At 42.1% G+C, this 72089-nt stretch overlaps 2 protein-coding genes across 5 annotated transcripts; one reads left to right on the top strand and one right to left on the bottom strand.

Moving 5' to 3' along the window:
• Positions 1-19710: 19710 nt before the first annotated feature.
• LOC120020310 (protein SSXT-like) lies at positions 19711-43677 on the bottom strand. 4 transcript variants are annotated; one of them, XM_038963880.1, is made up of 11 exons: positions 43492-43677; positions 42745-42821; positions 42507-42591; positions 38902-39061; positions 26468-26704; positions 26134-26304; positions 25678-25755; positions 23966-24013; positions 23548-23670; positions 22070-22206; positions 19711-20723 (listed from the first exon to the last, which is right to left on the bottom strand). In XM_038963880.1, exons 1-11 carry the CDS (start codon positions 43558-43560, stop codon positions 20697-20699), a joined length of 1212 nt encoding a protein of 403 aa, XP_038819808.1. In that variant the 5' UTR covers positions 43561-43677; the 3' UTR covers positions 19711-20696. The 4 variants fall into 4 exon arrangements, with proteins under 4 accessions (XP_038819808.1, XP_038819809.1, XP_038819810.1 ...); XM_038963881.1 differs by lacking the exon at positions 23966-24013; XM_038963882.1 differs by lacking the exon at positions 25678-25755.
• A 484-nt stretch (positions 43678-44161) lies between these two features.
• Positions 44162-55594, top strand: LOC120020311 (proteasome subunit alpha type-7). The gene is made up of 7 exons (XM_038963884.1): positions 44162-44445; positions 44624-44750; positions 46629-46753; positions 54332-54454; positions 54693-54812; positions 54988-55050; positions 55158-55594. Exons 1-7 carry the CDS (start codon positions 44344-44346, stop codon positions 55251-55253), a joined length of 756 nt encoding a protein of 251 aa, XP_038819812.1. The 5' UTR covers positions 44162-44343; the 3' UTR covers positions 55254-55594.
• The last annotated feature ends 16495 nt before the right edge of the window (positions 55595-72089 follow it).

Genomic DNA, 72089 nt, shown 5'->3' with positions numbered 1-72089 from the left:
TAATTAATAAACCATTTGCATATGATGAACTGGGGCACTTAGTCAATGTTCTCGGGATACAAATACCTGAGGAACACAATAACAACAGAAAACATTTAAAAAAGGGAGTCTCCGCAAAAAAATACATATCTATGGCTCGCTTTGGAATTACAAATACATTAGCAGCTAATTATGTTCTAATTGCCAATATTTTAGCAGGTGTTTGTACTTAACCAGCGCTAAAGCCCTGGTGGAACGAGCTCATCAGGGTTACTCTCAGGTGAATCTGCTCTGTGGTCTTCCGTCGATAAGATGGGATACGATGGAACAGTCATTTACAATCATATTAGGCCACAAGCATTAAGAGTCTACCGGTATTCACATTTGAGAATTGATGATGGAATGAGAACGTATGATAATGAAACAGTCATTAGTAATTTTACTACTACGACTACTATGAACAGTGAACAGTGATTTCTATATTATTCTATAATTTTGTACTTACCTGTCTCTGTTGGAGTGGCCCAGGATCCTAGAATCTTTAAAGGGGAAGAAATAGGTTTAGTAACTATGACAGTTCCATCTGACCTTTGCCACCATTCCTAAAATGTTGCTAGTTGTTTGGGAGAAAATGTTGATTAATTCTACTTAGATTCTCCCTCAATATCAAGAAGAGTAATGAAGAAGCTTTTGTAAAATATTTTCACAGCAATTTAAAACTCACTCTCTTTAAGAGGAAGCCAGCCCGATCCCTTCACCTAATCAAACAGAAAAAGTAATCCAACCCAGAGCTTGATTAAATATTGAGTTTAGGAGTTTAAGATAACTTTCTTCTATTGGCCCCGCTGGCATTTGGCAGAAAGGGGTGCGTCAAACTCCCATAATTCCCCTGTGACGGTCCTCTCTGGAAGAAAGAGCTGAGCAAGCAGCTGCCTGAGCTGAACATTTCATGGAGGAGGAGAAAATGGACCACAAGCCAGACATCATTAGAGTATTTTTTTTCTACTTTCTCTACTGCTAAGCTGAGTTCATTGGAGTGGATGGGGTCTTCAGACAGAGAGAAATGCAAGGCAGACAACACCTGGGGTTGGTTGAATTTCTTTCTTGCCAGACGCAGGCCAGGCAGACCATGATGCTGTTTTGTCTCCTACTTGTGTCAGCAGTGTGTCAGTACTAATATTACAGGATATCTATATCTATTGTTATGATTATCACTGGGACTGTTATCATGTCCATCATCTGTAATTATATTTATCAGTTTCTCTAGAGACCCTTTGACATTTTACTTTCTGGTTTTAGGACAGAGTCTTAAAGTATCTTCCTCCCAGTTGCTAAAACTGTCCCCAATGTTACATCAAATATCAGTTCAACTTTTCTCCACATCCTTTTTTGATTTTTTTGGTCTATCTTTCCCTACACTCACCATTGTATTGTTCGACCTTGAATGAGATGCTGTCAGGCAGCTTTTTAGAACATAAGCACTGCCGTTTCCCATAATCCTCTGGGAGTGTTGAGGTGAGAGCTGTGGCCCAGTAGCACTCCGAGTGGCTGGCAGCGGATCAAAAGCAAACGAGGTTCCCGAGCTCATTCCAATTATAACAGCACACACTATCAACTACAAATACAAACAGCACGTAAGTGATAGCGCTTGTGGCCTAGAGGAATGCTGCCAGAAAGCAGGCAGCATGCTAATCAGACTACCTCTTGCCATGGGCTATTTAGGGAATAGCCTCTCTCATCCCACCAATTCCCCATGCCAAAGCCAGGAAAAAAAGAAAGAACAGGAAAAAAGAGGGAAGTTAATTTCCTGTGGTACCTACACAATCCAAGGACAATATATTAGAAAATGAATCTTTATCTTTTGCTCTTGGCCGATATCCATATTAATTACTACAAATACACAAATCAAATGTCTCTCCGGGAAATTGATGTTTGGGTTGCGCTTTATAATAACTCCAGGTAATAAAGCATTTATAATGGATTAGTAAACAGTTTATTCATCATTTATTAATTATTACTCCCACATTTGTAAATGTTAGTAAGCTAGTTATTCACACCTTTAAAAACAACTTTTAAGTGTTTAATAATGATTAATAAGCTCATTCATAAGATGTTTAATATAGGTCCTTATAAACCATTGACTAGTTAAGTATTTTTTACAGAGCAAGAGGAAAAGTACATTATAGTGTCTAGTTTGAGAAACAGACGCCTCACAAGTCCTCAACAGGCAGCTTCATTAAATAGTACCTGCAAAACACCAGTCTCAACGTCAACAGTGAAGAGGCGACTCCGGAATGCTGGCCTTCTAGGCAGAGTTCCTCTGTCCAGTGTCTATGTTCTTTTGCCCATCTTAATCTTTTCTTTTTATTGGCCAGTCTGAGATATGGCTTTTTCTTTGCAACTCTGCCTAGAAGGCCAGCATCCCGAAGTCGCCTCTTCACTGTTGACGTTGAGACTGGTGTTTTGTGGGTACTATTTAATGAAGCTGCCTGTTGAGGACTTGTGAGGCGTCTGTTACTTACAACCTCATGCTAATCACATTAGCCTACGTTAGCTCAACCGTCCCGCGTGGGGGACACTGATCCCGTAGAGGATAAGGACCTATATTAAACATCTTATGAATGGAGTAATAATTAATAAATCATGAATAAACTATTTACTAATTCATTATAAATGCTTTATTACCTGGAGTTATTATAAAGTGCTTGTTCTTATGTTATTCATTTGATGACTGTCTAAAGGTGATCCATGACAGAGGAAAATATACATGGGCTAGATGAAATATTCATTTGACAAATGACTTGCACAACACAGGCCTTCATTCGATCCTGTGGCAAAATATAACATTTGGAAAAAGGGAGCTACTTATTCATTTACAGACCAGTAAACACTGTTTATTACTATATAGTTACTTATTAAAATAATTAGCTCCTAAGCATCATATTCTTGGTGTGCCACACAGTGCTGTGATTTATAGTTTGTGGTGTTGTTTTGAAAAGGGAGAACGGGAGATAGAGATATAGGAGGATGCGTGGAGGAGAGGAGCAGTTTCTCGCGGACAACCCATCGGAGCTTGGCGTCTCTCCAGAGCCACGCAGGGGCGGTGGAGTACAGCGGGAGTCTGGGCGCGAAGCACACATTGTGCACCGCGGGACCCCAACAACCCCGGCCCGAAGGCACAACTCTCAAGGACGTCGAGAACTGGGGCAGAGAACTTCCTAGCTTCACACTGCTACAGTAGGGCAGGATGCGGGATGGAGAGAGAGAGAGAGAGAGAGTGAGAAAGAGAGAAAGAGAGAGGGAGGAAGAGAGAGAGAGAAAGAGAGAGAGAGCTAGAGTGAGAGAGAGTTTCCAAACTGTTTTTCCTTTATTGATGATAGACCATAGGAGATATGCATGGTTTTTGGATCTATTGACCAGTAACTCCTATCTGAGACATTGTCTCTTAGGGATCCGATCCCGTTACCGGGATCAAATTCGACAACATCCGGTGAAGTTGGAGAGCGCCAAATTCAAATGACAAAATCGTAATATTAAACATTCATGAACATACAACTGTCTTACATAATTTAAAAGCATGACTTCTTGTTAATCCAACCGCGTTGTCAGATTTCAAAAAGGCTTTACAGTGAAAGCATACCATGCGATTATCTGAGGACAGCACCCCACATCAAAATACTTTTTCAAACCAGCACAGGCATCACAAAAATCACAAATAGAGATAAAATAAATCACTTACCTTTGAAGATCGTCCTCGGTTTGCAATCCCAAGGGTCCCAGCTACACAATGAATGGTCGTTTTGTTCGATAAAGTCCTTTATATCCAAAAAAGTCTGTTTAGTAGGCGCCATTGATTTCAGTAATCCACTCGTTCAACATGCATACAAACAAATCCAAAAAGTTACCGGTAAAGTTCGTCCAAATAAGTCAAACGATGTTTCTAATTAATCCTCAGGTACTCTAATATCTAAATAAACTATCAAATTTAAGACGGAGTAGTATGTTCAATAGGGAAGATAAATAACAAATGAGCACACCTCATTCGCGCCTCGTTGCAATTCGCACCTCGTTGCAATTCAACGGCTCAGACACAAGAGGTATGTGGCAGGGTCTACAGTCAATCACGGATTACAAAAAGAAAACCAGTCCCGTCGCGGACCAGGATGTCTTGCTCCCAGACAGACTAAATAACTTCTTTGCTCGCTTTGAGGACAATACAGTGCCACTGACACGGTCCGCTACCAAAACCTGCGGACTCTCCTTCACTGCAGCCGACATGAGTAAAACATTTAAACGTGTTAACCCTCGCAAGGCTGCAGGCCCAGACGGCATCCCCAGCCGCGTCCTCAGAGCATGCGCAGACCAGCTGGCTGGTGTGTTTACGGACATATTCAATCAATCCTTATCCCAGTCTGCTGTTCCCACATGCTTCAAGAGGGCCACCATTGTTCCTGTTCCCAAGAAAGCTAAGGTAACTGAGCTAAACGACTACCGCCCGGTAGCACTCACTTCCATCATCATGAAGTGCTTTGAGAGACTAGTCAAGGACCATATCACCTCCACCCTACCTGACACCCTAGACCCACTCCAACTTGCTTACCGCCCCAATAGGTCCACAGACGACGCAATCGCAACCACACTGCACACTGCCCTAACCCATCTGGACAAGAGGAATACCTATGTGAGAATGCTGTTCATCGACTACAGCTCAGCATTTAACACCATAGTACCCTCCAAACTCGTCATCAAGCTCGAGACCCTGGGTCTCGACCCCGCCCTGTGCAACTGGGTACTGGACTTCCTGACGGGCCGCCCCCAGGTGGTGAGGGTAGGTAACAACATCTCCACCCCGCTGATCCTCAACACTGGGGCCCCACAAGGGTGCGTTCTGAGCCCTCTCCTGTACTCCCTGTTCACCCACGACTGTGTGGCCATGCACGCCTCCAACTCAATCATCAAGTTTGCGGACGACACTACAGTGGTAGGCTTGATTACCAACAACGACGAGACGGCCTACAGGGAGGAGGTGAGGGCCCTCGGAGTGTGGTGTCAGGAAAATAACCTCACACTCAACGTCAACAAAACAAAGGAGATGATTGTGGACTTCAGGAAAAAGCAGAGGGAGCACCCCCCTATCCACATCGACGGGACAGTAGTGGAGAGGGTAGTAAGTTTTAAGTTCCTTGGCGTACACATCACGGACAAACTGAATTGGTCCACCCACACAGACAGCGTTGTGAAGAAGGCGCAGCAGCGCCTCTTCAACCTCAGGAGGCTGAAGAAATTTCACCAAAAGCATTCACAAACTTCTACAGATGCACAATCGAGAGCATCCTGTCGGGCTGTATCACCGCCTGGTACGGCAACTGCTCCGCCCACAACCGTAAGGCTCTCCAGAGGGTAGTGAGGTCTGCACAACGCATCACTGGGGGCACACTACCTGCCCTCCAGGACACCTACAGCACCCGATGTCACAGGAAGGCCATAAAGATCATCAAGGACAACAACCACCCGAGCCACTGCCTGTTCACCCCGCTATCATCCAGAAGGCGAGGTCAGTACAGGTGCATCAAAGCAGGGACCGAGAGACTGAAAAACAACTTCTATCTCAAGGCCATCAGACTGTTAAACAGCCACCACTAACATCGAGTGGATGTTAATAATAATGGAAATTGATGGAAATTGATCAAAAATGTATCACTAGCCACTTTAAACAATGCCACTTAATATAATGTATATGTATATACTGTACTCTATATCATCTACTGCATCTTGCCATCTTTATGTAATACATGTATCACTAGCCACTTTAAACTATGCACTTTTATGTTTACATACCCTACATTACTCATCTCATATGTATATACTGTACTCGATACCATCTACTGCATCTTGCCTATGCCGTTCTGTACAATCACTCATTGATATATCTTTATGTACATATTCTTTATCCCTTTACACTTGTGTGTATAAGGTAGTAGTTGTGGAATTGTTAGGTTAGATTACTCGTTGGTTATTACTGCATTGTCGGAACTAGAAGCACAATCATTTCGCTACACTCGCATTAACATTTGCTAACCATGTGTATGTGACAAATAAAATTTGATTTGATTTGATTCACGCGCACATCAAGACTACTTTTCTAATGAGGGACACCTTGGATAAACTACAACTACTTGTTCGTTTTTCAAGAAACAAGCCTGAAACCCTGTCTAAATACTGTTGACATCTATTGGAAGCCATAGGAACTGCAATCTGGGTCCTATTTATTTGTATATCCCATAGACTAGCATTGAAATGGCCTGTGACCTCCAAAATAAATTTCCGGATGGATTTTCCTCGAGTTTTTGCCTGCCATATCAGTTCTGTTATACTCACAGACATTATTTAAACAGTTTTAGAAACTTCAGAGTGTTTTATATCCAATGCTACCAATTATATGCATATCCTAGCTTCTGGGCCTGAGTAACAGACAGTTTACTTTGGGCACGTCAGTCATCCGAACTTCCGAACACTGCCCCCTAGCCCTAAGAGGTTTAATGACACTTGATGAAATAAATGTCTTGAATCTAATTTTGCCTTATAGACCATACAATAGTTCCCTAATTTCTTATTATTATGCAGTCTAGACACAGCTGTGTGTGTGTGTGTGTGTGTGTGTGTGTGTGTGTGTGTGTGTGTGTGTGTGTGTGTGTGTGTGTGTGTGTGTGTGTGTGTGTGTGTGTGTGTGTGTGTGTGTGTGTGTGTGTGTGTGTGCTTGCTTACCTGTGTGTATTTAACTCATCTGAAAATGTAAATTACAGCTTAATGTTTTACTTACTACTTAGCCAATGCATGACTATAGTTTTCACAACTCGACAACTTCCAAAAACACGAGTGTTTTGTAACACGCTAACACGTTTGTGTACTTCCATGGCTTTAAGAAGTTCGATTTTTCTCTAGAGTTCAGGATTTATGGCAACCTTCCAGAACACATATTACACCAGTGAAGAAGTCATGCATGCCTCTAGAATATTCTCCCTGTATGAAGACTTACTTAATCTATTACTTTGACTTTTTAGTTGACCAAAGGGCCTCAACGGTGCATCTCCTGCAAACTCTGTTCTGGCCGGATATCTTGACTTCAATCCAGGTAGTCATTGTAAGTGCTCTTCATAAGCAATTCTCTTCATCCCTGTATGAAGAGAGAGGCCTGTTTGATGACATTTCGAATAGACACTACACTGAAAAAAGAGAAACAAGATCCAATGGTACAGAGGTGCTTTAATTCTAAAGGGCCCAGCCCAGCCATGGACACCGTGTTCTCCCTCCTCCTCACCCCCTTTTCCCCTCCCTCCTCCCCCCTCTCAGGAGCACGTTGTCAGTGGGTCAGCAGCCGCTCTCTCTCCTCATCACAGGGGGCTGAACCACACTGTGCCGAGATGGAGTACCCCCAACCAGACAGAGTACCCCGACCAGACCTGGCCACATCGACCCATGCTACCAACCTGGCCCTCTAATGGAAGTCCTGGGCATCCAGATGCCTCTCCCCGTCCCTCTGGCCCAAATGGGGGCATCAAGTAGGGCTCTACTCATCATCCTGACCAGCGGGCCCCCTCTACCCTCCTCAACCCCCCTTCCTTCTCCCCAGGCCAGCCTTTTTGGGAACATTGTGGGCAGATGTGTCCAGATGAGTATGTTCTAATTTCTTAGCCAGGTTAATGCTCAGCCAGAGGCCCTGGAGAATCGATAGCTTTATTTCCCTAAAACGCCAGCATGGCGAGAGGTGACTCACAGGGCACTTTTAATATCGCCAGCGTCCCAGTGTGTCCCAGTGAGGACTGGGCCATATCGATCATGCCACACTGGAAATACGTGCGCCTTCTGGGGAAGGATCTATTTGTGTCACCCTGGGCTGAGATGGGGGCTCTGCTGGAGGAGGAGAGAGCCCAGCCAATGGAGGATGCCAAAAACATCAAAACAGCCATGTTTACAGATTACCCAAAGGGAAAGCAAATTACTGCAATTATGCAGGCTGTGGGAATACTGATATCAACATACCTGCTATTTCTCCCAGAGATACAACTTTTATGAGAATAGAACACAAACAAAAACAGCACACTGTTCATTTGATTTGACGGCTAAACGGCAATAAACATGGTGGTTGGTTTTAACTAAGTGAAGCCCCACACGTCATATGTATTGAAATGAATCATTTGTTGTTGGAGATCACACGGTTGTGCACACTAACTTCAACTCACTAACACACATTTCAGTTGATTTACTGGTAAACATCATTGTTAAGCCGCCATGCATTTCGGTATATTGGATATGTTTTTTGATCATTTTCCAGGAATAATGATGTATATAGATACTTTATTTATTACTGCAATTCCTATCTTTTCCCAGGCAGTGCCAACTGATCACCAATGAAACACCCTAACATGCTTCCCAGAAAATGTGACAGATCTATCATTGTAATATTCATCTGTTCATACAGAATACATTTCCATATGATGGGCCTTTGTTGTGGGCTGTATGTGTGCCATATTCATGACACAGACCATAATAGTCTAAATCCTCTTCTGTTCCCCTGAGAGACCACAGAGGACAATGTCATGTCCAATTATCTGGCTACACTATAGAGATAAATCACAACTCATGTCAAGAGGCTACAATCTACGCTACACACATGCACACAAGCACACGTGCACTCTCACCAAGGCCAGGTTGTAGAGGACAACAGATATTAACATTGATAGAACACATTCTCCTGAGGTGCTCCCAGGTCATGTATGGATTGGACAGGCAGACTGGATTGGCTGGGCTTTTTTTTAAAGATAAATTGACATAGACGATTTCGAGGAGCTATACTGTTAGAGATCGAAATTGTTTGAGCAAAATGTGTTATGTTTATTGATTTTGTGATGGCATGTAGGTATTTAAATTTATGGCAGATCAGGAATACAATTTCCTCCTAATTGAGTCAGAATAATCACTAGATGTGCTTCCAGGTCACCAAGTTCACCAACACCTGATATTCAGAGTCTAACAGCAAAATCCACTAAACTATCAACTAACAATGCCTAGCCGATAAATCAATCAATGTTTCTCTCTCCTCGTCGTGCTGTTTGGTTTGTGATAGCTGCTCGTGGTTGGGTGGGTGGACTCTATGAAGGGTAGGCTACCTTAGCCGGGCACAACCCAGTGCCACCTCACCCTGAAGTGGTGCAGAGCTCCGGCCCAATAAAGCAGGCTGCCTCCCCAGGGCCCCTCCCTCAAGCCTCCAGTCAACGCTTGTTTTGCACCATTTATTTAGTGTGACACATCTCCAATTAAACTGTGGAGGCTGCTGCATTTCCTCCATAACTACCTCTTATTCCTCCCCATAGACTTTCTGTCACACTGAGAGAGGGATGGAAGGTGGGCGAGAGAGAGAAATGGAGAGAGAGAGATCACATCTTGCCTGCCAGCTATATGATCAAATAGTCATTTTCCCCTCAGTGGTTAGAAGCCTCGCCTGAAAGGTGCCTTGAATTATAATTATCAAAATATTGAACAAGATAATCTTCTGAAATAATACTGTCAACTTGACACCTGAGAAGACACTGCATATACACTGAACAAAAAAACAAACGCAACATATAAAGTGTTGGTTCCATATTTCATGAGCTGAAACAAAATATCCCCGAAAATGTCCATACGTACAAAAAGCCTATTTCTCTCAAATTTTGAGCACAAATTTGTTTACATCCCTGTTAGTGAGCATTTATCCTTTGCCAAGATAATCCATCCACCTAACAGGTGTGGCATATCAATAGGCTGGCATGCTGACTGCAGCAATGTCCATCAAAGCTATTGCCAGAGAATTGAATGTTCAATTCTCTACCATAAGCCACCTCCAACATTGTTTTAGGGAATTTGGCAGTACATCCTACCGGTCTCACAACCGCAGACCACGTGTATGGCGTTGTGTGGGGGAGCGGTTTGCTAATGTCAACATTGTGAACAGAGAGCCCCATGGTGCCGGTGGAGTTATGATATGAGTAGGCATAAGCTACAGACAATAAACACAATTGCTTTATATTGATGGCAATTTGAATGCACAGCATTCAGCATTATTAATGCACGGCCACATGTCGCGAGGATCTGTACACAATTCCTGGAAGCTTAAAATGTCCCAGTTCTTCCATGGCCTGCATACTCACCACATATGTCACCCATTGAGCATGTTTGGGATGCTCTGGATTAGGGCTGTGGTGGTCATGAAATTTTGTCAGCCGGTGATTGTCAAGCAAATAACTGCCAGTCTCACAGTAATTGACCATTAATTAACATAAGAACATTTAGCATCTCCTGGCTTCCACGCATAGCCTACACGCCACTGATGCAGACCTTTGGAACATCTACATTTTAAAAAGTAAAAAAAATCCATGAAATATAACCTACACCATCACAATATATCTATTATTTATTTTAGACAGTTCTAAAGAAACATGACATGAAGAAAATGTTGTCTATTTCAGAAGAACAGAATAGCATATTCTGAGTTGTCCTTATGTTAGGTCCTGATCTGGCTATGCCATATGGCTGTGGGCTACACTAGTTAATTTAGTAGACAAGATTTGCTTAGAATTCCATGGCATTATTTTATAGTATGAAGAAAACAATTGAACATAGCTGAATAAAATAGAAAGGATATTTTCTCCAAATGATATGAGGGAGTGCGCACATGTGGCTATTCTGTGTTGAGCGGTTAAAACAGGTACTCCTATATGCTTAATTTAAAGTTATTTATGTAACTTTAGTTGTGATACAAACGTTGGGCTATATGTTTTACATTCTAAGGCTGCATGATGCGACTCTAATGATGATTTGAAAAAAGTTGCATGGAAGGCAACACTTTATCAGTCTCTCATTCACAATTTAACAAGCACTTGACAATGCCTCAAATTTCCCGGCTGCATCCCCTGTGTACGCCTTCTAAAAAAATCCATGCCTTTTGCGGCCAGTGGCCGTTGTGCCCTTAGGCTGAATACAATAATTAGAATTCCATTCTCCCAGCTGCGTGCTAAAGCTCCTCTCATGCACATGGCTCTCAGTCACGTGATTGGGTCTTTCTACAAGTGAAGGCAGACACATCCGGGATGCATCTGTGTGTGTCCTTATCCAATTCAGAGGCGCATAGTGAAGATATTGGAAGAACTGTCCACATTTACTTTTCGTCAGCCAACAAGTTGAGTAGGCTTAACGAACAGCAAAAGCACTAGCCCATGTCAATCTACTATCCCCCATAGTACAAAAGTTTACCTATTCTATTCTGTGCGATAAATAAATATTCCAAACATAGTCTGGGACAGTTGTGGGATGCGATAGATCGCAAATTAATACAACCACTAGCATCAAAAAACAGTTTTAAGCAACGAGCCTGACGCAACAGATGAGAATGTTTAGCTTAAAATGTTGATAAACTATGAGGCTATTTTTTCACATTATATGCGCAGCAATGTGCACACGACAGTAGGCTATAGACATGTATGTTCTATTAGCAGGAAAACACCATTGTCAAAAGTTGCCAGAAATGCAATTATGCATGTAATGCTTTCATTATAAAGCTGCATTTTTACTGTGAAAATGATCTTCCCCAAAACTTGAAACTCACGTGCTTCATATGTATGCCAGTTAGGCTCTACACACGATGTAAAGTGGATTAAAGTGCTTAATTTTAATAAGTTATTTGGCCACTTTGGTTGTGAAACATATAGGCCTATGGGCTACATGAGGTGTGCAACTATGATTTGAAAAGGTCACACAAAGAAAAGTCATGCACTGTTTGGCTTAAACTGGGCATCATTCACAAGTGATAATATATCCTTCACAAGTGCTAGGCTAATATTGTCACCCATCACATTATTCTTTATTTAATCTTGTCTTTACAAATAATAAATAATATATGTGTGAAATTTGTTTGATTTAAAATAGACCATTATCATGCACCTGTCTCGAAACAGGGGCAACGGAAAAGAATAGGTCATCTATGCACTTAAATGAAAAATGCTTTTCAGTGGTTAATTTTCATGCCAGCCAGGTAAGCTGTTGTAAAGAGAAGCAATGTGCTTAATATTAGGAAAGTTGAGAATTAAATATAGTAAGCCTAGCCTATAGAAAGCTGATGGGATCCTCCTCTTTTTAATAGAGGCCATCACTCTGTTTTCTAAAGCAAGTGCATAGCCTATAGAAATGCTGCGCAACAATAGCCAAGTGCATAGCCTATATAAATGTTGCGCAACAATAGCCCATGGGCACCCATGAAGTGTTTGATATATTTGCATTGATGTCAGAGTGATTAGAGGGACAATAGAGTGCTGGTTACCAGGCATTTAGCAAGTTTGTAGGCTACTTATGACCATCAGCAGCATCAAAGCATTCCGCCAATATCCAGCAACTTCGCACAGCCATTAAAGAAGAGTGGGACAACATTCCAGAGGCCACAATCAACAGTCTGATCAACTATATGCGAAGGAGATGTGTCTAGCTGCAGCAGACAAATGGTGGTCACACCAGATACTGACTGGTTTTCTGATCCATGCCCCTACTTTTTTTTAAAAGGTATCTGTAACAAACAGATGCATATCTGTATTCCCAGTCATGTGAAAACCATAGATTAGGGCCTAATGAAAGTATTTTAATTGATTGATTTCCTTAATTGAACTGTAACTCAGTAAAATCTTGGAAATTGTTGCATTTTGCGTTAATATTTTTGGTCAGTAGTATTTGTCCTCTTTTATACCTCTTGCCTTATAGTCCATGGATGAAAAGGTACTGAATTAACATTTATGATTGATCAAATGATATCTTTACTTCATGCCAAAAACAAGCGTGCTACAGTTAATTAGTGCTAAATGTAAGGGGTACTCTTGCCATACATCATTTACTTATATGGATTACGAACTGTTTCTTCGGCTCTCCCCATAGGAGAAGCCTTTTAGGTTCCAGTTAGAACTATTTTGGGTTCCATGAACCAAAAGGGTTCTATCTGGAACCAAAAAGGGTTCCTCAAACTGTTATCCTATGGTGACAGCTGAAGAACCCCTTTAGGTGCTAGATAACATCTTATTTTTTAAGTGTGGGGTCATTTTGACCCCAAGAAGAAACTATTCGAAAAAGCATCAATCATAGCATAATAGAAACGTAATGCTAATGAAAACATCATTAGGCATGTAAATAATGTTATCTGACATTTTTCTTAAAGAACCGAAACAGACTGTTATTTTTAGCAAACTTTCAGATAATTTGCATATTCTGTCAAAAGAAAATATATGCTATATTTTTCCCTTATATAATGTGCAGCTTTTTTCCAAAGTACAATCTCTAATCGCAACAAAAAGCAGATTTACCATCATTTGATTGTAGTATCATTTAGTATTTTTTTCTTCATATTTATGTGGTAAAAGCGACTGCCATTTAAAGAGCCAGTTCACAAAATTTGAAATACACAGTTGAAGTCGGAAGTTTACATACACTTAGGATGGAGTCATTAAAACTTGTTTTGAAACCACTCCACAAATTTCTTGTTAACAAACTATAATTTTGTTAAGTCGGTTAGGACATCTACTTTGTACATGACACAAGTAATTTTTCCAACAATTGTTTACAGACAGATTATTTCACTTATAATTCACTATATCACAATTCCAGTGGGTCAGAAGTTAACATACACTAAGTTGACTGTGCCATTAAACAGCTTGGAAAATTACAGAAAATGATGTCATGGCTTTAGAAGCTTCTGATAGGCTAATTGACATCATTTGAGTCCATTGGAGGTGTACCTGTGGATGTATTTCAAGGCCTACCTTCAAACTCAGTGCCTCTGCTTGACATCATGGGAAAATAAAGAGAAATCCGCCGAGACCTCAGAAAAAAAATTGTAGGACTTTACAAGTCTGGTTCATCCTTGGGAGCAATTTCCAAATGCCTCAAGGTACCACGTTCATCTGTTCAAACAATAGTACGCAAGTAATAACACCATGGGAGCATGCAGCCGTCATACCGCTCAGGAAGGAGACGCGTTCTGTCTCCTAAAGATGAACGTACTTTGGCGCAAAAAATGCAAATCAATCCCAGAACAACAGCAAAGGACCTTGTGAAGATGCTGGAGGAAACAGGTACAAAAGAATTTATATCCACAGTAAAACTAGTCCTATATCGACATAACCTGAAAGGCCGCTGAGCAAGGAAGAAGCCACTGCTCCAAAACTGCCATAAAAAAGCCAGACTACAGTTTGCAACTGCACATGGGGAAAAATATCATACTTTTTGGAGAAATGTCCTCTGGTCTGATGAAACAAAAATAGAATTGTTTGGCCATAATGACCATCGTTATGTTTGGAGGGAAAAGGGGGAGTCTTGCAAGCCGAAGAACGCCATCCCAACCGTGAAGCATGAGGGTGGCAGCATCATGTTGTGGGGGTGCTTTGCAACAGGAGGGACTGGTGCACTTCACAAAATAGATGGCATCACCCTGACCTCAATCCTATAGAAAATGTGTGGGCAGAACTGAAAAAGCGTGTGCAAGCAAGGAGGCCAACAATCCTGACTCAGTTACACCAGCTTTGTCAGGAGGAATGGGTCAAAATTCACCCAACTTATTGTGGAAAGCTTGCGGAAGGCTACCCGAAACGTTTGACCCAAGTTAAACAATTTAAAGGCAATGCTACCAAATACTAATTGAGTGTATGTAAACTTCTGACCCACTGGGAATGTGATGAAAGAAATAAAAGCTGAAAATAATAATTCCCTCTACTATTATTCTGACATTTCACATTCTTAAAAAAGATTGATGATCCTAACTGACCTAAAACAGGGACATTTTACTAGGATTAAATGTCAGGAATTGTGAAAAACTGAGTTTAAATGTATTTGGCTTAGGTGTATGTAAACTTCCGACTTCCAAAAAGTGATTCATTCATGAATCCTGAGAGACATTGCCCAAAAATCCACCCTCAGATTATGTTTAACTAAATATTGTCTCCTGAGCAACCTTGACTCAAATAAATACTTTTTTAGATTTGCCCTAGAATAACCAACACACCTCTGTGTATTCAGATCATATTTGAGTTTTGTATTGCAGTTCTATCAAGTATGTCCACCATTGGCAAATTTTTATATGCACAAAAATAAGGTATTTTTTGTTTTGTGCAGTCCTACGATACGGGGTATAGAAAAGTACAATAACTGGGAGCTATATCTCTGCACATGATCTGTCTATCTGTTCAAAACTACTGATACAGATCCCCATACACCCTCTGGTGGTATGGATAAATAGTTTATACACCAAGTGTCCGAACAATAGGACTAATTTCCTAATATTGAGTTGCACCCCATTTTGCCCTCAGAACAGCCTCAATTTGTCGGGGAATGGACAAGTTGTCGAAAGTGTTCCACAGGGATGCTGGCCCATGTTGACTACAATGCTTCACAGTTGTGTCAAGTTGGCTGGATAACCTTTGGGTGGTGGACCATTTTTGATACACACGGGAAACTGTTGGTGGTGAAAAACCCAGCAGCGTTGCAGTTCTTGACACACTCAAATCGGTGCACCTGGCACCTACTTCCATACCCAATTAAAGGCACTTAAATCTTTTGTCTTGCCCATTCACCCTCCGAATGGCACACATACACAATCCATGTCTCAATTGTCTCAAAGCTTAAAAATCCTTCTTTAACCTGTCTCCTCCCCTCCATCTACACTGATTGAAGTGGATTTATAAAGAGACATCAATAAGGGATCATAGCCTTCACCTGGATTGAACTGGTCAGTCTATATCATGGAAAGAGCAGGTGTCCTTAATGTTTTGTACACTTAGTGTTTGTCTCCAAAAAAACCACGATTCAAATAAAGGCCAAATTACTATAGTCGGAATTAGGCGTTTTTTGGCTGGGGTCAAAATTATCATATTGATACAAAAACACTCAATAATGATTTAGATGTATTAAGAACAAGTTGAGTGACAAAGTCATGAGAAATTGGGAGAATTGAGTGAACCACCTTTGGACTATGATCAAAAATATGCCCCTGGGGTCAAAATGACCCATCGGTAGTTTGAGTCTTTGTTTCTTTCAAATTTGGACTAGAACCACTATCACCACTTGTTCCTGTCCGCCCTGCACGCGGCAGCCTTCTCATGGCTGTGAACTCTGCAGAATGACTCAAACACAGGGACTTTTATAGACAGCTCCATTGATAACATGACCCTCAATTCCAATTCCCTACACCTGGTGCTGAAAAAGAGGCCACATTCAAAACATCCAACAATCCCACCCTGTTACATAAAGATTCACGGGGTCATACTCATCAAAAACACTATGTAAATCAAATGTGGACTAGTGAGGGGTTGCTTTCTCCCACTATCCTATCACGCTCAACAATTAGCAGTGACGTCTCCAGCTTGCTGAATTGATGAGTGCCCAAAAGAGATCCCACAGTACAGGAGTATAAGGGAAGAGTCTTCCTCCAACCACATAACCCTCCTCCTCCCATCCCTTCACCCCCTCATCCCTGTGCACCCCGTGGCACCAGACACAGTCACAGGAGGAGTGACTTTGTCCGACCCCATTCACGTCTGCGAGGGTGGCAGCTGCCAGGGAGGGCTGGTGGGGGAGCGCCCAAAACGGTGTGTCTGCCAAGCCAAGGGGCCAGGGGGAGACCCAGTGGCAGCTGGAAAGGGTGGGGCAGCCAGCTGTGGAGCAGCAGGATGGTGCTGGGGTGACGGAGATGCCACCAGACCCTGAGCACTGCACATAAAGACACATAGGTTACATGCAGATCGTTATAAAGGAGTGCAAACTAACACAAACAGGATTTCTCTATTTCTCTTAGTTTTTGAAACATCCATAAACATTTACATTTTAGTAGACACTCATCCAAAACAACTTACAGAAGCACATAGGGTTAAGTGCATTGCTCAAGGGCACATAGGTGGATTTTTCACCTAGTCAGCTTGGTGATTCGAACCAGCGACCTTTCAGTTACTGGCCCAACGCTCTTAACCGCTAGGTTATCTAACACACAAACACATTATCATCATCAACAGCAGGGCAAGGCAGGGCCATCATCTCCACACTCTGGTCACGTGTTCTGGCCACACATCTGGTGCACCATCTGTATCTCTCCCCCCTATGTGAGCTGAGAGGGAGAAGAAGGGGGAGAGAGGGGAGGTCATTTTGGGTGTAAATGTGCCCTGGACTTACATCTGGACCAGACAGACCGGGTATGCAGGGTGTGGTGGGAGCGTATTGAACTGCCAATACAGTAAATACACAGATATTCAGAACAAGGAACTCACAAAGCAATCTTACAATATTATCTGGCTATATCCATACATTTGGAGAAGAGACATTTGAAAGAAAGACACTGTATAAAAATTCTAGCAATTTATTGTTGCAGTTTTTCCACAGTGACATACTGTACCATTTAACATCACAATGACACTTACAGTAACGACCCCATCATATTGGCTACAGGGTGCTGAATGAAAAACAAAACATTAATTACAAGATATGTACTACAGTATACCAAGGTTAGTATCTTTGAGGCTGACTGGAAATCAATTATATATTTCTCTTCTCTGTAACATGTGCATGGTGTGTCCATGTAGTAATAGTGTATCAAGCCCAAGGTTTAATAGAATAACACAACTAAAGTCTGTACAAGCGTAAGATGTTGCATGACATTAATGGAAATGTATCTCAAAGCTTCACAAGACACTCCCTCTGAGTGTTTTATGTAATATTGTACCTAACTCATTCAGTTGGTGGTAACGTACAACATGACACTGAATTACAAGTTTATTCTGGGGGGAAAATGGCTTACGTCATTGTAAAGAAGACTCCATCAGACTGAAAGAAGCTTATGTGGGACTGATTATACTGAATGTACGAGTGAGTCTGATTGGACAGTCTGTGGTCAAAGCACTCCCTCAGATCCATAATGGGAATATTCAGTATGGACATAATGTTCATAAAGTTGCAAATAAAAAATGTTATGTATCGAGCAGACACTATTCTCCATCACATGGAACAGAGATCTGTGTCGGATGTACATTAAGACATATGTTTGGAATATCCCCCAACTGAATAAAGCTCTTAACCAGCTGTCCATTAACAGAGCACACTGAAGCGCCAAGGCCATATTCTGACAACAGATACTGTAGATGCTACTAACTTTAACCTTTAGGAGTAGCAGGGGGCATTGGAAGCATTCAGGTGCCCTATTCATAAAGCATCTCAGAGTAGGAGTGCTGATCTAGGGTCCATGTAGTCCTTCACATTGTGATAGCCAAGGAAAAACTGATCGCAAATCAGCTATCCTAAATCAGACACTTTAGGAGTATGGGCTCAGCACGGTTTTACACACACAGTGCATTCGGAAAGTATTTACACACCTTCACTTTTTCCATATTTTGTAACGTTACAGCCTTATTCTAAAATTGATTGAAATTTTTAAAAATCCTCAATCTACACACAATACCCCATAATTAAAAAGATAACATTTATTTTGTGGAAATGTTTGCAAATTGATTTACTTTTTTTTACAGAAATAACCCTATTTACAAAACTACTCAGACCCTTTGCTATGAGACTCAAAATTGAGCTCAGGTGCATCCTGTTTCCATTGATCCTCCTTGAGGTGTTTCTACAACTTGGAGTCCACCTGTGGTAAATTAAATTGATTGGACATGATTTGGAAAGGCACACACCTGTCTATATAAAAGGTCCCACAGTTGACAGTGCATGTCAGAGCAAAAACCAATCCATAAGGTAGAAAGAATTGTCCGTAGAGTTCTGAGACAGGATTGTGTCAAAGCACAGATCTGGGGAAGGGTACCAAAACATTTCTGCAGCATTGAAGGTCCCCAAGAACACAGTGGCCTCCATTCTTAAATGGAAGTTTGGAATCACCAAAACTCTTCCTAGAGCTGAGCAATCGGGAGAGAAAGACCTTGGTCAGGGAGGTGACCAAGAACCCAATGGTCATTCTGACAGAGCTCCAGAGTTCCTCTGTGGAGATGGGAGAATGTTCCAGGAGGACAACAATATCTGCAGCTCTCCGAGCAGGCCTTTATGGTAGTGGTCAGAAGGAAGCCACTCCTCAGTAAAAGGCACGACAGCCCGCTTGGAGTTTGCCAAAAGGCACCTAAAGGATTCAAGATTCTCTGATCTGATGAAACCAAGATTGAACTCATTGGCCTGAATGCCAAGCGTCACATCTGGAGGAAACCTGGCAGCATCATGTCGGGATGTTTTTCAGCAGCAGGGACTGGTAGACTAATCAGGATCGAAGGAAAGATGAATGGGGGAAAGATGAATGGAGCAAAGTACAGAGATCCTTGATGAAAACCTGCTCCAGAGCGATCAGGACCTCAATATTGGGGCGAAGGTTCACCTTCCAAAAGGACAACGACCCTAAGCACAAGGACAAGACAACACAGGAGTGGATTCTGGACAAGTCTCTGAGTGGCCCAGCCAGAGCCTGGAGTTGAACACGATCGAACATCTCTGGAGACCTGAAAATAGCTGTGCAACGACGCTCCTCTTCCAACCTGACAGAGCATTAGAGGATCTGCACAGAAGAATCGGATAAACTCCCCAAATACATACCCAAGAAGACTCAAGGCTGTAATCGCTGCCAAAGATGCTTCAACAAAGTACTGAGTAAAGGTTCTGAATACTTAAGTAAATGTGATATTTCCATTGTGTAGATTGATGAGGGGGAAAAAACGATTTTATACGTCTTAGAATAACAAGATGTGGAAAAAGTCAAGGGGTCTGAACTTCCCTGAATACACTGTATATCTCAAGTCAGAATTCAGCCCTACTCACAGGTCATGTTCTGCTTCCCAAAGAAATAATGTTTCAGCACTGATGCTTCAATGCACATGGGTGTTCTGTTTGTTTGAGGGCTTTCTATATACAATCCATTCATAAAACCAAGGCATCCGATTTGTTCACCCCAAGCACATATTCTTTGTACAAGTCACTGAAGAAGCATAGAGAATTCAGGGGGAACAAATAACAAAAGAACAAACAAAATGGGGGATGAATACAATGTCATCACGACAACAAAAAAATGCCATCAATAGACATAGTTCAAGAGAAAAAAAACAAAAAACAATATTCAACGATAGTCTCCAAATTCTTATACAAAGTTAGCTTAATCTAAAAAGCATAAAATTGATTTTTACATCATCACACATGTTGACCTTGACATGTACCATGGCCTAACAGAATTTTGTTTCAGATGCAAGATCTCCTCACGCCGCCTCTGTCCCACCCCTCCCATTGGCATTATTGCTTCTTATGAACGGGGGGCTATTGGATGGAGAAACATTGCACTACATGAGTGTGAAGTTCAGATCTGTACAATTCTGTCCTGTTATATCCCAAAAATGAATGTAACTTGTTATTTTTGCCCATTTCACAATCTGCAGGGCTCTGTATAAGGCAGCTCTGTTTCATTTTAAGGCATCGCTGCTTTGAGACTAACACAGACCAGAAGCAAAGTGATGGAAGTGGACAAAATCATCTCATTATCGACATTAACAAAAGTTACACTTTTCACATAAGGACCACAAAGTGTGTGCGTGTGTGTGTGTGAGAGAGGGTGTCTCAGTGAGCTGCAGCCGAGTTTAGAGGTTAGAGGTCAGAGCAGGGCTCTTGTTGACTGCCATGACCATCTCTCATTGCTGGTAATTTCCATATTGACCCTGTGGAGGAAGGAAGAAAGTACTGTAAATGGACACATCTTAATGACTTCTCATTCGAACATCTGAATAAACAGGCATTTACTTGAGAAAAGCTCATATTTATATATCTAAATAGGATTCAAACAAGCACATCTGTGGTAGCTATCAACCTTATGTCACAGATGCAGACTATTCCTGTTTGGCTGCATTGGCTGGATTTAACCAGCAGGTGGCAGCATGGCCTCAGAAAAGCTAATGAAAGGAGGGACGCAACTTCTTATTAGTATACTGCAGCATTAGGCAAAATGCTGCTCTGTGACTTGTGCATTTAATATGATAGGAGGGATGTTTTTTTGTTGGTATTTTAAAGGTTCATTTCTAAACAGGGGTCGAAAGTGGCTGCTCTTTAGGAACACAATTGTCATTAGTTACATATTTCAGATTTTCAGTTTCAATTTGACTTACTTTGATCAGATACTATTTCTACACAGTGCATAATTATTAATAAATGACACATAAAACATTTAAATGCAGTTAATTGCATGAAAAAAATATAAATATTAACCAAAGTATGGCGAGTTGTATTTTTGATTTTGTCAATTCCAAACCATCTACATTTTCTCAAGTTCCCCTACAGATTGTGCTTGATATATTTGAAGACCTCAAGCATAAAGTTCGACCCCTGGTTACAAAAAGACGTAAAGAAATCAGATGTTTAAACAGAAGACAGGAGGAGAAACATAACAAATGCAGATCAAGGCTAGGCGAACAGGTCAAACGTCCAGATTTGACGTTGAGGTGACGTCTTCACAGCAACCATTACCTTTGCTTCTTACAGAGCTAGTCAGGGGTTCAAATCCCCGGGTCTTTATTTCCTCATGTGTCCCTGAATATTCAAAGATAAAGAATCAAAGTGTAGCTGTGGCCTCCGCAAAGGACCACAGAAAATACAGGGCAACACGTAGCTCTCCCCTCCCTGTCAACACTCCCAAAGGTCTATGTTACACTTGGGGAGGAGAGATTCTACATTACCCTGCTCTGCTCTGACTTGCTGTATTATTCAAGGCAATATATTAAACTCTTTTCCACTCACAACTCAACTGTGAAGGCAGGTTTCTCCTAACAGAGGAGAACCATACTAAGCTGTAAGCTGGCTAAACACATCAAACCGTTTAAGGAATTATATATTAAACTCCCCATACAACGTCAGCATGCACAAGACACCCACTCCTCCCTGGTCTCTTGCTTATGGACACTCCCTGAACCCTGGATAAACTAAATGTTATATCTCATCTTTAACTTCTATCCATCTTTAGCCAACATACAAGGACACAGTAAGACCTGCCTACTCATGGGCTCATGCTCACCTGGTCGTAGCCTGGGTATGGGCGTTGTTGCTGGGCCTGAGGGGGGCCGGGCTGGGGGCCCCGGTAGGCCCCGTACTGCTGCCCCTGGCCCTGGGGGTAACCCTGGGGGTACTGGCCTGGAGCTCCCTGGGATGGACCTGGCGGACACACAGAAATCAAAGGTTATGGACGTCTGACTGAAATATTACATGTACATGAAGATACTGTTCTTCACACCAAATAGGTACACAACCACACTATTATAGACATTGTTCAATAATCAAATGCAGTGTCTGGGAGCGTAACAGCATGCTAGATTCCCAGATTTTGCTGTTCGACGTCAATCATTATGACACGTCGTATTCTTGCACAATTGAGCGCTTCAGGGGAACTCACTTAGAGTCAATCCACCTCCATCTACCCATGAACACAGATCCACTGACAGGCAGACCGACAGAGGCATGGCAGAGAGAGAGACTAGTGGGTAGTATTAGTTGGGCCCTGGGCCATTCGTTGAAGTTTGGCTCCACACTAACACTGGCCTACTCTTCTCTGTAATGAGAGAGTCAGAGAGTCTGACTAACTGCAGCCGGCGCTGTAGCCAGCACCAAGGACGGGGCTGGGTGTTAAGTCGTCTAATGCAAGGAGACATCAAGGAGATTCCGTGGGCCTTCATTAGAGAAGCGGAGCCTCATTAAAAACCACTTCATCGGACAGCCTCTGAATACTACCGTTGCACTGGTGTTACCGTACCTGCCGCATATCGCCGTGCTATCAGGCATTCCAACGGCTGATCAGTGATAGGATGCCTGACTGACTGGGGCCAAGTCAAAAGAGAGCCATGCAACATCGTTAGGGCGCTCGTAATGCCAACGCCGCAAAGCTTAACTTAGAGGGGGCCCGCCTGCGAGAGTGAACGAGCGTGTGGCAGATGGAGCCTACCTCACAGCCTCTGCCTCTCTCCACCAGCTCATTACTGACATGAGAGAAATGCCTCTGGCTCAGAGAGAGAGAGAGAGAGAGAGAAAAAGCAGGAGAAGAAGAGCTGACAGGATTTTAAAAACAAAGGGGAGAAGGCCCACTCGTACACACTGCCAAGGGCGATTACCCATAAGCCTGACCTTTCCTTTCTCTTTCACTCATTCTCACACTCCATCTCTCACTTTCTATAACACAGTGACTAGGCCTGTACAGTGACCCACCGTAGTACTAGAGGGACACCTAACACAGCACATTGTCTGCCAGTTCCCTCTTCTGATCAACGTGCCAGTGTCTGTAGCCTTGACTGTGCTGCTGCGACATTGAAAGTGCACAATGTAAATTAGGAAAACAGTGGCGTGGTACAGTAGACATACGGGAAGCTCTGGGTTGGTGCCATTTGGAATCAAGGACTGATGTTTCAAGACAACTAAATCGAAAGCAAATGGTGCCTCCTACAGGATGAGTGTGGACTGACAGAGAAAGAGGAAGTCAAAGGGAGACTGAGTATTTCCACCCACCATAACCCTGTTGCTGTCCAGGATAGCCCTGCTGTCCGGGGTACTGCTGCTGTGGGGGGTAGCCCTGCTGTTGAGGAGGACCTTGCTGGTAGGCCTCCTGCTGCTGGCCATACTGGGCATTTCCTACAGGGGGGGCAACAGAGACATTACAGTACCTGTGACATTACAGTATCTGAACCAGGGTCGACGACATAACAGCAGACAGCACAGCAGTGCTTAGTGTGGCCAGAATCAGGGTTGGGGTCCATTCCATTTCGATTCAGTCAACTCTGGAGGTAAACAGAAATTCCAAAATGTTATGTTTGGAATTTCAGTTTACTTCCTGAATTGACTAAACTGAACATGAAATTGACCCCAACCCTGGTCCGAATGTTTTGAAAACACTGATTTAGGCTGTTAACAAACAAAGTTAACAAACCATGATCTTTTTCATAGGGGGACTGTTGGTTGGCTGCTGGGTCTCGCTCTGGCAGACAAGACAAGAACCACAGGAGAAAAAGAACCAACACTGTGAGCATGCCCATTGAAACATGACGTTTTGTTTTTAATATACAGAATTGTTATAGTGACACCTTTTCAGCATCCTTACCTGACACCTGCTATGAGCCGTAAAATAAAATAAAAAGCTTGAACGACAACATTTATGAGAAATGAAATATTTGTGAGTGAGAAATCAAGAATGATATTTTTTTTTAGGAAGGCAGAAAACAGAGCACAGACTCGGCAATCTTCAGCTGCTCAACTCAACCTCCCTTAACCTGAACTGAGCTGGCCAGGGAAGGCTAATTGGGAGAAATAATACTGGTGTAGAAAGTGTATTTTAGGCATGTTAATTGTAAAAAGCTAGCATTTAGGCTACTGCAGTTATTGAACAAAATAGCCTTAGCAACAAAAAAGTTGCATTAGTTACGGTATATGGCTTTAGCGTAGCTTCCTTTTTCCCTACGTAAATTTCTGTGAAACTACATTGATACCTCCGTGGTAGTATTGTTCTGAGAAATCAAAGCGTTGATCAGGAAACGGTGGCTAAAGCAAACTGTACTCACCATCACCTATAGCATTACTTCACAGGGAGATAGGAGACATGTTATTTCATGTCCATTTTGGAGGAGATAGAAGTCAATGGGGGGAAAATTCAGTGGACTCAAATATTGTTATATACGCATAAACATTTATTGTGCTTCACACAGTGTCTGTGTAGAAATGTTCAGAAATATAGTTTTGAAAAAAGTTTAAACTAATCCTGGGAGAAAATAAACTACTTTCTTTTGAGAATATACATATTTTTCCAAAACAATATTTAAAATCCTGTAATTCCCATCAGAGTACAACCTAGCTATTGGAGACTGGAGAGTGCTGTGTCAACGTTTCAAAGGGAGTAGAAAGTAGAAAAGGTGTAAAAAAGTGATTGACACATGCAAGAGAAAATTATTCATTTGAGAATACTTGTTTATGTTGATGCTATGACACAAAATCACTATGAAGGGGTGGGAAATCACTGGGGAAATCATCCCAGTCCAGCTAATCTCATTTTCCTCCATGAGTCTTTGACACAACATCTGTCAAGTCTGCTAACTCGTGTGTGTGTGTGGCTTCTGCTAAAGTAGGACCTCTGCTTCCGCTAAAAGCACGACCGGAGATCAACTTCCAGGATTGAATCGCTGTATGCATTTGGAGTCCCACCTTGACAAGATCAGGGTTCGACAGAATAACTAGCCGACTAGCTATTTGTTTATCGACGACGCACAGCCCTAAATGGGACGGTGGGCGGGAAAACCGAACATCAGAGCTTCCTTCAGGCCAGACTTACAGAGCACAGTGACTAATGTCCAACTGAATAGTTAGATGACTTTCATCCTCTACTTCCACAAATGTTCTAGATAACCGCGTAGGAACCAAAATAAACCGCCGACGCTCTGTATAAGGCTTGGGTGTGAAGTGGTGCTGAACAATCCACTCCCTTAGCTGATGGACAGGGTCACCATCTGTCACACAATGTTGTTTTGCTTTGTTACGCTCTCCATCCTCTGTCCTTCTCCATGCCTCAACACAGCTCCTCTAAGTGAACCTTAGACTGGCAGAGGCTTGGTTGGTTCTACGAGCGAGCAAGCGGTTGGTTGGATCTCCTACCTTCTGAAGCTCCCTGTCCTGCGTGACTGTACTGGTCCCCATAGTAGTCTTCCTGCCCTGGGTACTGCTGAGGGGGTCCTACACACACATACACACACGGCAAACAACACACACACAGGTAGATTCAAGGTGTTGTTGGGGGGTAATTTCGGCGAGGAAGTGAAGTTGTAATTTTGGCCACTTATTTGCTAGAGAGCTCCTGTGTGAGTCTCGTTGGTCACCAAACTACAGTTTAGTAGTGCTGGGACTGACAACCTTCAGGGCACCTGGGTGAGTGTTCCTTCTATGGTTATGGGGCTACCTGCGTCTGTGAGCCACGACAGTGGAAGTGAAAGATAGCTCCACTTAAAGACGAAGAGGAGAGGGGGTTAGGTACAGGAGGTCGCAGCCCTGTGTAAAGTCAAACCAAGCGCCTTGCTCTTGGCCCAGTGGTCCACTCTGTGGAGCGGAGCATACCTTGCTGTGGGGGTCTGTAAGGGGGCATGGGCCTCTGCCCCATGACATGGTTGCCTGGGTTGACCTGACCCATCATGCCCATGGGATTCTGCTGGCCCTGGTAGTGCTGCCCACCACCCCCAGGGGGCATGTTGTACTGCTGGGAGGGAGGCTGCTGGTGCATCATGGGGCCTGGGGTGGGAACAACACAAATACACACAATATTTCATTATAGAACCCAATTAGAAAAATAATAAAATGCTCTATGGGTGGATGTCATCATCAATAGAAGGACAACTGAAGGTCCAGTGTGAGAGATCTATTAATTATACTTTTCCCCCCCTCTTTCCTGTACCTTGGTTAGGCTGCATGTTCATGTTGGGCCGGGGGCCGTAGTTGCCCATGGGTCCCTGTCCCTGGGGCATGTTCATCTGGCCCTGGGCAGGCATGCCCTGAGACGAGGGCACAGCGTGGTTGTAGCCGCCCATGGAGCCGTGGCTGCTGGGGGGCATGTTCATGGCGCCACTGCCGGGCATGTTGGGAGGCTGGTTGGGGCCAGGCCCGGGGCCCTGCATGGGCATGTGATTGGGCCCTGGGAAAAAAGGACAGACCATTTAACCTTCAGGATGATACAGTGCCTTGCAAAAGTATTCACCACCCTGGCGTTTTTACTATTTTGTTGCATGACAACCTGTACATTTTTTGTTGTTGTATTTTTCACCCCTTTTTTCTCCCCAATTTCGTGGTAACCAATTGGTAGTAGTTACAGTCTAGTCTCGTCGCTGCAACTCCCGTACGGACTCGGGAGAGGCGAAGGTCGAGAGCCATGCATCCTCCGAAACACAACCCAACCAAGCCGCACTGTGTCTTGACACAATGCCCATCCAACCCGGAAGCCAGCCGCACCAATGTGTCGGAGGAAATACCGAACACCTGGCGACCGTGTCAGCGTGCACTGCGCCCGGTCCGCCACAGGAGTCACTAGTGCGCGATGAGACAAGGATATCCCTGCCGGCCAAACCCTCCCTAACCCGAACGACGCTGGGCCAATTGTGCGCCGCCCATGGGCCTCCCGGTCGCGGGTGGCTGTGACAGAGCCTGGGCTCGAACCCAGAATCGCTAGTGGCACAGCTAGCACTGCGATGCAGTGCCTTAGACCACTGCGCCAGTCGGGAGGCGACAACCTGTAATTTAAAATTGATTTTTATTTGGATTTCATGTAATGGACATACACAAAACAGTGAAATGAAGAAAAAAAAAATGTCAAACGGAAAAGTGATGCGTGCATATGTATTCACCGCCTTCACTATGAAGCCACAAAATAAGATCTGGTGCAACCAATTACCTTCAGAAGTCACATAATTAGTTAAATAAAGTCCACTTGTGTGCAATATATATATATATATATACACTGCTCAAAAAAATAAAGGGAACACTTAAACAACACAATGTAACTCCAAGTCAATCACACTTCTGTGAAATCAAACTGTACACTTAGGAAGCAACACTGATTGACAATAAATTTCACATGCTGTTGTGCAAATGGAATAGACAAAAGGTGGAAATTATAGGCAATTAGCAAGACACCCCCAAAAAAGGAGTGATTCTGCAGGTGGTGACCACAGACCACTTCTCATTCCTATGCTTCCTGGCTGATGTTTTGGTCACTTTTGAATGCTGGCGGTGCTCTCACTCTAGTGGTAGCATGAGACGGAGTCTACAACCCACACAAGTGGCTCAGGTAGTGCAGTTCATCCAGGATGGCACATCAATGCGAGCTGTGGCAAAAAGGTTTGCTGTGTCTGTCAGCGTAGTGTCCAGAGCATGGAGGCGCTACCAGGAGACAGGCCAGTACATCAGGAGACGTGGAGGAGGCCGTAGGAGGGCAACAACCCAGCAGCAGGACCGCTACCTCCGCCTTTGTGCAAGGAGGTGCACTGCCAGAGCCCTGCAAAATGACCTCCAGCAGGCCACAAATGTGCATGTGTCAGCATATGGTCTCACAAGGGGTCTGAGGATCTCATCTCGGTACCTAATGGCAGTCAGGCTACCTCTGGCGAGCACATGGAGGGCTGTGCGGCCCCACAAAGAAATGCCACCCCACACCATGACTGACCCACCGCCAAACCGGTCATGCTGGAGGATGTTGCAGGCAGCAGAACGTTCTCCACGGCGTCTCCAGACTCTGTCACGTCTGTCACATGTGCTCATGTGCTCAGTGTGAACCTGCTTTCATCTGTGAAGAGCACAGGGCGCCAGTGGCGAATTTGCCAATCTTGGTGATCTCTGGCAAATGCCAAACGTCCTGCACGGTGTTGGGCTGTAAGCACAACCCCCACCTGTGGACGTCGGGCCCTCATACCACCCTCATGGAGTCTGTTTCTGACCGTTTGAGCAGACACATGCACATTTGTGGCCATTGCCCTCCTACGGCCTCCTCCACGTCTCCTGATGTACTGGCCTGTCTCCTGGTAGCGCCTCCATGCTCTGGTTACTACGCTGACAGACACAGCAAACCTTCTTGCCACAGCTCGCATTGATGTGCCATCCTGGATGAGCTGCACTACCTGAGCCACTTGTGTGGGTTGTAGACTCCGTCTCATGCTACCACTAGAGTGAGAGCACCGCCAGCATTCAAAAGTGACCAAAACATCAGCCAGGAAGCATAGGAATGAGAAGTGGTCTGTGGTCACCACCTGCAGAATCACTCCTTTATTGGGGGTGTCTTGCTAATTGCCTATAATTTCCACCTTTTGTCTATTCCATTTGCACAACAGCATGTGAAATTTATTGTCAATCAGTGTTGCTTCCTAAGTGGACAGTTTGATTTCACAGAAGTGTGATTGACTTGGAGTTACATTGTGTGGTTTAAGTGTTCCCTTTATTTTTTTGAGCAGTGTATATACACACACACACACAGTGGGGCAAAAAAGTATTTAGTCAGCCACCAATTGTGCAAGTTCTCCCACTTAAAAAGATGAGAGAGGCCTGTAATTTATCATAGGTACACTTCAACTATGACAGACAAAATGAGGGAAAAAAATCCAGAAAATCACATTGTAGGATTTTTAATGAATTTATTTGCAAATTATGGTGGAAAATAAGTATTGGTCAATAACAAAAGTTTCTCAATACTTTGTTATATAGCCTTTGTTGGCAATGACAGAGGTCAAACGTTTTCTGTAAGTCTTCACAAGGTTTTCACACACTGTTGGTGGTATTTTGGCCCATTCCTCCATGCAGATGTCCTCTAGAGCAGTGATGTTTTGGGGCTGTTGCTGGGCAACACGGACTTTCAACTCCCTCCAAAGATTTTCTATGGGGTTGAGATCTGGAGACTGGCTAGGCCACTCCAGGACCTTGAAATGCTTCTTACGAAGCCACTCCTTCGTTGCCCGGGCGGTGTGTTTGGGATCATTGTCATGCTGAAAGACCCAGCCACGTTTCATCTTCAATGCCCTTGCTGATGGAAGGAGGTTTTCACTCAATCTCACGATACATGGCCCCATTCATTCTTTCCTTTACACAGATCAGTCGTCCTGGTCCCAGTGCAGAAAAACAGCCCCAAAGCATGATGTTTCCACCCCCATGCTTCACAGTAGGTATGGTGTTCTTTGGATGCAACTCAGCATTCTTTGTCCTCCAAACACGACGAGTTGAGTTTTTACCAAAAAGTTCTATTTTGGTTTCATCTGACCATATGACATTCTCCCAATCTTCTTCTGGATCATCCAAATGCTCTCTAGCAAACTTCAGACGGGCCTGGACATGTACTGGCTTAAGCAGGGGGACACGTCTGGCACTGCAGGATTTGAGTCCCTGGCGGCGTAGTGTGTTACTGATGGTAGGCTTTGTTACTTTGGTCCCAGCTCTCTGCAGGTCATTCACTAGGTCCCCCCGTATGGTTCTGGGATTTTTGCTTACCGTTCTTGTGATCATTTTGACCCCACAGGGTGAGATCTTGCGTGGAGCCCCAGATCGAGGGAGATTATCAGTGGTCTTGTATGTCTTCCATTTCCTAATAATTGCTCCCACAGTTGATTTCTTCAAACCAAGCTGCTTACCTATTGCAGATTCAGTCTTCCCAGCCTGGTGCAGGTCTACAATTTTGTTTCTGGTGTCCTTTGACAGCTCTTTGGTCTTGGCCATAGTGGAGTTTGGAGTGTGACTGTTTGAGGTTGTGGACAGGTGTCTTTTATACTGATAACAAGTTCAAACAGGTGCCATTAATACAGGTAACGAGTGGAGGACAGAGGAGCCTCTTAAAGAAGAAGTTACAGGTCTGTGAGAGCCAGAAATCTTGCTTGTTTATAGGTGACCAAATACTTATTTTCCACCATAATTTGCAAATAAATTCATTAAAAATCCTACAATGTGATTTTCTGGATTTTTTCCCCTCATTTTGTCTGTCATAGTTGAAGTGTACCTATGATGAAAATTACAGGCCTCTCTCATCTTTTTAAGTGGGAGAACTTGCACAATTGGTGGCTTTGTGTAAAATAAAAAAATCTGAAACTTTGAACATCCCTCGAAGCACCATTAAATCAGAGAGGCAACAAAGAGACCAAAGATGACCCTGAAGGAGCTGCAAAGCTCCACAGCGGAGATTGGAGTATCTGTCCATAGGACCACCTTAAGCCGTACACTCCACAGAGCTGGGCTTTACGTAAGTGGCCAGAAAAAAGCCATTGCTTAAAGAAAAAAATAAGCAAACACGTTTAGTGTTCGCCAAAAGGCATGTGGGAGACTCCCCAAACATATGGAAGAAGGTACTCTGGTCAGATGAGACTAAAATTGAGCTTTTTAGCCATCAAGGAAAACGCTATGTCTGGCGCAAACCCAACACCTCTCATCACCCTGAGAACACCATCCCCACAGTGAAGCATGGTGGTGGCAGCATCATGCTGTGGGATGTTTTTCATCTTCAGGGACTGGGAAACTTGTCAGAATTGAAGGAATGAAGGCGCTAAATACAGGGAAATTCTTGAGGGAAACCTGTTTCAGTCTTCCAGAGATTTGAGACTGGGACGGAGGTTCACCTTCCAGCAGGACAATGACCCTAAGCATACTGCTAAAGCAACACTTGAGTGGTTTAAGGGGAAACATTTAAATGTCTTGGAATGGCCTAGTCGAAGCCCAGACCTCAATCCAATTGAGAATCTGTGGTATGACTTAAAGATTGCTATACACCAGCAGAACCCATCCAACTTGAAGGAGCTGGAACAGTTTTGCATTGAAGAATGGGTAAAAATCCCAGTGGCTAGATGTGCCAAGCATATAGAGACATACCCCAAGAGACTTGCAGCAGTAAATTCTGCAAAAGGTACCTCTACAAAGTATTGACTTTGGGGGGTGAATAGTCTTGAACTCCACTGTTGGTTAAGGGCTTATAAGTCACCATTTCACGGTAAAGTCTACACTTGTTGTATTCGGCACATGTGACAAAGTTTGGTTTGATTTAGTTATGCACACTCAAGTTCAGTTTTTTTTGTCTTATTTCTTGTTTCACAATTTAAAATATTTTGCATCTTCAAAGTGCATGTTGTGTAAATCAGATGATACAAACTCCCAAAAATCCATTTTAATTCCAGGTTGTAAGGCAACAAAATAAGAAAAATGCCAAGGGGGGTGAATATGTTCGCAAGCCACTGTATGTTACCATACAGTACAGAGATTAAGATGGAACTGTTAAATTAAAAGATTCTCTCCTGAGAAAGTATTTTCTCCCTATTCTAATATTTACAACCATGTGTGCTATATATGCCTTGACAACTGGTAATAATTGGCATAACAAAGTAGACTAAATGCTCACAGTCTCCCTCACTCAAACGAACACGCATATAAACACAACCACAGTGAAGTGGAGTCCAAGACCACCTAGGAACATAAAGCAAAGAAACAGTCAGATGCACAATTATACCCCTGAACTAGCTGCACTGGGAGCCACGTTTGAAACGGAATTACAAAGAAAACACTACAAAAATGTATGTGGTCAACATTCATGGAATACATTAAATATATACATCATTTGGGAACCATTTCATTGTTTTATCACAGGTACATTATTTTCCCCATTTGAATTTTACAGCAACTCAACGTACGGCTTTTCATGACTTATGGGCAGGGCAGACCATCTGATAAGCCATTAAACATTTTGAAGTGCAAACTGGAATGAAAATGTAAGAGGACCAGTGCATCTATGGTGAAATAAATCTCACATCTGTGCTGTTTGCGAGCGATGTTGTTAGGCTACATTGTATCGTTGTTTCCTCTTCAGAGCGTACTAGTGAGAAACAACAAACTTTTACTTCACAGAGAGAACCACGAGATCTTCAGGTTTAGCATCCACACATTTTTGAATGATCTGAATGATGATGATTATGGTGAAGGGGGTGATTAAATGTACATTATACAACAGGTGAGTCTAATCCTGATGGGTTAAAACAGCATTCCAGCCGGCGTCTATTCCACAAGTTACCACCGGCTAAATCTACGACGTTGAAATGCCCATTTACTCTGTTCCATCTGACTGCACAATCCACTGTCTCACCAGCCCAGCCAGGCAATTATAAACTTGATCTCCACTATAAAAAGCATCTAGACATTATCTCACATTTCTTTTAGACTAACATTTGATTTTCAACAGCAGAGACTTGTATAAACCTTGCTGTCTGTCTCTCCGACCTTTTCAATTTTGTTTTAATATGGAATTGCGATCTCCATCATCCCATATAAAGTGAATGTGTCCGAATGAGCCAGACAGCAAATTGAGCTGGTTGTCATAGCAACATACAGTTGACTAGCTAAATCGATACTTTGTTGCCAAAACTAAAACGGATGAGTGGAACATCTTTCGGCGGCATGACTATGGATGAATGGGAAAAAGAGATGGCAATAATACCCAGGCATGCAGATTTGGAGGATACTGCATTGAATGACCTAGAGAAAAGCAGCGACGGAAAAAAACACAGTTAAGAATACAAACTGGGCTATGCGTTGCTTTGAGGGCTGGCTAGCAGAGAAGAAAAGGTTGTTGACTTCAAAACTGTCACTAAGAGTTTAACATCCTTCACCGATAGTTTTATGAAGATGTACAAAATGGGAAGGGGGAGCAGTACAGCATAAGTAGCTACCTGGCACTCCGGGGTGGGCTCAAATGGTTTCTAAATGACCCTCCCATCGGTCGCAGCTGGTGCCTTATGAAGGACACTGAATTTACCACCCCGAATCATGTATTTATGGGAAGCATTAAACAGCTAAGGCAGCAAGGAAAAGATATCACAAACAGACACCCTCCCATCACCGATAAGGACATGGCCTTGCTCCAAAACTCCCAGGCTCTGAATCCGGTACACCAAGGGGTCTGGTCCAGAAAGTGTGGTTCAACTTCCAGTTACATCTGGGTCGAAGAGGAAAAGAGAGGAACAGACAACTAAAGCCCAACTCATTCCTCGTAAAAAGACGAGAACGGTCTAAGGTATGTTATGCATAGCCTGTTTGTGTTATTTCTAAGTTGCACTCGTAATTAGGCTATTGGAAAACAATATTATAACAACGCATTCTCTCTCAGATATGCCACTCTCGCATATAAACGAGGCAACAAAGAATCCTCTGGACCCAAGGGAGAGGGGCAGGGAGTCCAAGAGGGGATTCATCTTCAAGCAGCCAGGGAACCCGCTATGCCCGGTGGCATCACTGGAAAAATATCTATTGAAATACCCAGAGAAAGCCCTTCAATTTTATCTCCACCCAAGGAGAGGAGTGTGTATCGGGGACTCAATCTGGTACACATCAGAGCCGATGGGCGTGAACTATCTGACAGCACTTCTACCCAAGATCTGCAGGGCAGCGGGAACAACTACATACACAAATCACAGCATCAGGACCACGAAAGTCCAGAAACTGGCCAATGCCGGTTTAGAAGCGAGGGAGATTATGTTAGTGAGTGGGCATCAGTGCAAATATATCTACAACACAAAATCCATGTCTACATGTGTGTATAGTTCGTATGTTATGTGTGTGTTTGTGCCTGTGTTGCTTCACAGTCCCCACTGTTCCATAAGGTGTATTTATCTATTTAAAAAAATATATGATTCTACTGCTTGCATCAGTTACCTGATGTGGAATAGAGTTCCATGTAGTCATGGCTCTATGTAGCACTGTGCACCTCCCATAGTCTGTTCTGGACTTGGGGACTGTGAAGAGACCTCTGGTGGCATGTCTTGCGGGGTATGCATGGGTGTCTAAGCTGTGTGCTAGTCGTTTAAACATATAGCTCAGTGCTTAGTTTCAACATGTCAATACCTCTCACAAATACAAGTAGTGATGAAGTCAATCTCTCCACTTTGAGCCAGGAGAGATTGACATGCATATTATTAATGTTTGCTCTCTGTGTACATCCAAGGGCCAGCCGTGCTGCCCTGTTCTGAGCCAATTGCAATTTTCCCTCTTTGTGGCAACTGTTAAGGTTGAGCAGTGCTTTATTATGGACAGACTTCTCCCCATCTTAGCTACTGTTGTATCAATATGTTTTGACCAGGACAGTTTACAATCCAGGGTTACTCCAAGCAGTTTAGTCACCTCAACTTGCTCAATTTCCACATTATTAATTGCAAGGTTTAGTGAATGATTTGTCCCAAATACAATGCTTTCCCCCCCTGAAATACTTAGGACCAACTTATTCCATGCCAATTATTCTGAAACTAACTGCATTTCAGTTGCTTGGTAGCTGACGTGTATCGTGTTGAGTCATCCGCGTACATAGACACACTGGCTTTACTCAAGGCATGTCGTTAGTAAAGATTGAAAAAAGTAAGGGGCCTAAACAGCTGCACTATGTTCTGTTAGACAGGTAACTATTTATCCACAATATAACAGGGGGTGTAAAGCCATAACACAAGTTTTTCCAGCAGCAGACTATGATCGATAATGTCAAAAGCAACACTGAAACAAAACATCCCCCCCAATCTTTTTATCATCAATTTCTCTCAGTCATTTGTGTAAGTGCTGTGCTTGTTGAATGTCCTTTCCTATAAGCGTGCCGAAAGTCTGTTGTCAATTTATTTAAATGTAAAATAGCATTGTATATAAGTGTGCTATTTGAGCCAGTAAAGGGGGCTTTACTATTCTTAGGTAGCAGAAATACTTTTGCTTCCCTCCAGGCCTGAGGGCACACACCTTCTAGTAGGCTTAAATTGAAGATGTGGCAAATCGGAGTGGAAATATCGTCCACTATTATCCTCAGTAATTTTCCATCCAAGTTGTCAGACCCCAGTGGCTTGTCATTGTTGATAGACAATCATTTTTCACCTCTTCCACACTTACTTTACAATTATTTTCTTTCATAATTTGGTCAGATATACTTGGATGTGTAGTGTCAGTGTTTGTTGCTGGCATGTCATGCCTAAGTTTGCTAATCTTGCCAATCTTGCCAATGAAAAAGTAATTAAAGTTGTTGCCAATTTCAGTTGTTTTGGAATGAATGATGGAGCTGAGTTTGCCTTTTTTCCAACATTTAATTGAAGGTGCTCCAAAGCTTTTTACTATCATTATTCAAGTTATCTAGAAGGGTGAGTGACTAACTGTGAATTGTTTTGGCAGAGTGAAAGTACAAGCGCTTCCCACGTTCGAACACACACCTCCACATCAAAGCACGCCTCCAAGACCCAAATTTCCTTCTGTTGAATTTCCTAATAAGGAGAATTAAAACCGAGGCTAAATCAAGTTCAGCCCTCTTTAATGATGCTATTATTTTCTCCTTCATGGCATGCGGAGTGCGAAAACTCATCAACTAGAGAGAGCTTCTACAATAAGATTGAATTGGCTTCTTTCTCTCGTCGATACGTTTCACACCTTTCCAATCCAGAACCAAGCACACATGAGGAATTCATTTTCATAATGTTAGATGGGATGGGTATATAGTCTTCTCTATTCGCTGCAGAAAATTGCAAAGGAATAACGTTAGGAAACAATAACCTCAACCTACAGCTGTCAAATGATTTGGCATAAATAGAAGCAATCAGCAACAGCTTGATAAAAAGTGTAAAACATGTGAATGATAATTACACAATGTAAATGGGACAATATTTTCATGTTGTAAATCAACTAATAATTGCACTTTTAGTTGTCTCATTAAAATGTTTTCAATATCTGTTTATGAATTTCTACAATTTATATTTGGTTTGAGGTTACGTCGTTGAAATTTGGAGCCATTAACATTTTAAAATATTGTCCTATGTACATTGTGTAATTTACTGATTTGTCCTTAACTATTCCCGTAGGGATATCGAATGTCAAACCAAATTGACCATAGGCATTACGATCGGGTGGCGTGCAGCTGCGCTCCGAATTGCTGCCAGCTGTGGGCATAATTGAATTAAACCCAAGGAAAACTGTTACATACTATTTTTTCCTAATTAACTGACAAATCTCAGATTTGGACGAGACTGACTTTATGACCAAAAGTATCATATTTACACTTTGTAGTCAATTTTAACACTAGAATAAATGTTTGACTAACATCAATGCCACATAGGATGTTTTCTACCAGTTGCTCTTTAAACTTTGATTCATTGATTGAATGAAACTATAGCAGCACATTTGAATCATGACGGTGACACGATGGAAAAGCGAAAAACAATTCCGATTCACGTTTATTGACCTAAGAGGGAATCTTAGCACAGCTCATAAAACATATAGAAGACACATCAGGAAACAAACAGAAAAAGTCAGACAAATACCTTACCAACCTTTCTATCCCACACCTGCCCATATGGGGAGTTGTTCAGAATAGTAAGGCCCTATAAAATATGCGTTGTGGAGAACACAGACGGAATCACCGAATCCAGACATTAAAACAGAATTCAACAACATTCCCCCAAAAATGTGTACTTAGTAGGGAATTAACTTAGAAAATAATTTAATTTTCCAAAGTTAATCATAAGACATGAACAAATGCCTGTGTGTGTGTGTGTGCCGTGCGCATGTACACTTTGTGTAGCCATTAGCAATGATGCTAAACGATAACCGTCTTCTGGTAGAGAAGGAAACGATTCCCCAAAAACCTTCTCAATTCACCCTTAATCATTTTAAGATGGTCACACCATGATCATTTAGCTATTAGATGTATTGACTCAGGGGCGTTGTCAATAAATTGGCAAAAAATGTCTAAAAACATGTTGTTTTCACGTTGAAGGCCAAATCATTTGGACGCTACAGACGTTTGTGAAAAGACCGATTTTCGGGATGTCTCGTGGTCTGACAAACGTTGTAACTTGGCCACCTTCCACCGCAAATGCGGAAAGCCGCCATTGGCAGATGCGGTGGATTCAGACTCAGCAAAACATATCTATAGCTTAAGACAGATTTTGATGAGGATTTTCTTTATGTTGACTGTAAGGGGTTAAACATTAACTACAAAGTTAGCCTATGCCTACCTGGCAGAATGATATCATGATTATTTGCATCAATCCAGTGGCCATTTGTTTTGCAATCTCATCAGATGACCTCCACAATCACCAGACCTCAACCCAATTGAGAGGGTTTGGGATGAGTTGTACCGTAGAGTGAAGGAAAAGCAGCCAACAAGTGCTCAGCATATGTGGGAACTACTTCAAGACTGTTGGAAAAGCATTCCTCATGAAGCTGGTTGAGAGTGCGCAAAGCTGTCATCAAGGCAAAGGGTGGCTACTTTGAAGAATCTCAAATATATTTATATTTGTTTTTTGGTTACTACATAATTCCATATGTGTTACTTCATAGTTTTGATGTCTTCACTATTATTCTACAATGTAGAAAATAGTAAAAATAAAATAAAAACCCTGGAATGAGTAGGTGTCCAAACTTTTGACTGGTATTGTATATATATTTTTTACACATATTTAACCCTTTTTAGGGTAGGCACAAAACTACCTTCGTCCTTTCATAATAAAAAAAAAAACGGTACTGGTTACCTTCAGACGAGTTCCGTGACACTTGTGGGGTCACATTAGTTTGTTGCCCAAATGGGCTGTAGATCAGGTGGCAGGTTATGTGCTGGATAGCACGTTAGTTCAGAAGGGAGAGTTTTAGAGAGGGGGATCCAATCACTATAGTAGGCCTATAGGCTACTCCAACACTTTATTTTTATACAAACCTTCAGAAAATACAATGCGAAACTTGTCGTTCTCACGGTCAAGCGAAATTATACAATGTATCACTTGTACACCAGTGCGCTCTGAAGAGTAAATAACGATACAATGTAGCCGAACAACCTCGCTTGCAAACAGCAGAGATGTGAGATTTATTTCACTCTAGAAGCACTGAACAAAATATTTAGGGGCATATGGCAGTCTGCTCTGCCCTGCCCTTCCTCTCAGTCACACCAGGGCTGCGAAGCATATAGGGTTGCTATATGATTGAACCGGGAAAATAATGTAACTGAAAACATATATATGAAATAGCTTCCCAAAACTGTCTGATGTTAATATTTGATGTATTACATGAATGGTGACCACAGGCCTTCCAAAAATGCATTTAAATCGTGCTTTAATAAGATTATTTTTCACCCTGCTCCATTGTTTTGGTAATTGCTTTTCAAATTTGGGTCCCAGTGTGGCTAGTTCCGGTGGCATCATGACACATCTGACTGTTCCTTCTCTTAGAAGACCACCAGAGCTCACAGACCGACGAGTGACATCATCGTTTAGCAGAGCACCATCCCCTCCCATCCCAGATCTGTGGTGTTGCTAGGCAACCATCGTGAGTGAGAAAGGGACAGAGGGAGGTGGTGGTGACGAAGAGGTCACTTACCAGGCATCTGTCCGTTCATCTGGTTCTGCATGTGTGGGGCAGTGGGGCCGCCGCTGACCATGCCCTCCGAGGGCATGTTGTGTCCGTGGGGGGGCTGGGGGCCAGGCGCTCCACTCTGATTCATCCCACCAGGGCCCATGGGCATGTTCTGAGTGGGTGGCTAGACAGACAACACAGACACACAGGGAGAGAAATACCATCTGTGTTAAGGTACATATCTGAGCCATGTATGAGAAAGAAAGCAAGTGATGTTGAAGGTACAGAATTAAAAGACTCAGGCTTCATCTAACTGTGGACATATAATCTCTGGCTATACAGTGCATTCGTAAAGTATTCAGACCCCTTCACCTTTTCAACAGTTTGTTACATTACAGCCTTATTCTATAATTTATTACGTTGTTTTTTCGCCCCTCATCAATCTACACACAATACCCCATAATGACAAAGCAAGATCCATTTTTTTTTTAAAGTTTTCTTTTTAGAAATGTTTGCAAATGTATTAAAAACAAAAATACCATATTTACATAAGTATTCAGACACCTTGCTATGACACTCCAAGCCATGAGGTCGAAGGAATTGTCCATAGAGCTCTGAAACACAAATCTGGGAAAGGGTACCAAATTTTTTTTGCAACATTGAAGGTCCCCAAGAACACAGTGGCCTCCATCATTCTTAAATGGAAGAAGTTTGGAACCACCAAGACTCTTCCTAGAAGAATGGGAGAAACTCCCCAAATACAGGCGTGCAAAGCTTGTAGCGTAATACCCAAGAAGACTCAAGGATGTAATCGCTGCGAAAGGTGCTTCAAAGTATTAAGTAAAGGGTCTGAATACTTATGTAACTGTTATATTTCAGTTTATTTTTTATAAATTTGCAAACATTTCTAAAAACCTGTTTTTGCTTTGTCATTGTGGAGTATTGTGTGTACAATCATGATGAAAAATAACAATCTAATCAAATTCAGAATTAGGCTGTAACGTAACAAAATTTGGAAAATTTAAGGGGTCTGAATACTTTCTGAATGCACTGTATAGTGTCTGGATATATGTTATTCTATCCTCTATTTCACAGCGCCAGATTGAAGCAACAAGCAAGCTTATATAATAAAGGATGGCCTATCAACAGAGTATACCATTACATTATCTCATACTATTGTAAAGGCCATCAATTGGCCTATCACCAGCAGTGTGTCTCAGAGGTGTGACATACCCTGATTGAATATCTATGGGAAATAGCCTGCAATACACAGTATGAATAGTGTGAACCAAGACACCTTAGACACCCTATCATAATTCAAACACCACTTCTCCATCCATACTCACTTCAAGCTTTACCTCTGGAGGAGTAGGGGAGTCACACTTCTGAAATCAAGTACAGAGCATCTAGGTGAACATTATACACCTCCCCTTTGTCCAACAACAGGGGAGACCGAGCAAGCTTGCATTTGGGTGGCATACGAGGCATATCAAATGATTGCTTTCAATCTCACATGCACCACAAAATCTATCGTCAGAGCTTGACAGCGGTAGATATACAAGCAAAAGGGAAGGGGTAACACGTATTATGGCCTCATTTCCTGTACTTGACGAATCTAGTGGAATTTCTGACTAGCAGTGTAATGTACAGTACCAGTCAAACGTTTGGACACACCTACTCATTCAAGGGTTTTTCTTCCTTTTTACTATTTTCTACATTGTAGAATAATAGTGATAATAACACATATGGAATCATGTAGTAACCAAAAAAAGTGTTAAACAAGTCAAAATATTTTTTTGATTCTTTAAAGTAGCCACCTTTTGCCTTGACAGCTTTACACACTCTTGGCATTCTCTCAACCAGCTTCACCTGGAATGCTATTCCAACAGTCTTGAAGGAGTCTCCACATTGGCTGCTTTTCCTTCACTCTGCGGTCCAAATCATCCCAAACCATCTCAATTGGGTTGAGGTCAGGTGATTGTGGAGGCCAGGTCATCTGATGCAGCAATACATCACTCTCCTTCTTGGTCAAATAGTCCTTACACAGCCTGTAGGTATGTTGGGTCATTGTCCTGTTGAAAAACAAACGATAGTCCCACTAAGCGCAAACCAGATGGGATGGCGTATCGCTGCATTATGCTGTGGTAGCCATGGTCGTGAAGAGTGCCTTGAATTCTAAATAAATCACCAACAGTGTTACCAGCAAAGCATCCCCACACCACCTCCTCCATGCTTCACGGTGGGAAACACGCATGCAGAGATGGCCCGTTCACCTACTCTGTGTCTCACAAAGACACAGCGGTTAGACCAAAAAAATTCAAATCACAAATTGGGACTCATCAGAACAAAGGACAGATTTCCACCGGTCTAAGGTCCATTGCTCATGTTTCTTGGCCCAAGCATGTCTCTTCTTATTATTGGTGTCCTTGAGTAGTGGTTTCTTTGCAGCAAGTTGACCATGAAGGCCTGATTCACGCAGTCTCCTCTGAACAGTTGAGATGTGTCTGTTACTTGAACTCTGTGAAGCATTTCTTTGGCTGCAATTTCTGAGGCTGGTAACTCTAATGAACTTATTCTCTGCAGCAGAGGTATCTCTGGGTCTACCTTTCCTGTGGTGGTCCTCATGAGACAGTTTAATCACAGAGCTTGATGGTTTTTGCAACCGCACTTGAAGTCCTTGAAATTTCCTAGATTGACTGACCTTCATGTCTTAAAGTAATGATGGACTGTCATTTCTCTTTGCTTATTTGAGCTGTTCTTGCCATAATATGAACTTGGCCTTTTACCAAATAGGGCTATCTTCAGTATACCAGTCCCTATCTTGTCACAACACAACTGATTGACACAAACCCATTAAGGGAAGAAATTCCACAAATGAACTTTTAAGAAGGCACACCTGTTAATTTAAATACATTACAGGTGACTACCCCATGAAGCTGATTGAGAGAATTCCAAGAGTGTACAAAGCTGTCACTGCTACTTTGAATTCTCAAATATAAAATATATTTTGATTTGCTTAACACTTGTTGTCTTACTTCATGATTCCATATGTGTTATTTCATAGGTTTAATGTCTTCACTATTATTGTACAATGTAGAAAATAGTAAAAATAAAGAAAATCCCAAACTTTTGACTGGTAATGTATATGTAGAGGGCATTCTTTAATTGCCTGTCTATGCCCTTATATTTGGGGTGGCAGGTAGCCTAGTGGTTAGAGCATTTGGCCAGTAACCGAAAGGTTGCTAGATCGAATCCCTGAGCTGACAAGGTAAAAATCTGTATTTCTACCCCTGAACAAGGCAGTTGTTCCTAGGCCGTCATTGTAAATAAGAATTTGTTCTTAACTGACTTGCCTAGTTAAATAAAAAAATGTCAAGTTGTGATCTAGGCCTATATATTATATCAGTTGGTGAAGGGAATTATATGGAGGGGGTATTTTTTTTATTACCATGTTTGGGGCAATAAAAAAAATACTAGGCTACTAGCCAAGAACAACACCTTATTTGAAATTGTACAATATCTGTACAACTTCATGAATTCCAGTACGCTTCATGTTTTCTCTCTGGCAGAAATATGTCAGAGTGAATCAGCACCTACGTCACTGCCCTTCGCCCTGGACCCATACTCACAGCAGGGAGCAGAGACTGCATGTTCTGATTGGAGTCTGCTATCGTGGCCAGGTAAACCAAATTTCTGTGGAGCATTTGTTGGTACCTTTTGACAGAACGAACATAAAACACATTTTAACATTTAAAAGACAGGGAGATGGGCCATCAATACACTGCAAAAACTTACATGCATGACAGTGTGCAACCTGAAAGAACATCAGGTATGGAACTTTTGTATAATACATAAATGATAACTTACTGTGAACATTCTGCGGTCTTTCCTTTGCTCTGGAAATCCATTATACATTGAATCAGCTGATTGTTCTCATCCAGTAACTGAAACATGACAGAACAAAACGGGAAGAAAACTGAAAAAAATGTGGATAGGCCTATAGAAGACAACTGCATCTTCCTATCCAGTAATGTTTGCATTCGGGCCTGTTACATATGAGAGAATACAGTAGCCTAAATACAATTTTAAGGGGATTGGAAACATGCATGAAAACAATGTTGCTTGTATTGACTGGTTGAACTTGAGCAGGACAAACGGCTGTCCCATTCCAATGCAGACTACTCATGAAATCATATGTTCTTTGAGAGTACAGTAGTACATGAAATTGATGGCAACATCGTAGTTAGCTGGTCAACCGGTCTTTTGCCTTTTTCTCCAACGTTAGTTAGCTATAATCAATGTCAAAGATACTAACAAAAGACGCTAACAATCCAACTAGCTAAGAAAACCTTAGCCTATGCTTCCATTTATATCAGAAACAAATTCAATGTTAGTCCATCGAATCGACTAAACATGTTAGTTATTTTTAGATTATTTGCCCACTACCGCGAAGTTCATATTGACCGCGCTTTACCCTAGCAACATTGTTACCATCTATTTCCCTCTTTACAGTTCGACCTGGCCGCTGGCTAAGCTAGTTAGCTAACAACAGCAGCTGGTGCTGTATCCGCCTCCATTCTGTTGCGGTGCGTGATAAAAAAATGAATTAGCTACCTTTTGAATTCCAGCGGGTGTTATATCACCCTTTCCACGTTGTCTGTGAGGTGCAAACGCCACCGACATGGTGTTTTCATATAAAGCTAAAACATACAACTAAACAACTAACAAATCTGTAGAACTCAAAGCAGACAGTTTAGAATAGCAACATCTGATGTTATTCTGTGATGTAGTCCATGGCCGTGTTCGAGAGGATCAAATCCGCAATGTATCATGGGAAAATTGTGACTGATTGACTGATCTACAAACAACAATGAGTCATTATTTATGATCCACCGTGATTTGTAGATCAGTAAGTCGGCAGTGGCCTGCAGTCGTTTTGATGCTCTCGAACACGGCCAACTAAAGGGCTGAACGATAATGCCCTTGAGATGTAATATATCTTCATGAGATATATATATATATATATCGAAATTATAAAAACATGTAAATGCATTCTATTGTTGTTTTGTGGTGTAAAATTAAGACTTTTATAAAAACAAAACGATGTTTTCAACCCCTGTCCAAAGGTGGAATCATCCAAACTCAACCCAAAGGCCACAGGGGAATGGAAAATAATATCCCCCGGAAAGGGTCCAAACAGCGCTGAAAACGTCTGTATTAAACCCTTATTATAGTCCCGGAACCACTTATGATAACAATGAAATGCTGTTGAGTTTTTAAAGAGTAAAATAAAATGTTGCAGAGGCATCTGTGAATTTATGAAAATTTTCTTGGTGAAATGCTCAAAATTGAAGCGCATGCGCCCTGTGATTACACTCTCACTCAACACTAGCTGGCAAACATTCGCTAGCGGAGTAGCTAGCAACACTTTTTAAACATTTCAGTACATCTGTTTCGAGAAACATAATGGCAGCAAGATATGACAGGGCGATCACTGTGTTTTCTCCCGACGGTCACCTTTTTCAGGTGGAATATGCACAAGAGGCTGTGAAGAAAGGCTCCACTGCTGTAAGTTTATGAAGCTAAGCTAACGTAACATTGTGATGCTGTTGGAGAAAGTTGCTAGCTAACTCAATTTAGCTAGCTATCATCTGTTTAACGCAATATTTACTTGAATTTCAGTGAGATTACTTAGCTAGTGTCGAACTACTTAACTGTTTCATTTCCCCATTCATTCCTAATTTAGGTGGGCATCAGGGGCAAAGACATTGTTGTCCTTGGAGTTGAGAAGAAGTCTGTCGCCAAACTACAGGAGGAAAGAACAGTCCGCAAGATCTGCGCCCTAGACGAACATGTTTGCATGGCATTCGCAGGTATCTAACTAGCTAACTACATATTATTTAATTTGCATGTTATCTTGATCATCAGACGACATACCAAAGTAAGTACAGTTGAAGTCGGAAGTTTACATACACCTTAGCCAAATACATTTAAACTCAGTTTTTCACAATTCCTGACATTTAATCCTAGTAAAAATTCCCTGTCTTAGGTCAGTTAGGATCACTTCTTTATTATAAGAACGTAAAATGTCAGAATAAGAGTGATTTATTTCAGCTTTTATTTATTTCGTCACATTCCCAGTGGGTAAGAAGTTTACATACACTCAATTAGTATTTGGTAGCATTGCCTTTAAATTGTTTAACTTATGTCAAACGTTTCAGGTAGCCTTCCACAAGCGTCCCGCAATAAATTGGGTGAATTTTGGCCCATTCCTCCTGACAGAGCTGGTGTAACTGAGTCAGGATTGTAGGCCTCCTTGCTCACACGCTTTTTCAGTTCTGCCCACACATTTTCTATAGGATTGAGGTCAGGGCTTTGTGATGGCCACTCCAATACCTTGACATTGTTGTCCTTAAGCCATTTTGTCACAACTTTGGAAGTATGCTTGGTGTCATTGTCCATTTGGAAGACCCATTTGCGACAACCAAGCTTAAACTTTGACTGATGTCTTAAGATGTTGCTTCAATATATCCACGATTTTCATTCCTCATGATGCCACCTATTTGGTGAAGTGCACCAGTCTCTCCTGAAGCAAAGCACCCCCACAACATGATGCTGCCACCCCCGTGCTTCACGGTTGGGATGGTGTTCTTCGGCTTGCAAGCCTCCCCCTTTTTCCTACAGACATAATGATGGTCATTATGGCTAAACAGTTCTATTTTTGTTTCATCGGACCAGAGAACATTTCTCCAAAAAGTACAATCTTTTTCCCCATGTGCAGTTGCAAACCGTAGTCTTGCTTTTTTATGTCACTTTTGGAGCAGTGGCTTCTACCTTGCTGAGCGGCCTTTCAGGTTATAGGACTAATTTTTCTGCGGATAAATACTTTTGTACCTGTTTCCTGAAGCATCTTCACAAGGTCCTTTGCTTTTGTTCTGGGATTGATTTCCACTTTTCACATCAAAGTACGTCCATCTCTAGGAGAGGGAACGCGTCTCCTTCCTGAGCGGTATGACGGCTGCGTGGTCCCATGGTGTTTATACTTGCGTACTATTGTTTGTACAGATGAACGTGCTACCTTCAGGCATTTGGAAATTGCTCCCAAGTATGAACCAGACTTGTGAAGGTCTACAATTTTCTTTCTGAGGTTTTGGCTGATTTCTTTTGATTTTCCCATGATGTCAAGCAACGAGGCACTGAGTTTGAAGGTAGGCCTTGAAATACATCCACAGGTACACCTCCAATTGACTCAAATGATGTCAATTAGCCTATCAGAAGCTTCTAAAGCCATGACATAATTTTCTGGAATTTTCCAAGCTGTTTAAAGGCACAGTCAACTTAGTGTATGTGAACTTCTGACCCACTGGAATTGTGGTACAGTGAATGATAAGTAAAGTAATCTGTCTGTAAACAATTGTTGAAAAAATTACTTGTCATGCACAAAGTAGATGTCCTAACCAACTTGCCAAAACTATAGTTTGTTAACAAGAGATTTGTGGAGTGGTTGAAAAACGAGTTGTAATGACTCCAACCTAAGTGTATGTAAACTTCCGACTTCAACTGTAGCTAACATTGCCTAGCAAGAACAATTTGTGTAATGGCTGTTTCCAGAGGTAAAGCTTTGTCGAGGGAGTTTTTTTCTGCCATTTGTCTGGTTTCAATATTGTTTGGTTTGCTGTGGCTCATAGCCAAACCAGCTGAACGTTTCGCTGTTATTGTCTCTTATTTAACCAGTTGTCTGCCTCTGTCAGGTCTGACAGCAGATGCCCGCATTGTGATCAACAGAGCTCGGGTGGAGTGCCAGAGTCACAGGCTCACAGTGGAGGACCCAGTCACCGTTGAGTACATCACACGACACATCGCCACCCTGAAACAGGTACAATACACACCACCTCTAACTAACAACAGCCCCTAACGACTTGCTATTGCCATCCGTGACAGACACCACTCAACAATTAGACTTCACTAAAACAGGAAGTCACAGCCCTCCAATAGTCTCTCTCATATGTACACAAGCAAGAGATGGCTTGTATAAGACTTATATTTTAATGTGAGTGGAAGCAATTTGTCAGGCACCTGTAGCAGACCCACGTTTAAAAAGTCTGTTTAATAAGACTTCCCTGTGGATATTTTGTCAACGTCATAAAGACCAACCACCTGGACAACTGGCAGAGTAAGTTCAAGTTTATTCAACATTAGTGACACAGAGGGGACTTTCTGTGTTGGGTCAATGTGATGATGTTGTCCAAGAGTGACAGCATCGGCGCTTGCAACCAGGGTTGGGTAGGTTACATTCGGAATGTAATCCTTTACAGTTACTATTGTTAGGTTCTAATTCTCAGAGTAAAAACTCTACGGACACTATGAAAGCTGAACCAAGTTTAATTCTTCCCAGAGGATCAATACAGCTGCATTGGACAAAACATGTTTCCACCACCACAAGTATATATACTCCAATTTAGATGCACTCCTCCTTCTCTCCAACCCTTACATCTTTTATGGTTCAACAGGAAGACGAAGTGATAGGGTAATAAACCGTTCCTTCTCCCTTAAGGTGACCTGACCTCAACCCCCTTGATGCCTAATCCAAAGCTCTCCACCCGTATCACCTATAGCAATCATGTGACTGCCTCCCCTCTACCCAGCACATTCCAAAGCCATCTGGCTCCTACAGATAACCATTCACTTCTGATGTAAAAATCAGTCTCTATCACTCCTCAGATACTATAGTATTACTTCTGATGTATCATGTCTCCTAGTATAATAATGTTCCAACTTTAACCCAGAATCTAACAGTCCCCTGTTTTGAACATTTAACTCCATACTGTTCAACATTACATACACTGGGAAATTACTTAGAAATGGACAAACAATCATTAGTAAAACATGAACAAAAAATAAACATAATTAACATTCACAGTGAGGTTTACAAACTCAGAGACTTATGGCCTCTGTGTATGGTGTGATCATAGAACAATCTTATTTCCATTCCTCATAGAACACTGATTATAACGTGTCCCCTGGGTCTGTTGACTTGTCCCAGTTCAACGTTCTCCTTCTGGTTCCCAACAGAGTGATAGCACAAAACTTGCAAAGCAACGAGAAACACTAAACATAACAGTATTAACAATATGCAATATATGCATATATGCATGAAAACCAAAGTCTGAGACCATGACAATTCCCACTCTCTCTTCACCTGACTCTATGCCTCCAGTATACTTTTCTGCTGGATTCCACAAAAATGAAAGCCCTAAAAGCCTCCTAATGCTTTCGCCCAGTCTTCCCCTTACCGGCCACAGGTTCTGAGAGGAGTTCCCAAGCCATGTCATTTTCACTTTGTTCCCAATCTCCTCCATTGCCACCTGATAGGCACCTCACCTGATAGGCAAGTGTGTATCCCTAATCAACGCTACATCTTCTTGAGTTAACTCAGCACTGTATAGACTTTCATATCAATGCCTCCAAAATGTTGTTTAGAGTACAATTATCCCACATCTATCCTTTTATATGATGCATTAACCAATAAAGCAGCTATCCCAACTATGTTTAAAGTAGCTCCCAGACCCAACCAATCTGCATGTCTACGGTGGAATCTAGTCTCTCTCTCTCTTTAGCTCCGCTTCCTTTGTCATGGCGTCTTCAAGCTCACCCATTATGCAGCTGGACCTCACTTCCTGTGAGAACTATGCACCCACTGAGGAGAGACCTGACGATTTTTACCGCTGCAGGTGCTGTAAGGAGTACTGTGTGTAGACCAGAACATTGCTGTCCCAACATCCCTGCCTGGTGTATCTTGATGTACAGTCAATCTCCAGAATTCAGCCCGTGCCTCGGTTATCTCCTGCTCCTCATGTGCTGCGTTCACCTGAGGATATACACACTGCAACGCAAGGGTCATTTCCTGACAACTTATGGGAAGATCACTAATTTGTGGCATTTGAATAACAGCCCCCGGCACTCCCATCAGTCTCCCAGCTACCTAGCCATTTGGCATAAGTCCTCAAACTGATAACCAAACAATGCTACTAATGTAACCCCTGCTACCCCTAACATGGCCCATGACTATAGCCTCCTCCAATTACTGTCCCTACAAATCAAATCAGACTTTATTTGCGACATGCGCCGAATACAACAAGTGTAGACTTTACCGTGAAATGCTTACTTACAAGCCCTTAACCAACAGTGCAGTTTAAGAAGAAGAAAGTATTTACCAAGTAGGCTAAAATAAAAAGTAATAATACAAAGTAACACAATAAGAAAAGCAATAACAAGCCTATATACAGGGGGCACTGGTACCGAGTCAGTGTGCAGGGGTACAGGCGACTGCTGTGAGAATAACTACTGCATGTAATCTGTCAAGTGTTTTCCGGCTGTTAGAAATTGGGAACGAGATTAATGAGTTGGAAGAATATTCAACCTAACGCCATGATCTGGGTTTGTGTAATGTTCAATTTAACTCCATAATAGTCCCTATATTGTGCACAGTTAGCGGTCATCCCTCTCCTATGAGCTATTTCCTGTAACAATATACATAGTCTCTGGGAATGATACCCCTCTATCACCACAACCTTAATTTATGAGCCCCCACAGATCTCCCCCGCAGTCACATTCCATCCCACTTAACAGCCCTATATAAACATTCTGTCTCAAACACAGGCCTCCTGTACTTCACCTCCTGCTGCAGATACATTTGCATATATCATTCCATCTAACCCATAAAACACTAGTCACTACTCCTAATGCACTTCTACACAAACAAACTAAAACATTCTCAAATCAATTAGTCAACATACATCAGTTCCTCTGGAACAATGATCACTCTTATGTTCCACAAAACCTTAAAACACATTGACTTGAAAAGGAAAGAGAAGAAAAATACATTTATAGTAACTTCACACCCCCCTTGATGCGACTAAAACTGTGGAAAGAACCGTCCATCCATTACTTTCTATACCCATGTGATGCTGGTCTCTATGCCCTCTCCTTCATTTTCATCCTTGGGTGTTATCGCAAAACACAGACTATGAGCCTTGTATGCAATTAATTGTTCTGTATCTTCCAGCCATCTATATGTATTGTGATTTAACATTAAAATTCTGATGACATGGTAAAACAAAAGAAAACAAAAAAAGCCTTCATGGTTGACCCAAGCTATCATCCAGTGAGTTCTCTAACAACCTCCCTGTCGGAGGATACTTAGAGATAAGGTTTCTAGAGCCTCCCTAGGCCTAATACATTTTTGCAGTGCCCCCACCCCGCACCGTTTTAGAGCCCCTCTCTCTATCCGAATCATAACTAAAACATTTTATAAATTATCCAACCCAAATTCAGAATGACAGTCCTTAGTGCTTACTTTGAGTCTATGGCTCGAATTCAAGTCTCTCAACCCAGCACACATCATCCCTGTTAGAATGTACGTTTATTAACTGAACTTTTTTACTGCCGGTAATAGCTCTTCTCATTACAGCCCGCATGTGTTCCTGTTTTCCTGTCGCAAGTGGCCTGGTAATGAAAGAGCGATATCTCAATGCATACTTAGTCTAAATTGTTCGCAGTGTGTAGACCCCCCCCCCCCCCTCCCGGCACTTATCATTCTAGCATGTCTTCTTCAGATAGCGTTACAGTTCATCTTCCCAACGGCACATGTAACTCTTGCCTGTCACATTTGATGGCCCTTGATCATGTCCCGATTTTCAATATCCAAATAGATACATCCGTTTCTCCCACGTACACGAGTCTCTCACCTGAGCCGTTATCTCTATCCACACACGCGGTCTCAGCACTCCTGCCGCCCGTACCCAGGTTTGGCTCAGACTCAGATAGAAGTGTTAAAAGTCGCTGTCGCATTGACCGCGTTTGTCGCTCTTTCTTCAGCCGGTTAGGGAGGGTTTTGAGGTTCACACACACTGTTTGTGGTCAAATTATTCCTACCATGCATTAAGACACGATCTGATGTCACCTTCCATGATAACCTCAAGAGAGGAAAGAGCATAATAACATACTATTACTGTTGAAACCATTTTCAAAATGAGTTCATACTCATGTATTTTACTGGCGACCTCTCGGAAGAGTTACCAGATCAGGAAGTTAGCGCCCTAACCCATCGATGGGCCTAATGGAGTGTGGGATTCAATCTGGTGAAATTTGTATTGAAACAAAGACAAAAATTAAATCAGCAATACACATATCACAATCCATTTGGAGTAACTGTCATCCCTTATTGACATATTTTTCCTTCTATATGCAGACTGAACAAAATACATTTGTATATTTACCCAAGGACCAGGATCCCAGGGAACTGGTCATTTTCCCTTCGAACACATGATTCACATTGTGAATCAAAAACAAAATGTTAAATCAAAAATAAACAAATTCGAATAACCAATCAACTTAAATGTCTCTAGTATAATACTGTTCCGATTTTAACCCAGAGTCTAACACTATACTGAACAAAAATATAAATGCAACAATTTAAAATATTTTACTGAGTCACAATTAATGTAAGGAAATCAGTCAATTGAAATAAATTCATTAGGCCCTAATCTATGGATATCACATGACTGGGAATACAGATCTGTTGGTCACAGATACCTTAATAAGAAATGTGGGGGCGTTGATCAGAAAACCAGTCAGTATCTGGTGTGACCACCATTTGCCTCATGCAGCGCGACACATATCCTTCGCATAGTGTTGATCAGACTGTTGATTGTGACCTGTGAAATGTTGTCCCACTCCTCTTCAACGGCTGTGCGAAATTGCTTGATATTGGAGGGATCTGGAACACGCTGTCGTACACGCCGATCCAGAGCATCCCAAAAATGCTTAATGGGTGACAGGCCTGGTTAGTACGCAGGCCATGGAAGAAGTGGGACATTTTCAGTTTCCAGGAATTGTATACGGATCTTTGCGACATGGGGCCGTGCATTACCATGCTGAAACATGAGGTGATGGCAGCGGATTAATGGCATGACAATGGGCCTCAGGATCTCGTCATGGTATCTCTGTGCATTCAAATTGCCATCGATAAAATGTGTTCGTTGTCCGTAGCTAATGCCTGACAAAACCATAACCCCACCGCTACCATGGGGCACTCTGTTCACAAAGTTGACATCTGCACACCGCTCGCCCACACGACACCATACACGTGGTTTGCGGTTGTGAGGCCGGTTGGACGTACTGCCAAATTCTCTAAAACGACGTTGGTGGCTTATGGTAGTGAAATTATCATTAAATTCCATAGCAACAACTCTGGTGGACATCCCTACAGTCAGCATGCTAATTGCCCCCTCCCTCAACTTGAGAAATCTGTGGTGTTGTGACAAAACTGCACATTTTAGTGGCCTTTTGTCCCCAGCACGAGTTGCACCTGTGTAAAGATCATGCTGTTTCATCAGCTTCTTGATATGCCACACCTGCTAGGTAGATGGATTATCTCGGCAAAGGAGAAATGCTCACTAACAGGGATAGAAACTTGCGTTTTGCCCTGTTTGCTTCCGTTTTGGTTCTTAAACGGTTTACGTAACGAATATATTTTTATTTTATTTCACTAGGCAAGTCAGTTTAGGGGGCAGAACAACATATTTTTACCTTGTCAGCTCGGGGATTCAATCTAGCAACCTTTCAGTTACCGGCCCAAAGCTCTAACCACTAGGCTACCTGCCGCCCGTATGTTGATGCATTGGCCGGGAATATAACCTTGGTCGCAAAAACAATGATTGATAAGCAGCTTAAACTTCTTAATTTCAACCATTATTGGGTTAAAATACAATACCGGTCATAAGTTTTAGAACACCTACTCATTCAAGGGTTTTTCTGTATTGTTGCTATTTTCTACATTGTAGAATAATAGTGAAGATATAAAAACTATGAAATAATACACATGGAATCATGTAGTAACCAAAAATTGTTAAACAAAATATATTTTAAATGTAAGATTCTTCAAATAGCCACCCTTTGCCTTGATGACAGCTTTACACACTTGGCATTCTCTCAACCAGCTTCACCTGGAATGCTTTTCCAACTGTCTTGAAGGAGTGCTGAGCACTTGTTGGCTGCTTTTCCTTCACTCTGCGGTCCAACTCATCCCAAACCATCTCAATTGGGTTGAGGTCGGGTGATTATGGAGGCCAGGTCATCTGATGCAGCACTCCATCACTCTCCTTCTTCATCAAATAGCCCTTACACAGCCTGGAGGTGTGTAGGGTCATTGTCCTGTTGAAAAACAAATGATAGCCCCACTAAGCCCAAACCAGATGTGTCGCTGCAGAATGCTGTGGTAGCCAGTCGCACCATTGCGACAGTCGCACCATTGGCAGACATACAGTAACTTGGACTGTAGCCTACAAAAAGCCCATTCCTGCTCTTTTCCCACGATTGTTATAGATATATATTTTTTAAACTTTATTTACCTAGGCATGTCAGTTAAGAACAAATTCTTATTTACAATGACAGTCTACCCCGGCCGATGCTGGGCCAATTGTGCGTCGCCCTATGGGACTCCCAATCACAGCCGGTTGTGATACAGCCTGGAATTTAACCAGGGTCTGTTGTGACGCCTCTAGCACTGAGATGCAGTGCCTTAGACCGCTGCGCCACTTGGGAGCCCAACTATCCATCAAACACATTTGGTGTGTCATCATATTAGTCTCTGATTTGTGGTCAGACTCTTTCAGACATAACAAACTTAAACTTAAGCCTTTTTTCAATGCTGATTTGAATGTCATTAGGAAAATAAATGTAAAAATAAAAAAACGAATTTAAAAGTAACTCTAGGCCTCCCGGGTGGCGCAGTGGTCTAGGGCACTGCATCGCAGCGCGATAGCTGCGCCACCAGAGACTCTGGGTTCGCGCCCAGGCTCTGTCGCAGCCGGCCGCGACCGGGAGGTCCGTGGGACGACGCACAATTGGCCTAGCGTCATCCTGGTTGGGGAGGGTTTGGCCGGTAGGGATATCCTTGTCTCATCGCGCACCAGCGACTCCTGTGGCGGGCCAGGCGCAGTGCGCGCTAACTAAGGTAGCCATGTGCACGGTGTTTCCTCCGACACATTGGTGCGGCTGGCTTCCGGGTTGGAGGCGCGCTGTGTTAAGAAGCAGTGCGGCTTGGTTGGGTTGTGTTTCGGAGGACGCATGGCTTTCGACCTTCGTCTCTCCCTAGCCCGTACGGGAGTTGTAGCGATGAGACAAGATAGTAATTACTAGCAATTGGATACCACGAAAAGGGGGTAAAATTTTAATTTAAAAAAATAAAATAACTCCAAGTAATCATCTAGTTTTTCAAAAGTATATCTAATCTGATTACAATATTTTTGTTAGTTGTTTTGTAATCCGTTACTCCCCAAACCTGGATGCAAGGCTACCTTGTACCCAGTTTGGTAGAGTAAACTAGAGTCCATATGATACTTGACTGTTTGTTTATTTTCATAGAAAGCCAGCTTTTTATATTTTTCTTTAGCGTTACACTCAGAGTAATGGCCGAAGACCGTTTGGCATCTCGGCGTTGATCGTGGGTTTTGACTACGATGGGACCCCCAGGCTCTATCAGACTGACCCCTCAGGAACATACCATGCATGGAAGGTCAGGCAATCCACAAAAATACCTCACCTTTCTCCACAGATAAATATGTTTAACGCTTTTCATAGCCATGATGATTCTCTGAATTGTGTCGTTGCAAAAATGAGATTTTCTTGTCTTAATTGTGAGGTCTGTTTTTTAAATAAACGTTCGCTATTGAGCTGTATTTAAACCACACTATTGGTATTTTATTGTTTTAAAAATACTCGGTTACTGATTTGTTACCCATCTCTTTGTTCAGGCAAATGCAATTGGCCGCAGTGCTAAGACAGTGAGGGAATTCCTGGAGAAGAACTACACAGATGAAGCCATCGCCACTGACAACGAGGCGATTAAGCTGGCAATCAAAGCCTTGCTTGAGGTGAGGTCAACCACTGTCATTTTTATGCTAAACTCCAAACCGACCCCTAACGCCTACTTCCTACTCCCCTAGGCACTTCTGTAGGTCTGAGACAGTTATATTTGTGTATTCAATATGGCCAAATCCATCCATAAATCCATTGTGTACATTTGACCTTTTGAACTATGTTTTACAGGTGGTTCAGTCTGGTGGGAAGAACATTGATCTCGCTGTGATCAGAAGAAACCAGCCACTGAAGGTAACCTCACCAAAGAGTTTGGTGGTCTAGTCCCAGTATTTGCTGCTTTACACATGTCTTTGTGTATGGGTTAATTGTTTCTTTTCTTTTGTTGTTGCTCCATGTAGTTATTGGAGTCCAAAGAAATTGAGACCCTGGTGGCTGAGATCGAGAAAGAGAAAGAAGATGAGGCAGAGAAGAAAAAGCAGAAGAAATCTACTTGAAGTCGTTACTCAAACACTGGCTTTCTTTTAGCATTTGGGTAAAGGCAGCGTATTTGGTCGGTAAATATAGGAAAGTGTCAAGGTTTATAGGCCCAAATATAGCTTTCATGTCACACACTAAGGTTCGTATGTTGAATTTTCACATAAATATCCCACCGGCATTGCCATCAATGCATAGTTTATGTGGAAGTTGAGTTGTGTGGATCTCAAGTTAGGATTCAGAACTTGGAGATCTCACCTCTGCCCTCTTTTAAGAACAGTATGCTATTTTTATTCATTGAACTTATTTGAAGTGAATGTTAATAGATCGACATACTTAATAAAGTCAACTTGTTTATGTACCTTTTTGTTTTTATTAATTCATTGGGTTATAGGGAGAGTTTATTTTCTTTTGATTCATGTTATCTTTGTTGTGTGTGTTGATGCTAAAATATGTCTGTAGTGAAGTCGAGCACCCAATCGCAGATAATAAAAAAAAATACTGTAGTAAAATGGAATCAGAACAGCATTATACCAACTATGTCAACAATCAACAATGCAACAGTATATATCACCCCCATGAATGGTTCAGACCCCCCTCTTGGACCTATTTAGATATTGCGTGTGACTAACACATTTCAGTTAATTACTATAGCTTAAGCCTTGGTCCAATCAGTGTAATTTTGTACATGCCAGATCTCTGTGGCAGGACACATCATTCACCCATGTTTTGTCAATCGGGCTACTGCTGTCTGAGATGTCATGTGACTAATGGACAGACAGGGACAGATCCACAGTCCCTTCCCTGATTTCATCGTGGGGGATAATGAAGGCTTAGTTTGACATAGAGGGTCAATATGAAGAAATTACAATGTAATTTTATCTTCACTTCAGTATCCTACCCAGCAGTATACAAAAAGATCACTGTTATTCCTCACTCCGGCAGAGGCAGTAGTAGACTCAACATCCATAACGGCAATGTTTCCATTTACCAGCATTCTTTAGGAATATCACTCATACAGCGAATGAAGAGTAGCCCAGGCCCCAGACAGACTGCTTTATGATGTGCTCATCTCTCACATAGTCATTTAAAAGGTAGTGCAGTTACAGTTGAAGTCGGAAGTTTACATACACTTAGGTTGGAGTCGTTACAACTCGGTTTTCAACCACTCCAAAAAATTATTGTTGAGAAACTATAGTTTTGGCAAGTCGGTTAGGACATCTACTTTGTGCATGACACAAGTAATTTTCCCAACAATTGTTTACAGACCGATTATTTCACTTATAATTCATTGTATCACAATTCCAGTGGGTCAGAAGTTTACATACACTAAGTTGACTGTGTCTTTAAACAGCTTGGAAAATTCCAGAAAATTATGTCATGGCTTTAGAAGCTTCTGATAGGCTAATTGACATCATTTGAGTCAATTGGTGGTGTACCTATGGATGTATTTCAAGGCCTACCTTCAAACTCAGTGCCTCTTTGCTTGACATCATGGGAAAATCAAAAGAAATTAGCCAAGATCTCAGAAAAGATTTGTAGACCTCCACAAGTCTGGTTCATACTTGGGAGCAATTTCCAAACACCTGAAGGTAGCACGTTCATCTGTACAAACAATAGTACGCAAGTATAAACACCGTGGGACCACGCAGCCGTCATACCATTCAGGAAGGAGATGTGTTCTGTCTCCTAGAGATGAATGTACTTTGGTGTGAAAAGTGCAAATCAATCCCGCAACAACAGTAAAGGACCTTGTGAAGATGCTGGAGGAAACAGGTACAAAAGTATTTATTTCCACAGTAAAACAAGTCCTATATCGACATAACCTGAAAGGTCACTCAGCAAGGTAGAAGCCACTGCTCCAAAAGCGCCATTAAAAAGCCAGACTACGGTTTGCAACTGCACATGGGGACAAAGATCGTACTTTTTGGAGAAATGTCCTCTGGTCTGATGAAACAAAAATAGAACTGTTTGGCCATAATGACCATCGTTATGTTTGGAGGAAAAAGGGAGAGGCTTGCAAGCCGAAGAACACCATCCCAACCGTGACGCACGGGGGTGGCAGCATTATGTTGTGGGGGTGCTTTGCTGCAGGAGGGACTGGTGCACTTCACAAAATAGATGGCATCATGAGGTAGGAAAGTTATGTGGATATATTGAAGCAACATCTCAAGACATCAGTCAGGAAGTTAAAGCTTGGTCGCAAATGGGTCTTCCAAATGGACAATGACCCCAAGCATACTTCCAAAGTTGTGGCAAAATGGCTTAAGGACAACAAAGTCAAGGTATTGGAGTGGCCATCATAAAGCCCTGACCTCAATCCCATAGAAAATTTGTGGGCAGACCTGAAAAAGTGTGTGCGAGCAAGAGGCCTACAAACCTGACTCATTTACACCAGCTCTGTCAGCAGGAATGGGCTAAATTCACCCAACTTATTGTGGGAAGCTTGTGGAAGGCTACCCGAAACGTTTGACCCAAGTTAAACAATTTAAAGGCAATGCTACCAAATATTAATTGAGTGTATGTAAACTTCTGACCCACTGGGAATGTGATGAATGAAGTAAAAGCTGAAATATATAATTCTCTCAACTATTATTCTGACATTTCACATTCTTAAAAAAAAGTGGTGATCCTAACTGACATAAGACAGGGAATTTTTACTAGGATTAAATGTCAGGAATTGTGAAAAACTGAGTTTAAATGTATTTGGCTAAGGTGTATGTAAATTCCAACTTCAACTGTACATGTGATCTTCCTGCTATGATGTCGAAATAGTCCCAGTCTGTATTGGAACGTTGCGCCTAGAACAAGACCAACAGCACAAACGCTACAAGTAGTGAGTGGAGTTAACGGGCTATACAGCTACAAGTAGTGAGTGGAGTTAACGGGCTATACAGCTACAAGTAGTGAGTGGAGTTACTGGGCTATACAGCTACAAGTAGTGAGTGGAGTTACTGGGCTATACAGCTACAAGTAGTGAGTGTAGTTAATGGGCTATACAGCTACAAGTAGTGAGTGTAGTTAATGGGCTATACAGCTACAAGTAGTGAGTGTAGTTAATGGGCTATACAGCTACAAGTAGTGAGTGTAGTTAATGGGCTATACAGCTACAAGTAGTGAGTGTAGTTAATGGGCTATACAGCTACAAGTAGTGAGTGTAGTTAATGGGCTATACAGCTACAAGTAGTGAGTGTAGTTAATGGGCTATACAGCTACAAGTAGTGAGTGTAGTTAATGGGCTATACAGCTACAAGTAGTGAGTGTAGTTAATGGGCTATACAGCTACAAGTAGTGAGTGTAGTTAATGGGCTATACAGCTACAAGTAGTGAGTGTAGTTAATGGGCTATACAGCTACAAGTAGTGAGTGGAGTTACAAACGGTCTAAAGTAACAAGTTAAATGTCTTACCTGTGATAAATATTTTCCACCAATATAGCTAGCTAGACGTAGCCTACTTGGATCCCGGGTTGCCACATTTCCCACTCCAAATAGCCTGAATCCACAGGGCTGTTCTCGCGGCCTCTATTTCCCTACATGGGAGCATGTACATTGAACAACACAGCAGCTTTTCAGCTTTTATTTCTGTATAACAAAAAATCTACAGCTTCCCATTGTCAATGGGAAAGAATTAATGTTTGTTTTCCCCAATTTGTGGGTGTGGTTGAGGAGAATTCCTTTTTATGGCGTAAATATCGACTCGGAGTATAACACTCTGAAATTGTGGAAATTATGATAATGCCCTTTTTGTGTAAGAGCTGTTTGAAAACATGCCTGGAATTTCAGCCTGTTCAGGTGGGATGGAACTTTTAGCCCACATCATGACGTCACAATGTGATCTAATTATAATAGACAGATTACTTTTCATCTGGGCAAGGGGGTGGACTCTAGACCATCCTATCAGCCAATCAGGGCTGTGTATGTAAATATATTCACATTTGTTTCCTAACGCCCACAAGATCAAGACAGCATTTCAAGGGTCAAAGGAGACTCAGGGAAATAAATACATGTTTTTATTTTATAGTTATTTTCATTAAATAAACACACACATTGGTGTATTAGACATACAGTGATGATTTTAAAATAAAATTACAACGACTGCATGAGGGCTTTACAACAAATTAGTGATGGACCAAGGGAAGTGTCCGTATGCCTCTTCCCTCCTTTCTTGCCTCACCCCCTTCTTTTATTTCACCCTAAATTTGCTTATCAAGCAACCGCTGCTCTGAATTCTCAAAGACACAATTATGGCCGCCGGTGTAGTAGGCCTGCTTAATGGGATCCTGGCCTCAGACCCCAGTGGGAAACTTCAGTGACTTTAATCTGGAGCCCTTTGAAAAGTTGTGCTGCCGAGCGTTGCTGAGAAGCCCCGGGGGGTCCCTGTGACTCTCACCAAAGACATAATGGTGAATGGTAAAGTCCTTCATTTAGAGTCATCTCCCCCAGACAGGATTTCCTGAGTGGGTGCCATGACTGCCGTGGCAAAAGAAACTGCTATTTGTCTGCAATTTGCCTTGTTTGTGTGGGTTATAGATGTGTGAGTATGAATCCGTTAATTTCAGGAGAATCTTTTATAACCCTACTATAAATGTATAGGTTGTTCAATTATTTATCAAACTCAGTTCTTCAATGTTTTAAGTACAATGGTAGTGCATATGTGTGCTAATCAAGAATGAGCTTTCCATTTTTTTATCCGAACACCACACACATTTTGTATTTCAATCAGTTGTAGCTTGAGCTGTTGAAGCTCAGCTCTCAGTATGTCAGAAGCGCAAAATTCTTATTCTGACAGAAACAGACAACAGACAAACACTGCTTTTCTGATTCTTGTGGTAGTGGTTGAAAGTGAAAACAAATTACAAAGGAGCAACAAAATAAGCTACTTCCTTAACTTTCTCCAAGTTCACTAAGGGTAATCCCTTCAGACACAGAGGTTATCTAGATCCATCTTGTCAATAGACCGAGAACAGCTTATGTTTCTAATGCCAAAGCTGGCTGCTGCTCCTAGTTCTGTTTGAACTGCTTGTGGGAAGAGTTTCTCTTTGTTTTTCGCTGCCTGCCGTTGTTGTTGCCCATAATCAGAACGAGCTACTTTGCCTGGGGACAAAGCCCATCACTGGCTGGCTGCTGTTCGTCATTAATGCAGAAAATAATGGCTCCACCAGAGGTCATCGACGGAGGAACAAGGCCCGGGGACATGTGCTCTCAAAGCAAGAATGCACAGTGCCCAAGGCTGTAGACTGAGTGCATTACAGTATACACACACACACACACTCTCTTAATGTACCTCACAAACCAATTGTGCAAACATATTGCGTTTTTTAGACTACTGACAACACAGTAGCCTAAACAGTATGAGATGTACACACACACCTCACAAACCAATAGCATTCTTATATTGCGGACTACACTTAGAAGACATTGCAAACTAAATAAAAATGTACATCAACACACACACACACACACACACACACACACACACACACACACACACACACACACACACACACACACACACACACACACACACACACACACACACACACACACACACACACACACACATACACACACACACACACACACACACACACACACATAGAACTCAACACACATACTCTCAACACAGTGTATTTATGCGTTTGAATTAATAGACTTTAATGTTACTTGAATGCATACAAAATAGATGGAAAATGCCTGTAGTATGAGTCTGCTGCACTTTTTCCTAATAATAACAAAATCAATGTAGCTTCCTGTCATGTTGATTTCAATTCATATACAGTGCACATTGCAGACAGCGCAGGTTGGGGATCTACATTTTGTCATTCTAATGTGTTACCCCCTTGGCTGTATTTCAAAGCAGGCCCCTCTTGGGATGTTTGAAATGATCAGTGTGGAATGTCCCCAGGTCCAGATAAGATAACTGCTTCAAGGGCAAAACACACACACAGACAGAGAGACACACACACAGACACACAACCCCTGGGAGCTAAGGCTAAGGTTATATCAGTCCTCCTCTCTTACAGAGTGCTTCTGTTCCGCTGAAATCAATGGAGCCAGTACCACTCATCACCAGCCGGGTGCAGTGTTGCATAAAAGCAGTATGTTCATATCAGTTACACTTTCATCTCACTTTTGTCATTAAGGCTTACAGTATGAGTCTAGCTAACAGCTAGCTGAATATACTGGCTTCTGACATGTTTGTGTCGCTCTGTGCTTTAACATAGAGCCTCAAAGGCTCTAAGAACAATTGAATCCATAGAGAGAGAGAGAGAGAGGGGGATATATATATAGAGAGAGAGAGACAAAATATATATAGAGAGGGAGAGTTGTGTTTGCTTAAAACTGTCAGAAGAAAAAAAACAACAAGGCTAAAGTCCTGCAGCCATGGCCAAGCTGTCATAGTGTGTTGGGTCATGAAAGGCTACACTCAACACTGTCCCTTTTCTGCTTGTCACTTGTTGACAGATATATACACCATTATCCGTGAAGGCTAGCGATCTGAACCGCTAGCCTTCACTCATTCCCTACAGGGTTATGGTTATACCACCAAATAAAGGATGGACAAATTGGAAGTACGTGTGTGGTCCTAAGACATACGTGTAATCACATATGTGATCCCCTATTATAGTTCTGAAGATAATGACTAGAGTCATTTTCACATATTTCTCCCACATCATTCATTCATAGGTCTGCAAAGTATCTATCTTCGCCTCGTGAACACGCCCTCTGTCAATGTCACCACAGTTGCGAACATACACAGTGGCGTAAATGATACAACAAGCTGCATTGATAGCCTTGGCCTTTTTGTGTGTTGAATGGGTTTTGGAACACTAACAGTTCAGTGTTAACAGACTAAAGGGCTGGTTTACTGTTACCCCTCAAGAGTCAACATACAATGGTTTTGGTCTCACTGGAGAAGAATACGAGTACATCCTCTTCTAAATGAAAGATGATACTATCAGATACACAGGGAGAGAGAACTAGAGGGAGGGAGCGAGAAGGCATGGAAAACTAGAGAGAGGGGGTAAAAAATAAAGGAAGGAGAGATTGGCAAAAAGGAGCAGACAGGGCTAAGTAAACAATTCCCATGATGCCGTGGGGCAGGAAGCAGTAGCCCGGGGGTGCTTGGCCTCTCAGGGCCGTGGCAGAAGTCAGTCACACACATCACATAGAATTACACGGAATGAGGTTACAGCAAAATGTCAGCCAACGCATAAGGAGGAACCATCGACCCATAGGATAATTCGATGGCCTGAGGTGGGTGCAATCTCACATTCCCACGAATCCTCTCTTTCCACCCACACACCCTCTTTTCATTGTATTTTTAAATCAATTTTATCTCTCTCTCTCCGCTCCATTATTTAATGTTTTCAATTGTACTGTGCACTCTAGTAGCCAAGCATTCTCATGAATGTAACATGGTAAATGTGTGGCTAGTGTATTTCCATGAGAATTGACTGCAGTATCCTCTACATTCCCCATGGAAATGTTCAGGGCTATTGGTTTAAAGGCTCCCCTGACCTGACTGTTGGATGGCTTGATTCAGGACCTGCTGCTTTCTGTTCATGCTCTCCCTTTGTCTCACTCTCATATTATCTTCACCACACAAAATGCCTGTCATTCTATTACTTGTCGGACATGTTCTTTCCCTCCCAGTCATGGTGTGAGACACTTGAGGCCTTTAATAAAAATTAATTGAATTGGACAGTTGAAATAAGTACATTTTGTGTTTTTAACTGTCATGTTCTTTTTGGGAGGTCTATCATTACGGTATCATATGGAAATGTGTGTAATATTATGTTTGTCAGAGTGTGTGTGTGTGTGTTATTGTGTGTGTGTGTGTGTGTGCGTGTGCAGATAGCTGAGTGCCTCTGACAGGGAGGACAAGCCTGAAGGCAGGTCTCAGCCCTTCAGCACCAAAAATGACACATGACCCCCCCCCCCCCCCACCACACACACATGCTGTATACTGCTTAGATTACATTATATTTGTCCTCTGGACATGCACCCTCCTTGCTGGATGACATTTGGGCTTGTGCAGCACTGAGGTTACCTTTATGCACCCCGAAGTTAAACATGCCTGTCTTCAGTATGCAATCAGAAAAGAAAATGTGATGAGAAAGATTTCCAAAAGCACTTTGATCAGAGGCATCCACAGCAACTTGTTAAGCATTATGTAAATTTAGGCTGATACTGAATAAAGTTGCCAGAATGGCATGAACCCATTGTGCTGCGATGATCAAAATAAAAGAGGGCTTCATGTGCTGGAGGGCAAGAAAGTCACAGACATTAGTTATTTTTTTCGGCTTCCTCCTTTTTTTCTCACAAAGAGAGGGCTGATGGGAGGCAGAGAGGAGAGGGTAGGGAGGAAAGGAGGGAGGGAAATGAAAGATGGGGGGAAGCCTGGAAGGATCTCAATCTAAATTAGCCGAACGGAGGGAAAGAATCTGCTGAGTGAGATGTATAATTCAAATCAGGGTTATACTGCTGTGCTGTGATGAAAACATCAGCATTCATTCATTATCTGACTGAGTGAATTCTCCAATTACAACTGGGACCTTCTATAGACGATTCAAAGCCAAAGGTATAAGCCTGAACTATTGAATAGACTGTGGCAATGCCCCTAGAATGGATTTCAATGAACAATCTCACCTATGGTATCTCTTTCTCACCTTTCTCTCCCTCTCTCTGACACTCTGTGAGATGAATAGGCGTTGTCACGGAGACTCTTGTAGCCTGTCAGCTTTTAAACAAACAGTCACTGAAAGCATCACTTTCACAGGAGAGACCTGAGAGTCTGAGTCTGTGGTAAGATCATTAGCTTGCCTCACAACCCCTCAACTCACACCTGTCTATGTGGGAAGATGTATCCTGCCAATGAAGCAGAAAGATACAAATATGGCGTCACAAGTAAAATGAGCACATCTGTCTTCAGCAATGTTATCACAGGAATCTGAATGCCTTCAGTATCAGTATTACTGCCAAACAAAAATAGCTAATTGTATGATCTTGTTCATTCAGTGTCCATAATAATTTTGAACTACACTGACCGTGTCTGAATACCCGTACTTGCGTTCTAAATAGACATTTTGGGTGTGCGAAAATAGAAAATTTTATAGTATGTGACATTTAGCAATGTTGTATGTATAACAAGTGGGGAAGCAAGTACAGGGAGTGAGTGTTTTAATAAAGAAAGAAAACAAGAAACACAAAACACGCACCGACATGAAACAGAGTAAAAAACACCTGAAGAAAGAACCAATGGGAGTGACAGATATAGGGAAGATAATCAAGGAGGTGATGGAGTCCAGGTGAGTGTCATTAGGTGCTGGTGCACTTGACGATTTTTTTATATATTTTTTATTTTATTTCACCTTTATTTAACCAGGTAGGCCAGTTGAGAACAAGTTCTCATTTACAATTGCGACCTGGCCAAGGTAAAGCAAAGCAGTTCGACACATACAACAACACAGAGTTACACATGGAGTAAAACAAACATACAGTCAATAATACAGTAGAAAATAAGTCTATATACAATGTGAGCAAATGAGGTGAGATAAGGGAGATAAAGGCAAAAAAAGGCCATGGTGGCGAAGTAAATACAATATAGCAAGTAAAACACTGGAATGGTAGATTTGCAGTGGAAGAATGTGCAAAGTAGAAATAGAAATAATCGGGTGCAAAGGAGCAAAATAAATAAATAAATACAGTAGGGGAAGAGGTAGTTGTTTGGGCTAAATTATAGATGGGCTATGTACAGGTGCAGTAATCTGTGAGCTGCTCTGACAGCTGCTGCAACGATGACGATGGTGACAGGTGTGCGGGATAATCAGCAGCCTGATGACCTAGAGGCCGGAGAGGGAGTATACGTGACAGTATGCTTTAAATTCCAGGATGTCGTACTCATTCCGACTTTTCGTCTAGTGCAATTCGTCGCATGCTGTTGAGGAAGAGAATCGTCTTTCGAGACCCACGTGTGTTTGACAGCAGTTAATAATCACATAAGGTGACCTGCTGTACCAAAATTATGAATGGCTGGAATAAAAGCAATTCTGCATTTGATGATACATTGTCAGTACGGACGAGCCTAGTATGTTGATATTTGTTGCTTACTGCATTCGTTTTTACTAAACAGTGCGTTCTAAATAGTATGCAGTACGATTAGTACACAGTATCTGGTTTTAGTAGTAGATAAGACAGACTTTTTGACACGGCCCCTGTCTACTTATTCATGTCCACTTACATATATACTGAACAAAAATATAAACGCAACATGCAACAATTTCAATGATTTTACTGAGTTACAGTTCATATAAGGTAATCAGTTTGAATTTTAAAAAATTCATTAGGCCCTAATCTATGGATTACACATGACTGGGCAGGGCCGCAGCCATGGGTGGGCCTGGGAGGGCATGGGCCCACCCACTGGGGAGCCAGGCCCAGACAATCAGAAGTAGTTTTTCCCCATAAAAGGGCTTTATTACAGGCAGGAATACTCCTCAGTTTCATCAGCTGTCCGGGTGGCTGGTCTCAGACTATCCCGCAGTTGAAGAAGCTGGATGTGGAGGTCCTGGGCTGGCGTGGTTACACGTGGTCTGCAGTTGTGAGGCCAGTTGGACGTACTGGCAAATTCTCTAAAACGACATTGGAGGCGGGTTATGGTAGAGAAATGAATATTAAATTCTCTGGAAACAGCTCTGGTGGACATTCGTGCAGTCAGCATGCAAATTGCGTGCTCCCTCAAAACTTGAGACATCTGTGGCATTATATTGTGTGACAAAACTGCACTTTATTGTCCCCAGCACAAGGTGCACCGGTGTAATGATCATGCTGTTTAATCAGCTTCTTGATATGTACACCTGTCAGGTGGATGGATTATCTTGGAAAAGGAGAAATGTTTACTAACAGGGATGTAAACAAATTGATGCACAAAATGATAGAAATAAGCTTTTTGTGCGTATGGAACATTCTGGGATCTTTTATTTCAGCTCATGAAACATGGGACCAACACTTTACATTTTAGTTGTATTGTTCCACTTGATTTCAGTGATCTGACAGATTTGGATAGGATTCAAATTAGATTTTCATCGTGATGCTTTCACCTATCAAATGAGATCAGATCTGTAATCATGTTGAGCAAAGGTCCGACAGACAAAAAATATAAACTAAAAGAAAGAATAACCCCAAGATGCTCTCTCTCTCTCTCTCTCTCTCTCTCCACCAGCACAGATCTAGTCTCCCATGTCCTACGTGTGTCTCTCCACACAATGGAGAAAAGTGCGTAGCCCCTGGCGCCTCTCCCCAGCTGAGAGCCACCTCTCTCCAGAGGACACGGGCAGGCAGGAGGAGAAACTGGCAGGGCTAAGAACTGATCCTGGCAGATAAAGAAGGAGATAGGAGGAGAGGAAAGGAAGTGATAACTCAGCCAAAAGGCAACCTCCTCTGCCTTCTGTGTGTCTTCAACGGTGCTATGACTGCCCCTGGTAATAATACTACTAATGCTAGTAATAATAATGATACACACTTTGTCTTTCAAATATGCTCTGAAGTATCTTCTAACACAGCTATTCCCAAACTGGGGTACGCGTACCCCCAGGGGTACACACAATGCCGTGGGTGGTTACGCCAAAAAAAATGTGATTCACATTTTCAAACAGTCCATTTAGATTTTCCAACGAGGCTATAAATTTGGGTGTTTTTTTCTTTCCTAAGTAGCCTCGTTTCACTGCCAAAAATAAAATCAAACCATCTAGTGTTCAGCGAAATAACAACACAATGTCAAATACAGGTAGCCTAGTCAAATAATTAACATCCAACTACCTGCAGTACTACACCTGCACCTGTCGACGACACAAGTTGTTCTGCTTCCATGAGCACATCCAATGCTAGCATCAGTAATTCTACATTTGTTGCTAGCCCAGCTAGCATAGACACTGACAGTTGTGCATCTGATGCAGCCGAAGAGCTACTGCCCCCTTAACCGGGAAAGCACCGAACAACAGACAGGGACGTTGAACCATCGAAGAGGCGCGAATATGATGAGAACTACATTGATTTGGGATTCACTTATATTGGGAGTAGTGCCTTGTGCAAAAGTACTATCTCACAACTCGATGAAACCTTCACTCTTGCCCAGACATTTACAAGGCAGTTAACCCACTGTTCCTAGGCCGTCATTGAAAATAAGAATTTGTTCTTAACTGACTTGCCTAGTTAAATAAAGGTAAAATAAAATATATATATTTTTTTAGAAATGAAACATGCTAATTTGAAAAATAAGCCACGGGAGTTTTTGGAGCGAGAATTAAGACGACTTTTGAGTAGTAAGACATGTATAAAAGCAACAGATACCATTAATAAGAAGGGGCTAGAAGCGTCTTATATGGTGAGCTACCGAGTGGCTAGGACAGGCAAGCCCCATACTATTATGGAGGACTTAATTCTTCCTGCTGCCGCGGATATGGCTGGGACAATGCTGGGGGAAGAGGCCAAAAAATCTATACAGACAATGCCTTCATCAAACAACACTGTTTCACGAAGCATCAGTGACATGGCAGGAGATGTTTTGAAACAATTACTGCTTCTCATACAAGCCAATGAATTCTATGCGTTACAGCTGGATGAGTCAACAGCTCCTGGTTTAAGTCTGTTACGTTTATGGGGGATCAATTAAGGAAGACATCCTCTTCTGCAAACCACTAGAAACCAGGACAACAGGAGAGGATATTTTTTAAGTACTGGACAGCTTTGTGACATGAAATGGACTTTGGAGGTCAAGATGTGTTAGTATCTGAACTGATGGCGCAAAAGTCATGACAGGGAGACATAGTGGAGTTGTAACGCGCGTGCAAGCAGTTGCTCCCGACGCCACTTGGGTACACTGCAGCATCCACCGAGAGGCTCTTGCTACCAAGGTAATGCCTGACAGCTTGAAAGACGTTTTGGACACTACAGTGAAAATGGTTAACTTTGTTAAAGCAAGGCCCCTGAACTCTCGTGTATTTTCTGCACTATGCAATGATATGGGCAGCGACCATGTAATGCTTTTACAACATACAGAAAGAAGTGCGCTGATTATCAAGGGGCAAAGTATTGACATGTTTTTTTAAATTGAGAGACAACCTTAAAGTTTTCTTTACTGACCATAATTGTCACTTGTCTGACCGCTTGCATGATGATGAGTTTATCACACGACTGGCCTATCAGGGTGATGTATTTTCTCACCTGAATGATCTGAATCTAGGATTACAGGGACTCTCCGCAACTATATTCAATATGCGGGACAAAATTGAGGCTATGATTAAGAAGTTGGAGCTCTTCTCTGTCTGCATTAACAAGGAAAACACACAGGTCTTTCCATCATTGTATGATTTTTTTGTGTGCAAATGAACTCAAGCTTACAGACAATGTCAAATGTGATATAGCGAAGCACCTGAGTGAGCTGGGTGCGCAATTACGCAGGTCCTTTCCCAAAACGGATGACACAAACAACTGGATTCGTTATCACTTTCATGCACTGCCTCCAGTCCACTTACTGATATCTGAACAAGAAATTGCAACAAGCGGTTCTGTGAAAATGTAATCTAATCAGAAGCCACTGCCAGATTTCTGGATAGGGCTGCGCTCAGAATATCTTGCCTTGGGAAATCGCGCTGTTAAGACACTGATGCCCTTTGCAACCACATACCTATGTGAGAGTGGATTGTCGGCCATCACTAGCATGAAAACTAAATACAGCAACAGAATGTGTGTGGAAAATGATTTAAGACTGAGACTCTCTCCAATACAACCCAACATTGCAGAGTTATGAGCATCCTTTCAAGCACACCCTTCTCGTTAATCTGAGTTATTCACAATTTTTGATGAACAAATAAGGTTTTATATGTAAGATGGCTAAATAAAGAGCAACATTATTGATTATTATTATATTATTATTTGTGCCCTGGTCCTATAAGAGCTCTTTGCCATTTCCCACGAGCCGGGTTTTTACAAAAACTCACACTCATTCTTAGGTGCTAGAGGGGATACACAGCTGGAGGTTGAATGTTTGAAGGGGTACGGGACATTCAAAATGTTGGGTACCACTGTTCTAACATAATCAAAATAGGTCATCACCAATCTCCCTATTCTGTAAACCCTGAATTACGTCCACAGCCAAAGAGCCCAAAGTCTCTATACTATAGTGCAGGTTTCGGTTCGAGACGACCTAAAGCGAGTCAGAGTCAAGACCAACACCGGGGGGGGGGGGGGGGGGGGGGGCGAGGCAAAGTCAAGATTGAGACCGGGAGGGGGACAAGGGGTCCGACACTGAGTTAAGACCGAGACCAAAAAATGCAAGTCCAATTCAAGACCATGAATGTAATTTTATCAAATCACCACCACAATAAGAGTTCAAAATGTCCAGTGTTTCTGTGTACATATTTCAGAACAACATATGGATTCTTTAGACATTCAGAATAGTGAATAAATGCATGCTGAGGGAAGATAGAGCTACTCTACAAATTATTACTAACCCAAACACAGTGGGGAACAATGGGCCTTCTACGCCTTCAGAGAAGGGTTAAGGATTTATAAAATAATGATTATAATAAAATAATAATGATAATTATATTTTTCATTTTAATGATGTAATGATTTAATCTCTTCAATTTTTGTTGGAATGAAAGGATTAACACTGAAGAAAAAAATATACTATCAGGATTTTTCTTTGTTGGTCTCTGGGGTGATAAATCTAGCTAGTCAGCCATTGGCTAGGCCATCAGAAGCTAGATAAAGGCATGTGCCATTCAACTGTATTAAGTCACATTTCGACTTAATGAGTGGGTCCGTTTTTCCCAAAATGTACAGTATGGAAACGTCTGCCTTCTTGAATGCCAACAGGTCACTGCGCAGTAGTAGTTTTTCCCACGGTCTAGCTAGCTAGAATTTTTTTTTTGTTGGCTAGTTTGCAGCGGCCACAGCAGGTGTTATCAAAGAGGATGTTGTTGCTAATTTGTTAGCTTCTCCCTTTTCAAGAATAACTTTCAACAAGAACTTACGTTTCAAATGATCATAATCTGGTGAGTGTAACTGTGTTTTTTTTACAGCACGCTTGCTGTTGTTAGCCATCTCTTTGAAAATAATTTATGTGTGTGAAACATTGTCGCATTTGAAGTGGAACTGACAGCATTTTAGCAACATGAAGTCTTATTCAAATCTGTTCATGTACACACCCAGGAAGAATATGACACTTAAAAAAAATATATGACAAGAGACCATTTAGATATGGTCATTTTCACGTTTTTATCAATTCTTAGAATGTTTGGGAATTACTTAAACTAAGGCATTTGTGAAAATTCTTTAGCAATATGGAGTGGGAAAGTGGCAGTGCATTTGGACAATTAATAGACACTGCAGTAAATCAAACAGAATAAAACCATCTGTCTTGTTCAGGACCGGAGTCTACACAGACCGGTGCGCTATAGCCAATCAGAGCTACAGTAGACCTTTATACAAACAAGCCGTTTGCCACACGGGCCTGCCATCATTCACTTTGAACTGGACTGTGTGTTTATAGGCAGTTGCAAAAGCTAAATTTTAGATCATTAGAACGCATTCGCCAAAAGCCACAAAATGCACCTGAATGGATTCTTCAAATATGAAAAAAACACCACGGGAGGTAGGCTCTCCCTTACTTATGCACATCAACAAGATCAACAACTAATGCTAGCCAGAGCATGATGAGCTAAAATCTAATGAAGGAACATTAGATAAACCCTCTCTAACTTTTTCAGTTGGTTGGCTGTCCAAATAGGACTGATAAACAATGGGGAATTGTAGCCTCCTTGTCGTTCTGCAGCTTGCCTGCCAATGCATGCTTGTCCCAACCAAGCACCCAAGCTAAGTGGCTAAAGTTGGCTAGATTGCTAGCTAGCTACTTCCAGACACAAATGAAAGAACATCTCACTCTGACCATTTTACTCGCCGTAGCAGAGCTGGTTAGGCTGTTATCTAGTTCTTTACTTTACTTACTCTTTACTTTACTTTTTTGCCTACGTTTACTGACACCGGTCAACACCAGTAGGTGTTGCGCGTTTGTAAATTCATCAGTTGTTCTGCGCTCTGGCACGCTCAGACGAGAGTGCTCTGAAATCAGAGTAATTAGCCAGAGTGAATTTGCTAATGCAAGAGATATGCTAACTGTATTACTGTCCTTCAAGTTCTTGCTGGCTAACCAAATGACACCTGCATCTCTAGCTGTGTATAGCCACCGAAAAACGATATGAGGGGAAAAAGTCATTACTCACTCACTCCTCCAATGACATCCTCCTTACGTTATGACTGACTTGTGATCATTGCCCTTGCTAGTTTGATTGTATTGACATTCCCAGCCTTAGTTACATTTGTGCGTTTTTGTCCAGAATATTGAGTCATTGAAACTGAAGCAGTGCATCCTGGAGGCAGCAAACAATGTTCCAGGCCAGCTGTGATTTACAACCTGATAGCAATATTTTTTGGACTACCAAGAAATGTATTGGTGAATTAATGCCTTAGTGTACGTTATGGAATGTTAAGTAAAAACAACTATTTTTAAAACCGATTATAAAATTGGTTTTGCAGCATAAACTGGGAATTGCATATTTTTTACTGATATTATGATTGTCTGTTTCATATCTGCAAAGTAGTTAAAATGCTGTCAGTTCCACTTTAAACTTTAGGTCACCGGTTACTTTGTGTGCTAAACATCAAAGTTTTTTTTCCAATGTGAAGTAATAGTTGTACATTTTGATTGGGAAATGCTTAATGGTTTGAGTTCTTTATTTTTATTTTTACAGGGACAGTGCACATTAATCAACGTTTCAGTAAAAGTGCTGGTT

Source organism: Salvelinus namaycush, chromosome 25 (assembly GCF_016432855.1).
Source record: "Salvelinus namaycush isolate Seneca chromosome 25, SaNama_1.0, whole genome shotgun sequence".
Classification (NCBI taxonomy): domain Eukaryota; kingdom Metazoa; phylum Chordata; class Actinopteri; order Salmoniformes; family Salmonidae; genus Salvelinus; species Salvelinus namaycush.
The sequence above is the reverse complement of the archived record's forward strand: the minus strand, read 5'-3'. Positions and strand labels throughout refer to the sequence as shown.

Bases quoted from the DNA above. Each gene is read 5' to 3' on its own strand.
- LOC120020311 (XM_038963884.1), top strand. From the start codon at position 44,344: ATGGCAGCAAGATATGACAGGGCGATCACTGTGTTTTCTCCCGACGGT. The intron at 54,455-54,692 runs GTCAGGCAATCC...CTCTTTGTTCAG, and splicing joins GAACATACCATGCATGGAAG to GCAAATGCAATTGGCCGCAG. The intron at 54,813-54,987 runs GTGAGGTCAACC...TATGTTTTACAG, and splicing joins CAATCAAAGCCTTGCTTGAG to GTGGTTCAGTCTGGTGGGAA.
- LOC120020310 (XM_038963880.1), bottom strand. From the start codon at position 43,560: ATGTCGGTGGCGTTTGCACCTCACAGACAACGTGGAAAGGGTGATATA. The intron at 39,062-42,506 runs GTGAGTATGGGT...TTGTCTGTCTAG, and splicing joins TGCAGTCTCTGCTCCCTGCT to CCACCCACTCAGAACATGCC. The intron at 20,724-22,069 runs GTGAGCATGAGC...CTTCCTCCACAG, and splicing joins CATACCCAGGCTACGACCAG to GGTCAATATGGAAATTACCA.